Here is a 72,089-nt window from a genome sequence, read left to right as displayed (position 1 = left end):
TGTTTGGTAACCCTGTTATTTTATGAATGCAAATAATATTTCATGCTAAGCAAAGTGTTGTAAGTCCAATAACGAACCACAACCATCGACTGCTTGCACGTCACGGTGCAAGTGCCTTTAGTATATAATTGTATAGGTTATTGGGGAAAGATAATAACGTTTTTCAGTCAGTTCACCTCATAATAATTAGAAAGTTAAACAAAACAAATTATCTGTTTAGCAAAAAAATAAAATAACTAGGGCACCAGTCGCATTAGTGTAAACTTTATCGACAGTTGGCTGGAAACCTGTTTTGGCTAAAGCAACCTGTTCTTTTGGGCCCTACTGCCGTTCTGGGTGCACCGCAGCTCCCTCACCATAGTATACAGTGCAAAATGCTAAGTGTAACAAATTAAAGTAAAGAGGAACAAATTCAACCATCTGGAACCCTGACTCATCCTTTTCTCATTTCGAAGGCGGATTCCGAAGGCCCGGAGTGTATCCCTAAAAAAGTAGAAAGTCACGAATCCTCATAGGTCAGATTAGGGGGGAAATTGTACTTAATCTGTATAACTATCCCTTTTTTTTTTTTTGATAGCCCAAGAATATTTTGAGGACCTACAAAAAATATTATTCATAACAGACGTCCATTACCTTACATTGTCATCTACCATGGACCGTTGCTGTATACATGGAAATTTGTCTTTAAACTTCACAACATAGACTGACACCCTGGGCTCCTGCTCTAATTTATTCTTCTCGTTTCCTATTTGCGTTGCGAATGTGTGTATGTTTTTGAGTGGAGCAGTGACATCAGCAGAGGGGTCACGGGGGGGGGAGGGGGTCGCTGCTCAGAATCCTGCCTCCAACATCCTGCCTACCAAATAATATCACAAACACTGCACAAACCATTTAGCCCGCTTGTGCCCCCCCCCCCCCCCATTTAAATTTAGGTACGCCACACTTGTACGGGGAGGGAGTAGGGAGGAGTCGTGGTGGGGGGGGGGGGGTATAAGAGGGTGTCCTCTATTGCATCATGGACCGAGTATTTAGCAGACCTGCTTGACATCATTTTCCGTTGCCTAGCAGTCCGATCGGTAACTGTTTGGCAACATTCTTTTTGTTCTTGCCGCCCCTATAATGAGTGTTGGGGGTTTATATTAGTAATATTATAATGCTATCGGTTTGTAGCAGTAGTGGGCTGACTTCTTAGGTGTGAATTAGTGTGAGTGTTTATTAAGGTACAACACCTGTGGCAAGTGTCCAAGACCATTATTTTCACTTGGTGTATCCCAACATATACATGCATAAAATAACAAATCTGTGAACATTTCGACTCATCGAAATTGCAAGAAAATAATGAGAGAAAAAAAACACCCTTGTCTTTCAGATGCTTAAAAAGGGATTCAGACCTGAAGTATTTTATCATTTGAGTAACAAATTATCTGTTTCTCAAAATCTACGTTACTCCAGAGCGAGCCGTTTCTCACAATAATCAACAGCTCTCCATTGCTCGTTACCAAGTAAGTTTTCGTGATAACAATTATTTTGAGTCCCAGACCGTTAATACCCCGTTCACACAGCACTATGACCTTACGAAGATCATGCCAATCACCCCGATCTCAAAAGAATTGCCAAGTCGGTGTACGATCGCTGTCAAAATCCAGCAATTTGGCAAATCTGAACATGTTCAAAATGAGCGCGAGGAGAGCATGCAGCTTCTTGACCTATAGGAGATCCCACCCCGACCAAACCACGCTCGTGGAGATCCTCCGATGTTTGGCCCACGATTGGTCAGCGATTGGCCTCGCTCTCGGCCATTAGTTTTCCACCTTAGGGCGTCTATGTGTAAACGGGGTATAGACATGGACGCAGGAAGTGACTCTGAAACAATTCATGTTTTAATGTGTTTGGTTTCGATTGAAAGCATGCCGGTCAACATTTAATTGTTGTTTTAATTCAAAAAACAGCATCCGCATTCTTGTACGACCATGGGTATGAGCAACTCATTTGCAATCATTGTATGAAACCTTACGAGGGAAAGGGTCAAATCCACGCTATTACACAATTTACTGGCGAAAGTTTATGTCCGCATTTTAGACATTCTGTAACCAACAGATCCTTCCCAATTTACTGCCTTTTAGTTCTAAGTTACCGCCTGCGTGAAGCATTGCCTTTTCACTGTACTGTCCTCGAGGTGTATCTAATCTGACCAAAACTTCAACATTCAACATAAGAGTCAGAATATAGACTTTTTTATGCTGCCACCATTTTGGTCATGCTCCCCTATCCCATTACGGTATCGGATGCTAATATTCATTGAACAAAATGAAAGCAGACTATTTCCTCCTTCCAGCCTCGGTTTGGTTACATTCACTTGAATGGGAGAGAAATCAAGATGGCTGCACCAAGCTAAAGGTCTACATAACCTTCAAGTAGCTCCAGTATTTTATCAAAGCCATAGGAGGATTGACGTCATAATTTAAAAACTTGTTCGGCTGTCAATTTGTACAACTCTTTAAATTTATGTATAAATTTTGTATGACACAACATACAAGGTCTGCGAAGTAGCTTGCCTGCCAGGAAGTTTCGTGAAATGTATCAGAACACTCTTGTTGTAAACAATATGAAGACTTCCAACAGGTCTAGAAATCTCAATTTGTAGAACGCCGACACCTTAATCCGGAGGTCGTTGGTTCGGGTCCCACTCCACTCTAGTCAATTGTTCTTTGTTCAACAAAAAAATCACGGTCTATAGGTGTAATGTAAAAACGTAAAGTAAACGAACTCAAACCATAACTTTTAAAACTATGGTAACGGCGTGGTAAATTTCGAACCATCTCTGGGGTGAAATAAGACATGTTCATGTTTTGTCTCTTTTCAATTTAACAAGAAGGGCGGACAGCATCGAAGCAATGTCTGCCCAAACAATAAAACCAAAGATAGATTCCGAGTAAACAAAATGTAAATTAGTTTTTAGACTTCCCATTTTTAGTACAAATTTACAAATTGTACGAAAAACACACAACTTTAGTGTCTTTGGTATTACCGGAGCCAATTACTCAGAGCATGGAGCTGAGGCCCTTTTCAAAACCACGGCTTAGGCCCCAGATTTTTAGTGGCTTGGCCCCGCGTTTGTTTCGACAATTTTGCGCGTGCTTTGCGTACGTGCTCAGGGCTTCAGACGAGAGAACGAATCCTGAAGCCGAATCCAAAGCCGAGTGGTTGCGAAAACGGTCTATGTGAGATTGCCGATCGTAAACGAATTTGGAGTCGGATCGTAGCCAGATACGATTTACGAAGTCTTGACTATAGGTGTAGCTTATTAGGTGATTCAAAACAATGAAGTTAATGCGTATAATGAAAGGAATGTTTGTAATGAATTGAGATAAAAATTCTTTTTCAAATTAAAAAAAGAATAAGAATTAAACAACTACGTAGGAAGATAACTTATTTGGTAATATTATTGCATTGCATCTTAAATACATCCACTATTTTTAGCTTTTAAAATTAGTTTTAATAAAATTCTTTAGATTACAAACTGCTGATTGAGGGAGGTGGATTGACGTCACAGAGTGTTAATTCTTGAATTGATCTGGCCGATCCCCATTTAATCCACACACCATGGATAAACAAAAATATGACCATGCAAGAACCGTACGTATTATGCCCAAGTAATAAGCCCGCGCCTAAAAAATCCGGAAGTGACGTCATTGTATCGCACCACCGGGATCAGAAGCAGGCACCGATATCGGAACGCGAAGAAAACAATGTTAATACTGCTTAATTGCAAAATGATTAGCGGCGATGTGGTTGTTGTTTGTGGACTGGGTTGGCGTGGCTTATTACCGACCAATCATAGGGGAGAGACCGGGTCACCTGATGACTGGTAGATTATTAGAGCGCGGTAGTCGTGTTTGGGATTTTACGGGTGTTGAGTTGGAGTAGAAAGTCAAATGGAAACTCGGGGTGTTGTTGCGGTTTAGAGTTTGCCTCCTGTCAATACGTGCGTATTATAGCCGGGGTCGACCAATGCTGGTTAGTGTGGACAAGGGTGAGAATAGTCACTATTATTAGAAGACGTTGATTAAGTGGTTACAGTCTGTACGTTCTCTGGCAGGCCCCTTATTAATAATGCTGGTCAATACACAAACAACAGTTTATAGGCCTACCATTTGCAGCAAAAATATTACCACTGCGGAACATACGTCTTGTCTATGAGCAAGAACATGAACAGAACAGGAAACAAGAAAAGGAACAACCAGAACATGGACAATAACATTAGCGATGACGACGACGACGACAGTCGACAGCAGCAACAGCACAACAACAACAACAACAACAACAGCAACAGCAGCAGCAACAACACCAACAACAACAACAACAACAACAACATCAACAACTATTGATAAAACACTTTTGCTAATAAATATTCTTCGTTATAAAATTTATGAATTGTCTTAAAAATAAAACCATCCCTTTGAAGTTCTTCTGCGTGCATTATGCACCCCCCCCGCGCCTCTCTTTCTCTCTTGCTTCTTTCCACCTGACTGTATTATAGGCCTACCAGTATAAAATCAACCTCGTTATAAAGGGCAAGTTATAATAGGTTTAGAAAGATCCACCAAAGTTATGCATTTACAGCTCCCTAAGCCATTAATTTGAGACGAAAATGATACAGGCCGTTCTCTGTTGTTTGGTTAGATTCATTTCAATTTGTGTTGAAAGTGTTAGTGTTGTTTTCAATTAGGCCTACCATTGGGGCACGCACAAAGTTCTCATGGGAATGTTGCATACGAACTGCTTACAAAGTATTTAACAAGAAGAGAAAGACAACAATAACCAATAAATATCATTCAATTATAACTAACAGCTGTATCTATTTAGTTACTTTTCGTGGTATAATAAAAACTCCACAGAAACCGAACATCAAAAATACCCACTCATCAGACTTATTACAAAGACAAATAGTTGTAAAAACGAATTAATTATCTTTCAACAATTAATATGGCATGACTTTTATTTTTTCGTTTTGCGCAAATAAAGGGTGTTTGAATCAATCGATTAAAAACGGCTGGACAAAATTAGCAGCAATTTTTTTTTTTTTTTATTGTTTAGTCTCCCTTTCAAAACAGATCATTGTGATTGAAGTTCCGACCGTTGGCAATTTGCTTTACACGATCCCATCGCCTATTTAAGTTCCTTTGAAAGTCAAACAATATCTGGACAAACAGTGGCAACAATCCCTAAAACGCAGGCCTCGATCGTGGCAAACAAACGACTCGCACGAAACTAGGGGAAAAATTAAGTGGGAAGTTAGTAGGTGACCGTGGAGGTCGAGGGGTCTCTAGCGGGAGGGAGCGCGCCGAACGCCCCGGTGGTTTGGTGGTGGTAAACACGCAGTGTGATACGCTACCGTGCGGTTAATGATTAACTGTTGGTAAAGACTAACTGCAAACAGTGTGGGGAAGGGGATTAGCTCGGGGATATTGCAAAGTCTGGCCGTGGAGCTGTACCGATATTTACGACCAAGGGCAACATAAGACCGCAGTTATCCATATTTCCATGGTAACAGAACCCATCCCAAGACCCTGCCTCCAGGCCTACATCCATTAGTTGTCTGCGTGTGAACGTAACAAATATATTATGAAAATGAAATAGTTTAGTTTTACAAATACTATGAATAAAGAAAATACAAATCATAAGTTGATCAGCCATCCAATGAATTTCAAACATAACGAGTGTGAAACAGAATCCCAATACTTGTTTGTTGTAATTATTTTTAGTTTTAAAATGAAATATTCTGTACAGATTAATTTGCATGTTGCATGTTTTATGCATTGTCCGTGGCATAATACGAAGGTTTCGTATGATTTTTGTTTTAAAACATCACCATTCTGTAAAAGTTCGTTCTTAGCAATTTGTTTCGACGAAAATGGCAAGTATATTTTCGAACAGGAAGTAATGGTCCATGATTTGTGGTTTGGTGCAAAATAATGACAATGTTCTCGATACGCCATGGGCCTATAACAAAATATGCTGCAAATTACATGAAGTTCTTTCGATTTTAAAGCCATAATTGTATAATAGTAATGCCTAGGACTATACCCCCTTTGCCGCGACCTATAGGCTACATTAGTTGTTTGCAATGCGCGTCCATGTTGTCCCCCCTTTTGAATTCGCTATTCCCTCAAAGGCACTCTAGTGTTTTCAGAGTAAACTACTTCCAATTATTCTCTTGTGATCAAATCTCCAGTCCAACCACGTTTTGCATTTTAAAGCCGCTTCCATCCCAATAGCTTCCGTACGACAAAAGTTAACGCCCGGCAACAATGCAGTTGTGGCCGACAGCTGCCGAGAGTGTCGCCGTAACAACTCACCCAAACCCCCCGTAACAAAACAACCAGTGGCCCGGTGAAGTATAGTTTTTTTTTTTTTTTCGATGGGTACACACGGTGCGGTTGACTTTTAAACGGAGTGTTGTTATTAGATTGGCAAACATGGGAAGAAAACATGGCGGTGAGATAAAGTGGGATTTCGGGTACTTGAGCACGTTGCCCGGGCACTTTACTCGTGGCTTGAAATTTAAGATTATGGAACGAGAAACTGCAACATTTTTGTGCATTTCGTGTATTTCTGGGTGGCGATTGGTGGCAGTCCAATCATCATTTCGCTCCATGGTTGATAGTTATGCCCGTATGCCTATAATAAACAACAAAACATTGGCGCACAGCGAGTGTATCTCATGTTCCAACAATAAAAAGTGTTCTTATACTTGCATGGCCCAAGTTTCACCAAAAGAAACTTATTTTGAAAGATCGTTTTCCGCGGGAACGAATTTTGACAAAATGCCTGCTGACGGTAAGAAACTTGCAACGCGCAACATTGTATAGTTGGGCCCAACATGACTGAGGCCGACGCAAAATGGCGGGGCCCGACAATAATTCGTTGCTTTTAATTACCTACCATTAAAATTATTATTGGCGGATATCTTCATCAATTTTATAGCCATTTAAAATCGGGTCAAATCAGCCGAAAATTGGTGCTGCTAAAAACATACTTTTAACTACCATACCATATATTGGCGACCTAAAATCAAAGTTTATTTATTCTTAATCCGTTCAAATCAGCCAAAAGTCGGGCTCCAAAAAACATGATGCATCCCGAGGCCCGTTAATAAAGTTACCATATAATTATGCAGTTTGATGTAATGTCTTGGAAACATATGCACATGTTTACATTTAGTGGAACCACTTACATTATTAGGTCTGTTAGCTGTTCTTGTAAAAGCTCCGATTTCCATGAATTTATTTGATGAACAGATGAACCTAGTTTTTGAGCGTTGGAAGTGCTCAGTTACAGGGTGCATCAAGCAATAATTATGTCAAGTTGATTATTGTGTTTTGTCATAGATTAGAGGAACACGTTGCCTTGGATCGGTCGAGTTGGTCTTTGAGAAGCGTTTGAAAACGTTTTTTTTATAAAATGCATATGGGTAGAAAGATGTTGTAAAAGTAGTGCACAATGATCCACACAAACATGCCTCGAAATTGCACGGTTTTCCTTTTACCTCGTCGACTAACACGGTCGGCCATTTATGGGAGTCAAATTTTTGACTCCCATAAATGGCCGACCGTGTTAATTCGCACAGTAAAGAGAAAACCACGCAATTTCGAAGCAAACTTGTGTGGATCATTGTATTCTACTTTTAAAGAATCTTTCCAACCATATGCATTTTATAAAAAACGGTTTCAAGCGCTTTTTATAGACCAACTCGTCCGATCCAAGGCAACGTGTTCCTTTAAAGACACTGATGGACACCTATCAATGTGTCAAAGGCCAGTATTCTCACTTGGTGATATGCCAACATGCATACATAACAAATCTGTGAACATTTGGACTCAATTGGTCATCGAAGTTGCAATAAATTAATGAAAGAAATAACACAGTATTGTTGCACAATTTGAAGTGTTAAAAAAAAGGTGAGAATTTACCCTTTTCTCGAAAATTAATTTACATAATGGAGCCGTGTCTATGCAAAAACACATTTGAGTAACTACCAAGTGTCCAGTGCCTAAGATAGTAAGTTCACTACAAAGCTAATTCTTCAATGGGCATCCACTCTACAAGATTAATCTTGTGGGACCTCCACAACATTAGATTGTCCATGCAAACTGACTGGGGAGTGGAAATAAACTGAACAGTCAACTCGAGTTATCTGAAACCATAGAGGGCGCTAGTACAAGCGACTGTGCATGCAGTACCCTCAAGTTTGTGCAGCTCAAATCCCACTTGCCTGAACATGAGACGTCACACTTTGATGCTCGTGAATAACGCCAGAGACCTGCCTCCAAACCGGCTTGTGTTTTCATCTTTGACCTCATTCATTTCACATAGAGATACGCAGTCAAATTCTATTGGGTGCATTCGTTTAGCTTCCCTGGGTCGACCCCGATGTGGCGTATTTTATTTTTTTCCAGGAATAACGTGGGCACACAATTGCCCCACGTTCGTCCTCGAACTTGTGGATAGGGTCACTTGGGGCTGGCCCGAGGTGCACTGACGTCACCACGGGAAGGCTGACGTGTCTGGGTGTTTTTCCTGGTTCGAGGACGAACGTGGGGGTAATTGTGTGCCAACGTTCGTCCTGGAAAAAAATAAAATACGCAACATCGGGGTCGACCCAGGGAAGCTAAACGAACGCACCCATTGGGGACACGACAGCAGTGTACTATTTTGGGCATCTATGGGTTTCACTGCACGTTTATCTAATCCTTTCATTGTATCCAATGGAATCACTGGACCTGAGAGCAGGTACCTGTCCTTTCCTTGCGGATAAAGACAGGGGCCCAGTCTAAAATCCTACCTGCCCCACCCCTAAATTAGATGGAGAAAATGTACAGATGAATGCTTATGCTTAAAATTATCTGGAACCGTAGAGGGCGCCATTGCATTCGACTGTGCCTCAAACCATGCTCAAACCATGGGGGTAGAAACCAACCCATTTCTAATTATGGCTTACACATTAGGCCTACACTAAAAAACGCCGACTGTTCTGAAGTCTATTATTCCAACTACTTAAAGGCATTCCGAGTCCTGTCTAGCTAGGCCTATTTATTTTATTTTAAATAATAATAAAAGTATACAAGAGTCATCACTAACATACAGCATAATAACATCACACGAATGGTGCACTTATAATTAATTGTTATTGTAGTGATGCGTGCTTCCAGCAACAGAGGGCGATGTTTAGAATATCCACGCATCGGTCGCCGCGGTATCCTGAACATCTGACACCACAATTTTCGAGGCTCGTGAATTCTGCCAGAGATCTGCTGTCAAGACACCTCACTCCTAGTCCATTATCACTATTCACCTACGTTTCACATGGATACGCACTTCAAATCGTACAACAAATGCACGCTGTTGCACAGCAGACGACAACCAAAAGGCAGCTTCAAAACATCTATCACCTCGGACTGATTTATAAAACAATTATGTGGAAAACGTAAACGTCACTGCACGTTATCCAATTAATAAGTGTATCTTTTGAAATCACCGGTTCTGTAAGGCAAGGGACCAGTCATCGGCAGTGGTATCTCGGTAGGGCAATGAATATGACGGGCGTAGGTTCTGTGTCCATGAGTATGACGTTTGTCGTTTGCCTATAATACGTTAACTCAACTTTTAACAAGTGATGCGGTGAAGAACATAAATCTATGCCCATTTCTTTTAGTGTGATGAGTGCAAAGTGCATTATGGAAAGAACGTTGGTAAAGTTAACGGATTCTCGGCTGTGTCATTGTGAGAAAATGTACCGGAGATTCTGTCCTCTCATGGGAAAGTAGAATGGGCTGGGGAGGTTTATTCAAAAGAGGGCGCTATCAGAAGAAGTAGCACAGTTTTGCCCTTATGGGGACAGCAACTCCGGGAGACAAAATCTCCTGCCACACCGTCACAGACAAACGTTTCATACAAGATATAAAAAGAAACATTATGAATACAAAACAAAAAACATACAACTGTTCATTCCATTCTCAATCCGGTCTCTGTTCACAAAATGGCGGATCCTCCTTCTCAGTGTCCCTGACGAAACTGCCCGGTATGGTCGCCCCCGTGGCCCAATCCACGCACCAACAGCTGACGTTGTTCGTCGTGCATTGCACAGGGGACCAGTGACCTGTCGGGGTGCAGATGGGATAGAACGGGCACCCTGCAGGGGGACACTCAATTTGGAATTCTGCCTTCCACGTCTGGCAAGAACGGGGTGTAGACGCGGTAAAATTATCTAAAGATGATAAAAACAATTCGAGAGAATACTATAAAAACTGGAACAGATGTCTACAAAGTCCTAGCTATTTTTTTTTAACATTGGCTTGAATCAAAACCAATTGGGGGCGCTGTAACATAAAGGTGGTTCCGTCGCTTTTACTTTTTGTCTATAAAGGTCATTATGAAATCTGATGCCATTTCCCTTCATGTTCAGAGTCCTTTCTTTTGCCGTATCGAACTCAAATATCTGGAAAATGGTGAATTAAATTCGACTAAAGAGCGACGTTTAGCGCAAAACGTTTTATACACTGTCGTGTAGCATGCCGAGCCCTGCCGTGCTACACGGCACTCGCACGACGTGGTGACAGACGTCGCGCTTTTGCCGAGTTAAAAAAAAAACGTTTTATGTGCATTATCTAATCATAGTATGAAGGATCTCCGTAGCTTGGAGAAGGCCCTTTCCTGGATGGGATGAAACACATTCTGACTGGATCAAACATAATGTATAGATTTCAGAATTAAGCATTTTTGTTTTGTATTTGTTGCCACTCTTAAAAAACGATGGTGAACACCACTTACCAACGATGGTAATATATTATCGGCAGCAAATTGCGCCACAGCACCTTGTAAAACATTACATGGTGCTATCAGAATTAGGTCTCATAATTCAAACGTAGTCCCACATCTTGCAGGAACTACTGTATGTTACAGCGCCAATAGCGTCACTGAGTGACAGACATGTGCGCTATATAAGAAGCCACAATTATTATTAATTATTATTATTATTATTATTATGCCAAAACTTAAGATGGGAACTATATCATTATGAATGTTGCCATTATCAAATTTAACTCAAAGCTTTCTACAAGTTATTATGAGTGATAAAATGTACCCACCGCACTGCTGCTCGTCATTTTTGTTGAGACAATCTTCTATTCCGTCACAGCGCCACCTAGCGGGGATACACTCCCCCTGTGCGCATGAGTACTGATTTGATTTACACTCTGTGAAAAGACAAGAGTATATACCATAATAAGACTGAACATCTGAAGTCACACTTTGAGGCTCACAAATTACGCCATAGACATACCTTAAAGACACTGGACACTATTGGTAATTGTCAAAGACATGTTCTCACTTGGTGTATCTCAACATATTATGCACAAAATAACAAACTTGCGAAAATTTGAGCTCAATCTGTCGTCGAAGTTGCGAGATAATAATGAAGGAAGAAACACACTTGTCACACAAAGTTGTGTGGATTCGAGACCTCAAATTCTAAACCTGAGGTCTAGAAAAGTACTCCACTTCAGAGGGAGCGCATCTCACAATGTGTTATACTATAAACCTCTCCCCATTACTCGTAATCAAGAAAGGTTTTATGATAATAATATTTTGGGTAATTACCAAAAAACACCCTAAAAATAAATAAATACAAAAAACTAAAAAATATATTATTACTTAATTACAAACCTTCGTATTCAGTTGACATTGTTACGGTAGAGTTGTTTCCTGACGTAGATGTCATCGTTTTTCTTAAAACTAGGAGAATACAAAAATTACATAGACCTAAAGGTGAGCAACACAAATACAATGACAAAAGAAGTGGACCTATACTTTAATTAAGCACCATGTAATGGTTTACAGGGGCTGTTGCGTAATATGCTGCCAATCACAAGTGGAACACCGAGGAAAACCCCTTCTCTATTTTGGTTCTTTATGCGTGTAACCCAACACACAGGACCAACGGTTTTACGTCCCATCCGAAGGGCGAAGCATCACGGTTTAGTATATTGCTTAAAAGGACACCGGTGTCACAACTATGACTGGTAGGCCTTTATACCATTGAAATAGATTTTCATGTTACAATCCATTCAACCATACGCACCCAGCCTTGTTGGTAATTGTTAAGGTCCCCTTTGTCAACCTCTAATAATACTTTACCTAAAACAACCACAACTGCAACAGCGGATGACAGCAAAAGTGCCACCAAGAGGCAGATAAGAGCAAGTTTACATCGTTGCAGCCGTAGTTGGCGCTTTAGAGAGTGAGTCGTGTGCCTCAAGTCCACGCTCTGGTCTGATTCCCGCCTCCCGTCTGAGTCTACGGAGAGATACTCATTTTCAAACTGAACCGTTGGATTAAAGGCAACCTGGCCATGCCGAAGGGCCAGTTCCACCTGTTGGTAGCAAAAAAACAAAGCAAGTGAGTTAAACTTGTTGTTCTCTACCAACCGTTTGTGACGTAGCATCGAGCGGTCCCGTCCGTATCCGCAAGGATAGGACAGGTATTGGTTTATGTATACACCCATTTAAGTTTGATTTAGCTGCGAATCTCATGGAGGTCATGCGAAGTGATGCAAGGTCAAAGGCGACTTTTACGTGGGCTCAACAGCAGAATTCTGGCGAAACTCATTAGCCTTGAAGTGACGTCAGATGTTCAGGCTACCTAGCACCCTCATTCGATGTAACTGTAGCCAAACATTTAACAACATTATTGTATCCGAAAACAGAATAATTGGCTCGGCACACTGTATGCTCGACTAGTCATGTGCAGCCATTTTGATTTTCTTCAATTCTAACCAATGTAACAAAACCGAGGCCGAACGGAAAATAGCCTGTAACTTTTCATAAATTGATAATTAAAGGCAGTGGACACTATTGGTAATTACTCAAAATAATTATCAGCATAAAAACTTACTAGGTAACGAGTAATGGGGAGAGGTTGAAAATATAAAACATTGTGAGAAACGGCCCCTCTGAAGTGGAGTAGTTTTCGAGAAAGAAGTAATTTTCCACGAATTTGATTTCGAGACCTCAGACTTAGAACTTGAGGTCTCGAAATCAAGCATCTGAAAGCACACAACTCCGTGTGACAATGGTGTTTTTTTCTTTCATTATTATCTCGCAACTTCGATGACCGATTGAGCTCAAAGTTTCGCAGGTTTGTTATTTTATGCATATATGTTGAGATACACCAAGTGAGAAGACTGGTCTTTGACAATTACCACCAGTGTCCACTGTCTTTAAAGATACTAGTCAGATCAAGATGGCCGCAGTGCAGTGTGACAAGGTCCATACTGCATGAGTATAACGGTTTATTCGGGAATGGATTGATGGTTCATAAGTGGTCCACTCTTTTCCAAAGTTATAGTCGTTGTATAACAATACACCTATACCTCTACAATAACAATAGCCTTCCTGTAATGTTCAAGGCACTGTACACTATTGATGTTAACTCAAATTATATGTCAGCACAACAACTTACTTGGTAACAACAATCAATGGAGAGCTGTTGATAGTTTAAAACATCGTGTCGAGAAACCACTACCTCTGAAGTATCGCTCGAGAAAGAGGTACTTTCTCACTCAAGTAATAAAATAGTTCAGGCCTAAAACCTGTTTTATTTGGCACCTGAAAGTACAACAAGTTTGTATAACAAGTTTTTGTTCTCCGATGACCAATTGAGTCAACACTTAACAGATTCGTTAACTTATGCATAGCGATACACAAAGTGAGAAATTTGACAACCAAACGTGTCCAGTGCCTTTAAAACAGGTCTAGGCCTACCTGATATTGCTCTTCGCTGGTCCCCATGGTATGGATTAGGTCAAGTGGACCGTGCTTCCAAGAATACATCAACTGTTAAACAGAGTACCATGCGGATTGGAGACGGTGTTGGCTGCATCCGTTTATTGCTGGAAACAAAACGAAATTGCAATGCGGTCAATAATTCTGTGACAATGCAAAAATTAATAATGCCAATGACCACATTGTGCCTATAAGGGCCCAATTTCATAGACCTACTTAACGGCCGATTGTGGGCTTACTGGCGCGATTTTCATTTCATAGCGCAGCTAGCCGTATGCATACGAAAAAGCATGCTTACCTTCGGTGCTTACTGTACACGAAAACGAATGACGTCACATTGCAAAACCATGGTGAACGTGCAAGATGGCTGACACATTTTCCACATTTTCTTGCTAACCTGTGAAATACGCTTACACCTTAGGACGGCTACGACTACGGCTAGTGTTTCAGCACCATCAATTTAAAGCAAGTCCGTAGAAACACGCTGAGCAATACTCGGTCGACTGAGTCCTAGCCGAAGCTGTAACTGCCAATGCGGACACGGACGATGACCAAACCAACCGGACTTGACGTCTAGCAAAATGAGAACTGGACCGTATCCGGACTGGCGGCTAGAGCATAGGGCTAAGACTTCTGCGTCATCATGCGTTGAGTTCAACGCACGATAACGCAGACATCTAGCATCGCCCTTAGCAACAGCCGTAGCCGTAAATGTAGACGCCAGTTGGGATACGGCCTTAGTGCTACATACGTACACTTACAAACACAGCGTACATCGCTGCGAATGCATGCGTGGCAACTCTCTTCCAGATAAAAAAAACCCTTCAAAAAACACAAGGGAAACTGACTGGATAAAAAGCTTGTACCATGAGTCTTGAACCCAGTTTAGATTGTCTGACAGACATGCAGTTCCCCTGAAGACTATCACAACATACTGACATGTGTAGTCGTTAAAGGCAGTGGACACTATTGTCAAAGACTAGCCTTCACAGTTGGTGTATCTCAATATATGCATAAAATAACAATCCTGTGAAAATTTGAGCTCAATCGGTCATCAAAGTTGCGAGATAATAATGAAAGAAAAAAACACCATTGTCACACGGAGTTGTGCATGCTTTCAGATGCTTGATTTCGAGACCTCAAGTTCTAAGTCTGAGGTCTCGAAATCAAATTCGTGGAAAATTACTTCTTTCTCGAAAACTACTCCACTTCAGAGGGAGCCGTTTCTCACAATGTTTTATATTATCAACCTCTCCCCATTACTCGTTACCAAGTAAGTTTTTATGCTGATAATTATTTTGAGTAATTACCAATAGTGTCCACTGCCTTTAATTATCAATTTATGAAAAGTTACCAGGCTATTTTCCGTTCAGCCTCGGTTTTGTTACATTGGTTAGAATTGAAGAAAATCAAAATGGTGAAAGAAGAAAACACCCTTGTCACACGAAGTTGTGTGCGTTTAGATGGTTGATTTCGAGACCTCAAATTCTAAACTTGAGGTCTCTAAATCAAATTCGTGGAAAATTACTTCCTTCTCCAAAACTATGGCACTTCAGAGGGAGCTGTTTCTCACAATGTTTTATACCACCAACCTCTCCCCATTTCTTGTCACCAAGAAAGGTTTTATGCTAATAATTATTTTGAGTAATTACCAATAGTGTCCACTGCCTTTCACCACCGGTTCTTGTCAGACCCAAAACCACTCAAAAAGAACTATCCACACTGTGTTACCGCAAACCACTCTTAGTTAGACATTCAAGTATTACACATCTATAAAAATGGCTCATCAAGTCTGAACAAGATGCGGACAAGTAAACTCGCTGAAGATAACAACAGATGCACTTATGCATGGTAAAATACACCCCGTGTTTACCTGTAACAAGTTTTGTCAACCATGGCTTAAAAGTCATGGCAAGAGTTCCACATTGGCAATATTTCATAAAGGTGTCTTTGATGGTCAATCATGTGAAAAATGCGACCCTTTATGGTGTAACCTTGCCAAAATTGTGACGTATAATGACCGTGCGGGGGGAGATCGTCTGACAGCGAAGCGTGTCAAACAATTAGTAACCACGCAGGAATAATACAAGTCCGTCCCAACTTGACAATCGTCCCAACTATAGTTGGGACCAGCCGTCGAATTCGTCAAACTGATCTTAATAGGACTAAGGACGAGTTAAGTTCCGTATCCAAAGACGTAAGAACGCATTGAACTCATCCTAAGTTTGGACGAGTTACTCGTCCCAGGTTGAGATAGGATTAAAGACATTGGACACTATTGGTGTCAAAGACCAGTCTTCTCATTTGCTGGACCTCAACATATGCATGAAATAACAAACCTGTGAAAATTTGAGCTCAATCGGTCTTCGAAGTTGCCAGATAATAATGAAATAAAAAACACACTTGTCACACGAAGTTGTGTGCTTCTAAATCTGAGGTCTCGAAAATCAAATTCGAGGAAAATTACTTCTTTTTCGAAACCTATTTCACTTCAGAGGGAGCTGTTTTTCACAATGTTTTATACTATCAACCTGTCCCCATTACTCGTTACCAAGTAAGGTTTTATGATTATAATTATTTTGAGTAATTACCAATAGTGTCCACTGCATTTAAAGACTAATCCTAGCGTTTCTGCTGCAGGACTGGTCCCATACTACAGTTGGGTCATCCCAACTACAGTTGGATCGTCCATTTAGTACAGGTTGCCTGTACAAGATAGCCTCCACATCTAAACAGAAACAACTAACTCTTGTAGATAGGCCCCCTATATCAAAACCAACAGTTGATTCACAATAATTTCTTATAACAACATACAAGAGATGTTGAATTTGCATCGGGGATAATAAATATTAATTTTGTTTTTTACCCATACACCGATGTAAATATATGGGTAAAAACCGAAATTAACATACATAACACATTTTCTTTGATTCTGCTTTTACACACAATGACTTGTATCGAATAACACTAACGAATGCTTATAATAATTTTGCAAACCGAAACCAGACTATTTTGTTCTTCCAGCCTCGGTTTGATTACATAATGTATCAATGGGAAAAAAATCAAGATGGCTGCACAGTGAAGTGAAGGTCTATAGTTGTGACTCCCATTATAGTTGGGCCACCCGTATTGTTGGGGCGGAACATCATGAAGTTGCCACGGCTGAGTGGGTGTTGGATTTTGTTGGCGGCGTTCACGGAATATGTCTATTTTATTGGGATTGATTTAGATCTGTAGGGGATAGATTGATAGGTCAATGCCCTGCTAGAGTAAAACCAATGAAAACAGAATATCAGTTTCTCGTCCAAAATATATCTGAAATTGGATGAGGAAATAATTTTGTTTTACATATTCATTTCTCATGTTCACTTTTTAGGGCTTTTGTTTACGCACGGTGATAGTGTGTGGGAGGGGCGGCGTAGTCCCCTCTCGGAACTTTGCCCCCTTCCCCAAAATTATATTAACAAAACTCACAAATGAATTCCATGTAATAGCAAAGTCCCTAGTAATTTCTTTACGTTCTTGAAAAGGGATACATCTAAAAACTCAAAATTATGGCATGAAATGTAAATTTCCCGTATAACAATTGTAGTATCTTGACAGCCACAGATGCCCGGTAAACGTTCATGTACACACAGAGTCGCCCTTTTTGGCAAAGTTCAGATGGTCTGCATACAACTTGACAAGCTTGGGTGAAGGTTTACACTAGCGAAGTAAACTCTGAGCTTACCGGCTAAAAAAGAAGCAAGAACCAGACAGCTATAGCACCGTATCAGTGACGCTAACGAACACCTCGCATTCCTGTCTTACATTAGGTAGATACTGACAATACTGGGTCACCATAATGAGCTCATCTAATGATAAAACAAATGTTATTTCTATCAGGCAATAATAATTCTATATACATGAATTGAGGGGTGTTCGATAATGGCTGGTGTAATCACACCCTTGTTTACAAACCTACGCGAGTCTGATAAAAAAAAAAATACATAACCTTTAAACCTTCGCCATTGAAGATAGACTGAGAGTCAATGGGAGTATTGTTTACACTGCCGCGCACGGGTTCTACCATAGTCATTGCTGGTCTACTACTTCAATGCAGATACCAACCAAGGCGGTTCAACACCATATTAGGCCGTGTTCGAATGGTCGTTGCTACGTCTACGGCTATTCTTTGTTTTGCGTCATCATGGATTGAAGCAACAGTCGCTAGCCATGTCGGAGCTGCTGCAGTCGTCATCGTGTTTCTTTCACAACAAAGCAAGGGTTTTTGTATGGTAAACTGCCAGTTCCTGTCTTGATGAGGAGACTATATTGCAATTTTGAAATAACCCTCAAATGGGGGAGGTTTGCATAGTACGGCATTAAAATTATTATGGAATTCGGGCTTTTTTCCCTCTTGAAAAAATCATCGAAAAAGGAACATGTGCTGATTAAAGACACTGGGGTGGATTTCACAAAGGTAGTCCTAACTTAGGACTAGTCCTAGGCAATGCTAAGAGATAGGACTGGTCCTAAAAGTTAGGACCAGTAACTCATCCTAACTTAGGACTGGTCCTATCTCTTAGCATTGCCTAGGACTAGTCCCAAGTTAAGACTACCTTTGTGAAATCCACCCCTGGACACTATTGGTAATTGTCAAAGACCAGTCTTCTCACTTGGTGTTTTTCAACATTTTTTGCATAAAATAACAAACCTGTGAAAATTTGAACTCATTTGGTCGTCGAAGTTGCGAGATAACTATCTATGAAAGAAAACAAAACATCCTTTTTACTTGAAGTTGTGTGCTTTCAGATGCTTGATTTTGAGACCTAAAATTCTAAACTTGAGGTCTCGAAATCAAATTCGTGAAAAGTGACTTTTTTCTCGAAAACTATGTCACTTTAGAGGGAGCCGTTTCTCACAATGTTTTATACTATCAACTTCTCCCCAATACTCGCTAACAAGTAAGGTTTTATACTAACAATTATTTTTTTAGTAAATGCCAATAGTGTCAACTGCCTTTAAAAAGGCGCTATAAATACCGTAGTCTCACCTCAAGACGGTAATTGGCAGTATTTAATTCAGTACAAAAACCTCTCGCCCAGATGTAAACAAGAAATGCCAGCTGCCAACTCGAATTATGGCCTAAGAAAACGAGAGACCACTCTCCCGTTGAGCTGCAATAAGAATTCCGTTTTTGATCCCTTCATGCAATGCTGTACTTAAAATGACCGCTTATTTCCACTTGGTTCGATTCGCACCCATGACACCAGCTGTTTTTCTATTAATTTCAGGTTTAAATGATTAGTTACGTACACTTGTTTGAAATTGTTGTTTGTCATTTTTGTCTGACATTATTTGACTGGAGAAAAGTAAGGGGACAAGACAATCCAGAGACTCTGACAATGTCTACTGTTTTTAGATAATGTCTTAACAGTTGATGAGCTTTGGACAACTTTGTAAAGTTTAGGCTACCAGCCTATTATAATAGGTAAGCAACGTTTGGATGTAGTCTCGCCTATTCAATTTACCGATTTTCATTTATTTATTTATGTATTTTGTTTGTTTTTCTTTGTTGGTGGCATAAATAGAAGTAACAGCTTTATGTCAATAACACAGTATGTTGGGATACTTATGTCAATGTGCCTTAATTCGGTTCATGTCAGGATGGCCGAGCGGTCTAAGGCGCTACGTTCAGGTCGTAGTCTACTCTGTAGGCGTGGGTTCGAATCCCACTTCTGACACCATTTTTTTGTTACAGTCAGGTTTCAACACATACTTTATAACGGGTTAAAATATCACACCCATTTTTGAAATAAACATTCATGCTATAACTTCTTTCGCCATTTAATTTACGCATCAAATGTTAACCAAAATGCAGAAGATACAAAATGGTTGTTTCATGAAAATGTCCAATTTGGAATCAGGAAGCTTGCTCGTCTTTTGAAGACAGTATACAAAACTGGGAAAAAAATAAAAACACCAAAAAACTGTGTTTATTTTTATCTTAAAGCTTAATAGTTAGGATTTTCATATTGGCATACTAAAACTATTTTGGTGAAATATTATTAATTTTCATCTTGAAATTAAGTCAAAATTGTTCAAGAAAAATGCAAAAGAAACACTAAAATAAAACTTGCTTGTTATGTTATTACAACAATAGTTGAGAACATTATCGTCTTAAAGGCAGTGGACACTATTGGTAATTGTCAAAGACTAGCCTTCACAGTTGGTGTATCTCAACATATGCATAAAATAACAAACCTGTGAAAGATTGAGCTCAATCGGTCATCGAACTTGCGAGATAATAATGAAAGACAAAAAATAACCCTTGTCACACGAAGTTGTGTGCGTTTAGATGGTTGATTTCGAGACCTCAAGTTCTAAATCTGAGGTATCGAAATCAATTACATGGACAATTACTGCTTTCTCAAAAACTATGGCACTTCGTTTCTCACAGTGTTTTATACCATCAACCTCTCCCCATTACTCGTCACCAAGAAAGGTTTTATGATAATAATTATTTTGAGTAATTACCAATAGTGTCCACAACATGATGAATATTGTGGATGGTTTACTAAGGCACTGGACACTATTGATTTTATTGTCATAGACCAGTCTTCTCATTTTGTGTATCTCAACAAAATTATGCGCACCTGCAAAAGAAACAAGAACAAACAAAAACAGAAACCCGCAGCATATATATATATATTTTTTTGTATACTCGCGATTTAAAGGATTTGGGTACCTTTTCAAAATGTCCATAGATTTACATTAAACCCACAGGATTTGAAGATAATTATAGTGGAAAGCTTCCCCTTCAAATATTACTTACTGAGGTGCTGTAGTTTTCGAGAAATGAGTAAAACAATGTCATGAAAATACGTTTGTAAATAATTAAAATAATTTTCGTCTCATGAGACGAAAATTATTTTCATGACATTGTTTTACTCATTTCCCAAAAACTACAGCACCTCAGCACGTAATATTTTCAGGGAAGCTTTCTACTATCATTATTTTCAAACTGTGTAAGTTTAGTGTAAATCTGTGGACATTTTGTTTTTTTTGTCCTACAAAAGTTACATAGACCCTTTAAAAGTAAATTTATCTGAAGAAAATAATACAGATTATAGACAAACAATTGTGTATGAAGCGCACCGGCAATTACTGATAAGATAATATTTAAAACAATTTCACACTCATTTAATCTCTGTTTAAAATAATTTAATCTATCGGAGAAAAATACCAGCAAAAATGAAAACAAGTAAATAAATAAAAAGATACACAAAATATATAAATCGTGCGCAAGCTATCTTTGCATGTGGGCTATTTTTACCAGAGGCGCGATGGACTTCAGTCTTGGGGACAACGGTCATCAAACCAGGTTTAATAGCAAACTTCTCTTCGACAGTGCGGGCTTTCAAAACACGACCTACTATAAAAACTCCAGACGCAGGAGCTGTCCGGCTCTATCTACGAAACGACATTTTGAGTTTGGTGTGATTAGTTTACACGAGTTCACATGAGTTTTATATTTTTCAAGCATAGGATTGGTCAGCCACAGGAGGCGCTGCACCTTCAACAATTCAATATTTTGTAGAATCGTTTCGCGAGACAGACAGATGCCAATAAAAACAGCAACCACAACAACAACCACAACAACATTGTGAGTATTTATTATTACTTTTCTGCTTATATTATTTAAATAGATGGAAATTTGCATCGGAGATAAATAATATTTCGGTTTTACCCCCTATACACTGATGTGTGTTAGCACTGTATACTCATCTTTGTGTTTAACTCTGTGAAAACAAAAATCACCCCATGCATAATTATTATTCAGGTGGGATTCGAACCCACGACCTTTGCAATCTGTAGAATTGCAAATGTCGTGGGTTCAAATCTAAGCCTGCGATTGCTTATAATTTATTTTCCCTTTTTGATGGAAGTAACATTAATTTGTTTAAAATGTTGACTCGATGTTATAGGAATGTTTGTAGGTTTGGCGATTGTTTCATAAAATAATAATAATAATAACAGTAACAGTAACAGTAACAGTAACAGTAACAGTAACAGTAACAGTAACAGTAACAGTAACAGTAACAGTAACAGTAACAGTAACAGTAACAGTAACAGTAACAGTAACAGTAACAGTAACAGTAACAGTAACAGTAACAGTAACAGTAACAGTAACAGTAACAGTAACAGTAACAGTAACAGTAACAGTAACAGTAACAGTAACAGTAACAGTAACAGTAACAGTAACAGTAACAGTAACAGTAACAGTAACAGTAACAGTAACAGTAACAGTAACAGTAACAGTAACAGTAACAGTAACAGTAACAGTAACAGTAACAGTAATAATAATAATAATAATAATAATTATGAATAATGAGAATGTGACGCTTCTGTTTTTTTTTTTTTTTGGGGGGGGGACAAGTAACATGGCAAGAGGCATCCGATCAGATCCACAACTCTACCGATTCAGATATTGGTTAATACTTAATGCAGACGATCGTAAGCATACAATGAATGACGCCCACGAACGTCACTGCCAAGAAATGCCACATTATGCACATAACTAACATAACCAACAAACTGGCTAAAACTTATTTCAAAATCGCAGGACTTATATTCAGGGAGCAATGTGTAAAATAGTATTCTAAATAAATTGCATGAAAACGTGAAGTGGTCGTTACAATTTGAAATGATTTAGAACGATGCGGGATTGTACAGATAATGCGATACAAATGTGTAATGGGTTAGGATCACCTTAATATCAAAAAGACAAAGAAACAAAACTGGGTTTTAGGGTCAAAGCAAATTCCGAATCAGGTTATCTCTTGAACTTAATTAGGGTCATTACAATTTGGATTGCTCGTTTTACCCCCACATGGACTTTTTATGGTTTTATTGGACGAACAGTATACATAATTTCTTTGATATCGAGGTAATAATTTGTCATTTTATTATTTCTGTATGTTTTTCTCTGCAGGATATTTCCAGCTACGAACCGCGGACATCAACGCCATGGACCCCAGCTGTATGCGGTAGAGTGAGTGAGTGAGTTATAGTTCGAGTTAAACTTAGTACTAATATTACAAAACTTGGACAAAATTGTCATTGTGAACATTTTTTGGCAATTGAAAAGTTTCAACATTTTATACATCACCGTCAATTAAACCGTGGCTAGATGGAATGACCGATAGCGTCACTAATAGCGTTCTGCATCTAGCCAATAAGAGCATGCCATGTTTATTTATATTCATTAGAAAGAATAACTGAATAATTCATTGTATGACAAACATAGTTGTGAACTTAAATATCTGTCGAGAGAAACGGCTCGCAGAGACTATTGATTGAATAGAACCCAATGAGTCCGGTTGACAGATTCTTCTTTAATTGCCTCTTCTCAACTCGTTTCCTTCCCAGACGAAAACGCTTCATATGCAATCCTCCATCATTCCAGAAAACTTAAAGCCGACTATTGACTCGTATACAAAACTAACAAACCGATTGGAGTGCCACTTCAACAAATCAACGGTCCAACACCACGGACAAAATTAAACAGCATCTTGAAAAAGGCGGGAAACCTCTGAGAGATATCGTCTGCCTAGCTACCGTGTGTTTGTGCATTGCATGGAGACGAAATAGCTTTACCACAGATTAGATTTTCAGCCGTCGATGACGATTTTTGTTTAACTTCAATCTTCTAATAACCTCGAAGACACTTCAGTTGATCTTCTTCACGTGCCAGGTTTGAATATGCCTGTGTAACGACCTGTCAAGACGCTGGTGATAAAACGCGTGTCCAAATTTATGGACATTACTTTTTATGTATCGTATATAAATTCATTGGAAATTTTCATTGTGTAGAACCTGTGACTGATGTTGGATATGTTAAAGCGCAGTGGGCAGATATTGGATACTGGGACAAGAACCAATGAGTTTAAGAAGGCTTAAAGTTTTTGGCAGCAAAACCGCCCGGTGTGGCGGTTTCAACTTTTCGCTGTGTTTAGTTTTCCGAATGACCAAATACGGTAGCATTACGTCATGCGATGCCTGCGCACAACAAGCGAAAGTAGTCCATTTTTAGTGCCGTATTGAGTCATCCGTTACCCTCCAGTAGCTGTCATGGCGGCGTCCACGAGTCGAGTACAACCATCGGCAAACGCGTGGATCATATGAGTTGTTTTGTTATGCAACCAAGCAGAGTGTGACCTGTCTGAAGTTGTACCCATACATGTTCAGATGGGGCAAGAGATTATGTGACTACACAGAAAAGAATCGTAATGTAAACAATGTGGGGTCACTGCTGAGAGAACTACAGTACTCGCCAGGGTACTCGCGGAGGGTATCTGACAAGTCACCCGGAAAACTTAACACGCCGGAAAGCTAAAACCGCCACACCGGAACAAAACAAGTTGTACCTTGGATTTACTCTTATTCGCGCTCTTTCAGACTGACTTTAAAGGAATATTTCAAGGAACAAGAAGCGTGAGTTTAAAGTGTGTGTACGAACACCGTGTCCATAAGAATGGGTTTCAATGTACAATCTGTTCCCTTATAGCAAACCTATGGAGTTGTGAACAATGAGTGTTTCAATTGGAGGTTGGTTCGCAGTTGGGCTGCTAGTATTCATAGGTGTAGTTGCCATCCTTGGCAACCTCCTCCTAAGCGGTCTTGTCATTTCCAAACGAGAACTGCGGGACAACATTAACTATTTCGTCCTCAGCCTTGCCGCTGTTGATCTCTTAACCGCCCTGTTAATCATGCCGTTACAGAGCTACCACAGCGCCGTAGAGGTGACCATTACGGACGCGCTTTGCGTCACCATCAACGTACTTGCCGTCATGGCGGCTCTCGCGTCCGTAGTTAGTCTTCTCTTCGTGACCGTGGATCGCTATCTAGCCATAAGTCGGCCGTTGCGTTACGTCATGCTGGTGACGGGGCGTCGTGTTTTGTCAGCTATAGCATGTGTGTGGCTGTATGCAGCCGGTGTGAGCTTACTCATAATCATCCCAGATGAAGTGGGCGTCGAACCGCCAATAGGCACAATGAACATGACGTCACCATGTAACATGGCGTCCCTAGTCGGTGTACCCTACGGCTATTTCCTGCTGTGCAATTTCTTCATACCGATTCCGGCCATGCTGTTTATGTACGCGCACATCTTCCTCATAGCGAGACGTCACGCCAAGGCCATACACGATGTTCGGAGGGCAAGCTGTATGAACCCTGACCTCCCGCAACCCAGCCTGATGAAACAGGAAGTGCGCATCGCGGCTGTGCTCTTCGTCATCACAGCCTACTCGCTCATCTCTTGGATGGCCACCATTGCCATTCTATCAGTTCTACGTTACTCCCCTGAATACGAGTTCGAATTAACAATCACGTACAAAATTGTCTTCTACGCAAACGCGGCTATTAACCCTTTCCTCTACATATTCCATCATAAGAAACTGAGAACGTACTTCGTGTCGATGGTGCGGAGGAAACTGTCTCGAGTTCATCCACCGGGTACTGTGGCGCCCTCACCGGCGATATCTGTTGTCTCTTTGGAGATACCACGCCCGAGAACGAACTCTTTATTTGGAGCGTGCAGCAACAAGTCATCCGTTAACCACCACCACGCTGATACCATAACATGACTTGAAGAAAGACACCAAGCTTGAGATCAAACGTCTCAAGGTACCATAGTCGCTAATGAGAGCTACCACCGCCATAAAACATTTGACGACTTGTCCACAAGTCTATGAATATCTCTCTGTATTTTGCGCAATAATGAATAACTGAAAATCTATAGCATTCTCTATTTTGTTCAGCGCCTTGATCTAATGTCTAGGATATGTGCGCTATATAAGAACTTTGTATTATTATTTATAAGGGAAAGCTTAGCTGGGGTGGATTTCACAAAGAGTTAGGACAAGTCTAATCTCGAGTTAGGACCAGTTACTCGTCCTAACTTAGGACTATCCATGCAATTTGTATATCTCCTAGGACTAGTCCTAAGTTAGGACTAGTCCTAACTCTTTATGAAATCGACCCCAGGATTAAAGATTACGATACCATCATAGCATAATGAGTGATGTCATGGTGTTTCGTTAATGAACAAGGCACGTTAGTGCACGATGGACAAACAGAAAACATGGTGTTGGTAAAAGTCAAATCTATATAGGTATTGTATTAATCATTCAACTGTCTTCACACGGGAATAATACAGATTTGGCTCCATGATAAATTGGGTGCACAAAGTATATTGAAGGACGTTTAAAGTATAGAGACAAATAATGAAATAACTAACTTGATTTTATGTTATTGAGTCACCATAACAAGCCACGGCCGGGGAAACTCAGAAGTGGATTTATTGAATCTTTAAACTGATGAACGGGGTGTTATTTTGAGATATCAGCCAACTTCAAATTGACACTTAACGAATTGAACAGCGGTAAATATACAAATTTAAACGTAGGGTTGCTTCATTAAATTATATGATAAAGATACATTATTTTTCGACAAAAAGCAAGCTTTGAAATTGATATGACAAGTGAGAAGCAATGCAAAGTAGGAAATGCACCAACATTAGACGAGGTTATTCTTTATCTGCATGCCGATAATGAAAACAACACCTGTTGTGCAGTTATATTGATGTTTTAAATAAAACAACCTCCAATGGAATTAAAAAACTCTTTCGAATTTCATAAGTTTTGAACTATTTTCTTTTGAACTTGACCTTTACATTTTACTTTCATTATAAAAAAAACAGGAACAACTACGTTAGATGTTAAATATGCATCAGGATAAAGAATATTCATTTTGGTTTTAACCTATATACACCGATGCACGTTAGCACTGTATACTCAGTTCTTACCAGAGTTCTGTGGACAAATTACAGGCATATTACTCGGGTGGGATTCGAACCCACGGCCATTGTAATTCTAGAGCAGTGTCTTACCAACTAGACTACCGAGATTGCCCGGTAGCTAGAGGCAGTTCGAATCTTATGTTTTGGCAGCGGGTACCGCAACGATATAAGAGATAATAAATTTGCATCGGCGATAAAGAATATTAATTTTGGTTTTTACCTTTAAAGGCAGTGAACACTTTATTGGTTATCTAAAAGCACACAACTTCGTGTGACAAGGGTGTTTTTTCTTCCATTATTATCTCGCAACTTTGACGACCAATAGAGCTCAAATGTTCACACATTTTGTGCGTATGTTGAGATACAGTAAGTGAAAAGACTGGTCTTTGACAGTTACCAATAGTGTCCATGTGTCTTTAATACAGAAAATTGCACACGTAAAACTCTACCTGGTTCGGATCAACCTGGTTCCGAAAGTTTGAATAATCGAGGGATTATATTATAAGAAAGCTTCAAAATCAAAGGTACACACAACGATACACAACTTGTTTGAATACACGGACGACTGGCATGCACTATCAACACATACAAGAAATTGTTTTATCCACCGTTTGAAGCTGACATGAACTATATAAATGAACACCCACTGTTAATGATTAATATGGAAATGTATTTTGTTACATTGTTTCAGGTTGGATGGTTCGTGCGCCGGTGATTAATTTTCTAAATAAACTCTCTGAGATGCGACTTGAGGTTTTATTGCAAAGTGAGATGATACAGCTGGACTTAGGGTATTGTATTAAAAGCTGAGTGCATCAACGGTCTTCGGTTAAAGGCACTGCATAAACACAGTTGGCAATTATTCAAAATATCTGTTAACATTATAAAAACTTACTTGGTTACGAGAAATGCAGAGCTGTTACTAAAAATAATATAAACAATATTGTGAGAAATGGCTCCCTCTGAACTAACGTAATTGTTGAGAAATAGGTAACTTTTTGCTAAAAAAATTTAATCTGTCAAAAACTTCAGGCATGAAGCCTTTGTCAGTCATCTGCTGAAAACACACACATGTGTGTAACAACGGTGTTTTTTCGATTTCCTTGCAACTTCGCTGACAAGTTAAGCACCAATATTCGCAAATTTGTTATTATGTTGGGATATGGGCCCAACAAGTGAGCAAAGTGGTCTTTGACAATTACCAAATGTGTCCAGTGTCGACGCCTTTAAGAGTAAATTTACTCCCTACTCTAGTATTAAGACACCAATTACATGAACATGACATCAGGTGGTAAACATTTTCAAAGCTCACGGACAATTTCTGTAATATTATAAAAAAGCATTACCTGACATATATTGATAAATTCAAATCAGTTCAAACTCACACTTATTTCCTCATTTCCAAATTTCATGAACATTTCGCAGTATGTTAAATGGAAAAAGTTCAGAACAGCTGGCAATTTGTATGTCAATTAAAGATATTAATCATAGAGATAAAAGGTTCTTCTATCACCGCCCCCTTATTTATAATCGGTTAATATCCAAGCCGATTACGCAGACAGGCAGAGTTTTTCTGACGTCATCATTTCTGTGACGTGTACCATAGTGACAAACAAACTGAAGTTGCCTTGGCAACATGTTTTACTCTCCCGTGTCGTGCAATACTTATTAAAGGAAAGAGTTTGCGTTTAAACCGCAAAATTATAGATTTAAAAATAATAATTGTGACCATGTCTGTCTTAAGGACACTCCTGGCGCATGCGTAGAAAGAAACAATGAGTTACATTAGATATGACATTTTGAGCAACAATAATAAGTTTTCAAATGAGTTTTGAAGCTGGTATAAGTAGTGACTTGTCGGAAATTTAGGGGGAGTAGTTTCATAGTGACGGGCCAAAGGGGGGGGGAAGGATTTGTTTCTATTGTATAGTGATCTCTCTCCCTCACTAATTTTAATTAAAGCAGAGGTTCCAAAGATAAATTACACAAAAATTCAAAATTTGAAAAAATGACTTAGAGGCACTGGACGCTAATAGCAAATACTAAAAATAAATGTGAGAATACAAAAATTACTTGGTAAAAAGAAATGGAGAGCTGTTGATATAAAACATACGAAGAAACGACTCCCTCTGAGAAAGAGGTAATTCCTCACTCAAATATTAAAATACTTCATTCCCAGACCTAAAACCTTTGTAGGTGTTTTTTGTCAATATTTTCACAACATTGTACTGGTTTAGCACCCCAGCTTTTGCACTGCATGCACCTCAACGGTTCATCATTGAAAAAGACTAGCAGGGTCATTCAACGAGTGCAAAGTTACTTTATGCAGCTATTTTAAGGTACTCGTATCATCTAAACAACAACTAAATCCAGCTTAGAGACTTCCTCCACCGGGCAATTAAAATCAGGAGATTATAGTATAGATGAAAATGTTTTTTTTCCGAGAGAGTTGTTGACACTTTTTTGTTTGTTGTCCTTTCAGCGTTCTGTTCCAACTCGGAACCAAGTAGGTCATTTCCGTAGGTCGATTCGTTTCAAATTGACTCGGATCCGAGAGACTCGTCGGAATTCGAGATGTTTCGGTCACCATCGGTGTGAGTCAAGTTGGAAATTTGTGATATAATCGGAGTGACTCGGTCACCATTCGCGTGACAGTTAATAAAACGTGGCAGGGTTAGTGTCAATGTGCCGGTGTCGCATGTAATTATGTCCTCTATGCAATACTATCCGGATAACATTATTGCATATGCAATAATGTCCGCCGGACGGTTTTGCATATGCAATCGTGTCCGCCCGGACTCTGCTGCATAATGCAATTATGTCCGCCCGGACACATTTGCATATGCAGTTGTGTCCGTCCTTGCAGTAAATTAAACGCCCTTGGTCGACGGAACACGTTCGCCATTTTTTTTTTTACAAACTAAGTGATTGTCATGAATGACATGGGAAATGTTCGGTCCTTGGGGGTATTCGCTGCAATCATAAAATACGTGAAAATTAATGCTGCATAAGGTTCAGTGCATGCACGCTTTCTTACGCGCGCACACACATGTACAGTCATGTACATGTCCGCCGGACGGTCTTTGCATAACCCCGGACACGATTGCATATGCAAAAGTGTCCGGAGCGGACAGTTTTGCATGGCGGACACAATTGCATCTGACACCGGAGTGTCCCAGGAAATTCTGTCCACCGGAGATTCGGTCCCCTTGGAAATCAACCTGGCCTGAAGGAGGATGATTCAAAAGAGGGCGCTATCAGAAGAAGTTTGTACACAGTTTGCCATTAGGGGGACATAATCTCCGGAGGAACATAATCACCCGTCATACCAGACTCAAATCGGAAAACCTAAGGTCTTACTCGGTCAACGACCTTTCCTTGAACAATATTTTTTAGAATCGGATTCAAATCGGGAATATCCGGAATGACTCGGTCAATATCGGAGTGTTACGTGGTAGATTAGGACTCAACAGATGACTCGGTCATCATTGGTGTGATATTTTATTCGGGAGATACATTCGGATTCAAGGCGGAATTCTTCGGAATTAATGGGTCAATATTGGTTTATTCACGTTGGAGAATCGGAATAAATCGGAAATAATTATCCGGAATGAATCGGTCAACATCGTATATTGACGCTGCACGTGGGAGATTCGGATTCAAATCAGAAATATCCGGGGTGACTCGGTTAACCTCGATTAAACTCGGAAGCGATCTTACCTTGGTGAATCACGGTTAAAGGCATGTGGACACTGTTGGTTTAATTACTCAAAATAATTATAAGCATAAAAACTAACTTGGTTAAAACTAACTAAGTATGGGAAGAGGTTGATATTAAAAAACATTGTGGGAAACGGCTCCCTCTGAAGTAACGTAGTTTTCGAGACAGGAGCAATTTCCTACTTTTAAGTAAAAATCTTTAAAAAGATTAAAATACTTTAGGCCTGAATCTGAAAGCACACAAAGGATTTTGTTTCAATTCTTTCACAGATTTGTTATTTGATGCATATGTTGGGATACACCAAAGTGAGAATACTGGTCTTTGACAACTACCAAACGGCCAGTGCCTTTAGTGTGGACTGGTGTTGGGGTTGCGTGCACGTTTAGTAGCTTCACCTGAATGTGGTTATATGGAAGTCATATTATACGTTTATGTGTCATTGTTTTCAGTCGGAAAACAATAGGAAAATTGCCCACAACCAAACGTCAATACAATTGACTATCATGATACCCGCACTCAATCTCTATAAAGACAAGGAGAGCTTCCGTTTGCGTAATTCCGGTGTCCACAATTAGACTTGACCGAGTCATCTTATGATGATTTAACCGGTTACAGAGTTAGAATTAGGCTATAAAAACCGGTATCCCCAATTACACTCGACTAAGTCATCTTATGATTATTTAACCGTTTACACGTCAGAGTTAGTGTATGAAACCGAAGACCTGTCCCCCGTTTTTTTTTTAATACACTTTGACCCGAATTCAGAAAGACTTACGTAGCTTAAGTTAGAGGTGTCACCAAATAACAGTCAATTTGCCAAGCGCCTGCCACGAATTGACGCTCATGGCTGGTGAACAAACCTTTTTAACCCCGCCTATCGGTGTCATTTATTTTATTCGGTTACACTGTCTTTGTTCATTTGGGAATACACTGCTGTGGACGTTAAGTTTATGGCATTCGAGTTTTTTACTTTTGCATTAAAGTCACCTGGAAATAGAATTTGTTTTCTTTCAAACATAAGAGTATATGCTTACGAACAATTAAACAATTTTTTTAGTAATTGTTTGAAAAATATATAAAGTTGTTTGGGGGCTGACTCCGCCTACCCCTTTTGTGACGTCAATCGAGGCAGACTTTGCCTGCAATGCGTATAGTAAACTCACGTGCAAAGTATATGTACGTCCAAGTCGTGAGTTGGTACATTTCAAAAAGTATTTTTCTGCATTCAGCAGCAAACACCTTGCCGGAAAAAAAACACGTACAAACTCACAACTTGGTCCGACATGCACTTTGCAATTGTGTTTACGATACGCATTACAGGCAAAGTCTGCCTCGGTTGACGTCACGAACAGCGCCCTCTCGGGTCGAGGTCCACTAATAAATTTGTAAATAACATAAGAACTGATTTTTATAAAACCTTAGTTAACTGTTTATTCACATTCCACTCATCAAAACACATATATTAGTGAAAGCTTTATTTTGAAAAAATACCACTTCCAGGTGACTTTAAAGACCATGGACAATATTGGTAATTGTCAAATAACAGCCTTCCCACTTGGTGTATCTCAACATGCACTAAACAACAAACCTGTGAAAATTTGAAATCAATTGGTCGTCGAAGTTGCGAGATAATATTGAAAGAAAAAGGCACCCTTGTCACACGAAGTCGTGTGCTTTCAGATGCTTGATTTTGAGACCTCAAATTCTAAATCTGAGGTCTCGAAATCGATTTCGTGAAAAAAATTACTTCTTTCTCGAAAAGTACGTCACTTCAGAGGGAGCTGTTTCTCACAATGTGTTATACTATCAACCTCTCCCCATTACTCGTTACCAAGTAATGTTTATGCTTAGTTATTTTGAGTAATTAGGATTTACCAATAGTGTCCACTGCCTTTACACAGTTGGGAACAGGGCATTTTGCTGTGCGTGTAGCTGTGCCTCGTTGGTGGAAAATGTAACCGCTGCACAACACACACCTAGTTCCTTTTAAATCTCAACTAAAAATGCACAATATTATCTAGCCTTTCCATGCCTGAGCCTTTCCCTGCTTATTGCAATTGTATTTTCATTCAACCATAACATAAATCAACATCAATATTTTTTTCTTTTTTGTTTCGGTTTCTCGATATCTTTTTTACAATAATAAGTGGAGACTCTCCAAAACCACATTTTGGGGGACTTTACAAAAGAAAAAAATCCACGCTCCGTCCTCATACTATGAACCCATCAGACTGTTTCAGGAAATAACAAGTTGTGAATAATACTTATATTACAGCAACACACATTCCGGGTGACCCCCCCCCCCCCCCCCCACCATATCTGTGGTAGACAATATGAAAGTCAACTTGTGTACGTGCTTCAACCACTACATTGATTCCGGGTAAAAACGTTATGGTAACCTAATAACAGAAAGACTTGCGGGTACTAACGGGATGTTCCATTTCCTATAGTGGCAAGATCCAGTCCATTTAACAATGTGATCTACCAACCCAACTAGTAAAATAAAGGTTACTTCCTCACAGATAACAGTTGGACCAAGGTTTTTTCTTCTGCATGGAAGTAGTTTCTTTCGTGGCTACATGAAGTACAACACTGAGTTGGGACATGGTGATTTAGACTCGGGAGTATAGGCCGAAAGGTTACCACAGCGTTTACAACAAATGACACTTGATGCAAGTAAATTCACAACTTTTCATCAAGGCGCGACATTCCTTACAGGATTGGCAAGGAAACCCCCAATATTATTGGCAAAGTTGGACTCCTATATAGTCTTTGTGTGGATCCGGGTTCGTTTTCAATCAACTTTGCCTGAGGAACCTGTTCAAAGGGACTTGGATTTGATAAAAAACATAATCAAACTGTTTGTGGTCTTCGAAGGAAAGAAGTTTTTTATGACATTGGATATTGACGTTTGGTGCTTAAGGAGGAGAATGAATCTACAGTCTGTTTTTATTCTGGCAGTGTGCTGTTTAGGTAAGTGTACAATCAACATTAAAATCACAATTTTGTGTCTTCATTATAATTCAAAGCGATACTGGAAGAAAACAAATGAGCTGCAGCCGATCTCACGAAACGCTAGGATTAATCCTATCTCTAGTTACTTTAGGATTAATCTAAGGGTCTGCATACCACAGTGCAGGGTTGGGACTCGTCCTAAGTCCTAAGATTAATCTGAAAGGCAGTGGACACTATTGGTAATTACTCAAAATAATTATCAGATACAAAACCTCACTTGGTAACGAGTAATGGGGAGAGGTTGATGGTATAAAACATTGTGAGAAACGGCTCCCTCTGAAGTGACGTAGTTTTCGAGAAATTTTCCACGGATTTGATTTCTAGACCTCAGATTTAGAATGTCAGGTCTCGAAATCAAGCATCTGAAAGCACACAATTTTGTGTGCCAAGGGTGTTTTTTCTTTTCTTTTATAGTTATCTCGCAACTCCGACGACCAACCGAGCTCAAGTTTTCACTAGTTTGTTAGTTTTTGCATATGTTGAGATACACCAAGTACGAAGACTAATCTTTGGCAATACCAAAAGTATAGTGTCCAATGTCTTAAAGTTATGAAGAGTTTGGTGAAATCACAAGTTTGGTGAAATCGACGGCTGACCTCTTTTTTTAAAGGCACTGTACACATGTCAATGTCTAGAGGCTCATTTTTAAAAATAACAATTCTGTGAAAATTTAGACTCAATTATTGGTCGTCGAAGTTGCAAACAGAGAGTAATGAAATAAAAATATCCTTCTTGTACACTGGCTTTCGGAGGCATAAATACAGGCTGCAGGCATGAAGCCTTTTTATAATTATTTGGGTGCAAAATTAACTCTAAAATACTATACGTTGCTTCAGAGGGAGCCATTTCGGAGACTGTTTTATACTACAAACACCTCTCAAATATCGTGACCAAGAAAGTTTGTTTGCTTTTTGTTTGTACCATACCAATAGTGTCCAGTGCCTTTAAAGCTGTTTAAAAGTAAAACATTGTTAGAAGAAACAAGCTCTGCGACGCACGACAGAGATCTATTTCATACATTGGTAACTATTTTTTTTTTAGTAACTTAAGATTCCCTCCGAAGTAATATTATGGCTTCTCTTTTACTGCCTGTCCTCCTTTTTATATCTTGATGTATCTCCCTTTTTAATGTTTTCCAATCCAGATGTATATATTTATATATTTAATGTTTTTAAGATATTTATCCTTTACGTGTACAATTTTTTTTTGCCAAATAAATAATGATAAAATAATAATAATAATAATAATATCTTGTACATGAAAACTGTTGCATCTGAGAAACGATTCATGCATGCAATAGTGATTTTGTGCGGAACATCATAGTTTTCATGCACAAATAGACACATAGTCATTTGTAATAAGTGAGTATGGTGGTTAAAAACTGTAATCCGGAGGTCAGTGGTTCGAGTCCCGCTCTAGTAATTTTGTTCTTTGCTCAACAGTCACACTGTTAGCTTCCCTGGTGGTATATAATATACATACATTATATAAAGGCTTAAATTTACTCCTGAAAACACAACCAGCGGTATATACTGTCCGCCAATTGTGGTGAGTCGAACATTGGCTTCTACAAAGTAGCGGACATTGTACTATCATAAATTTAATACACCTCAGCAATATTTTTGGCTGGCTACAGTAAGTATGAACATTTGCTTACCGTTAAACAGTGCTATGGAATTGGGCCCGGGAACAAATTGAACAAATTGACGCCAGTGTTTTTAAACCACACGGCATAATACTTATAATTACCAGCACAGGCAACATTGGCAGTTGTCAAAGACCATGTGATGTATGTACTTTATGTAAGGTGTCATGGCCGAGCGGTTAAGGGCATTCAGTTCAAGTTCTGGTGGTTAAGTCATCGGTTTGTTGGTTCTAAATCCGGTCATGACATTTTGTGTCACTGAGAAAGGTGTTTTACTTCTAAATTCAACCGCAGAATGGTGAACATGATTCTTAAGAAGTGAAATAAAATGACATCTAAGCCTGAACAAAAATCATTTGATGCAACTGTATAGCCATACGGTAAAAATACGTGAAATTGAACAAAAATGAGTCTACGTTTCCACTTAATTCTCATTCATGAAAATTATGTTAATTAATACGGCGCTCTGACGTGAACCAATCAGCGATTTCCGGAGATAATGACAAACAAACAAACAGAATATATCAACCATCAACCACAAAACAAATGAAACGTCTACTCCAGACCACTTTTTAAACCACCTTGATAGTTGAACAATACACGCCATGTCCCATAGCGGAAACCACAAGGTAAGTTCGGGGCCGTTGCAAATAACGACTGGTTTTAAGGTTACGAGTTTCGGAAATAGTACAGCCATCCTGTTTTTCATGAAGTTACAGACGAAGATCAGATTCACGAGTGAATACACTATAAGTATTAAACTTAACGTAATACAAGTCTTAGCTTTTAAAGGCAGTGGACACTATTGGTAATTAATCAAAATAATTATTATCATAAAACCTTTCTTGATTACGAGTAATGGGGAGAGGTTGATGGTATAAAATATTGGGAGAAACAGCTCCCTCTGAAGTGACATAGTTTTCGAGAAAGAAGTAATTTTCCGCGAATTTGATTTCGAGACCTCACATTTAGACTTTGAGGTCTTGAAATCCAGCATCAAGGGTGTTTTTTTCTTTCATTATTATCTCGCAACTTCGACGACTGATTGAGCTCAAATTTTCACAGGTTTGTTATTTTATGCATATGTTGAGATACACCAACTGAGAAGACTAGTCTTTGACAATTACCTATAGTGTCCAGTTTCTTTAAGAAAACAATTTTGGCACCCAGTTATGGACTGATTTACCACCAACCATACGGTCTTGCAATATTACATAACAACATTCAAACGCCGGTTAAAGACACACCTGTTCCGTTAATAGTGATTATATTTGATTGCTGTGCTAATGTTTATTTACGATTAGTTTGTTTTGTCTATTATTTTCACATTTTGTATGTTATTTTTCATAATGATTTCATTGCAAAGCGCGACGATCATGCTCTTTGAAATAGCGCTATATACAAGCACTGTTTATTGTTTATTAATAATTACCCGAAAGACACCGGGATTTTTTCATATCGGGAATATTGCTACTTTTGGCAAATAAGACCAGCGTCATAAAGAGCACGTGACTTGTTACATAATTTTTTTTTAAGCGGCCACAGAGCCTAGATTTCCCGCAGGCACGATTTGTACACAGAACGGTGGAAGGAAACATTCAATCTTACATTTTATATATTGAGGTATCACCGGCTGAATTTAATCGTTTTTTGGTAATAGAGAAAGACAGTCTTTCTCAAATTTTATACAGTTGTATGTTTTATAACTAGATTGTTGTGGTCATTTGACCAGTGTGGTATCTTGCCTGCCACGAAATGCCATGGAACGTACATGAATTTTAATTATTTGCTCCTGACAAAATATACAACGAATTGAGCTCAAAATTCACAAGTTTGTTATTTCACGTAGCCTACTTATGGTTGGTCACATAATACATGAACACTGTCTGCATCTGTTTTGTCAGCTTTACCAATGAGCCTTTCTGTCTAGCGTGTGCCCCCCCCCCTTTTTTTTTTTTCTTCTTTTTTTTTTTTGGGGGGGGTGTAAATCTAGGCACACATCAAAACACAATTAATGCTTTTTCTATTAATAACTAAGGATATAGACTCAGGAACAAAGGGATGTCAGATTCTACAGACAAGATAAAAAACATGGTGTTTCTATTTTTGGAACCTTGCCAGACGCATTTTATTGCCTCCTTATTGTCCAATATGACTTTTCTTTCCTGTTGCAAACCACCCAGATGCCATGCAATCTCTACCCTGCGATAGAGAGGTCATAGATTAAAATAACCTATAGTTGAAGTTATTTTTGTGCAGAATATTTTACACTATAGTACTATTAGAGAACAGGTTAATAAATATTAGGTTTTAATTGATTTGGTGCTAGATTTGGATACGTGTACTAACCTTTTTTGTTTTACCGAGAAACTATTATATATTTGGTTTGCGGTAACACCATGTGTGTATCTACTTGCCAGGTAGAGTTTGTTCTTAGAGAACTGTTTTGCTTGAGTAGATGTTCAGGGGTTCGGGAGACTACTCACTTCTGAAAAAAACTGTCCTGCTTTTTAAACTATTACCCGGGCGGATTGTATAGAAAATCAATAGGCTGTGACTACTATACTTTAGCTTATATGATCGTAATTAACTGCACTACCGCGGAGTCAGTTCTTAAATTGGTCTCACGTTTCGAGAAACTATTCCTACAGTAAGTTTTTCAGATTCAAATCTGAAACGAAATCTTGGTAATATTAATGCAGCGTATTGTTATTTACTGTATATCATGCTTACGTTTGGTCACACAATGTGTTGATAATGGTCAAACTTGCTTCGTGCTTTAGAGTTTCTTTTGGGTGAAAGTTGTCCATGACATCACAAAAATTCAAAATAACTTAATTGGAAAAATTGTTTTCTACTCATATTGTTATTTCTACCGAACAGGTCAGTTAGCAAGTGGTTGCAGTCCCCCAGAGCCAGTAGAGGGCCTCGTTCAGTTCATCAACGCGGTTGACGTGGTAAAAAGGACAGAGGTCACTTATCAACCCGGAACCATAGTAACGGCTCAATGTAGAGAACCCGGTGTTAAAGAGCTGAGAGGAAACACAAATGGCCAGACATGCCAACAACGTGGAACATGGAGTGGCCAACCACCTTCTTGTACAAGTACGTGGGGACAATTATTTATCTGTTGAATTATATTGGATTTTTTTTTTTTTTATGTAAGTCGCCAGACACACAAGGCCCGAAGGCCACTTCAAGGTGTGGGCTACAATTATTTGTTTTCGTCCAGAGGCCGTTGCCACCTACTCTTTTACAGTCCATACGGATGTAAGCTTGGGTGTCATCAGTCCGAAGCCTTGCCGGTAGAGCAGCAAGTACTACCTCCTCAATTCTACGTAGCAAGTGTCACGACCGGGATTGGAACCCACACTCTGCTGATCTAACATCAGAGCTTGAATCCGGTGAATCCGGTGCTCTTAACCGCTCGGTTCATGAAACACAGTTGGTTTCCCTTAGAGTGTTACTATACTATTGGCATGGTGATGAGATTGTTCATCCTTCATGGGGCAAACATGGTGTTTGACACACAGTAGGAGCAAGGCCATTGTCGAAAGTGCACTATAAAGAAAGTGTTATTATTGAGGACAGACAAATTATATGATAAAAGACACACAAAATAATAATACACAAGCAAAGGTGGCCTTCTCGAAACCAAGGCTTAAAGCTTTGGGCTAAGGCGGGCTAAGGCGTATATTGTAAGCGTCATTTCCTAAACAACTGACGGAGCCTAAAGCCAATGAAACGATGCGATACCAGTCTCTCACACCTAATAATCAATGCAAAAGAATCAAGTTTGATTACTACAACAAGTTAGTTAACCAGAGTTTATACTTCCTTTTTGCCTTTTCTCTCAGGAGATTTTGAAGGAAAGCTAACCGTCGTTGGGGGCGTTTCCCAGCAAGTAACAGAAGATGGTCGACTGCTAGTCTATACGTCAGCCGTTAATTCTACCGTGGAAGTCAGATGTAGTCTCAAAGGGAGATCACCTCAACAAACGGGCACGCCACAACTAGAAGCTTCCCACATACACGTAAGACAATCTATACCGCGTTAGTGTTAAAGGCACTGCCGTCGATTTCACCAAGCTTGGGATTAATCTTAGGACTTAGGACGAGTTCAGTTCCGTATCCGAAGACGTTAGGACGCACTGAACCCACCTTAGTTGGGACGGGTTACTCGTCTTAACTCGAGCTATGATTAATCGTAGCGTTTTGTGAAATCGGCTACAGGACACGTTTGGTAATTGTCGAAGACCAGTAATCTCACTCTATTTCTACCTCCATGGTGTATACCAACAATATTATGCATAGAATAACAAATCTGTAAACATTTGGGCTCAATTAGTCATCAAAGTTGCAAGATAATACTGACAGAAAGTACACCCTTGTTGCACAAGTCTTCAACGGAAGCTATTACTTCTTTCTCAAAAACTATGTTACTTCAGAGGGAACCATTTCTCACAATGATTTATACCACCAACAGCACTCCATTGCTCATTACCAAGTAAGTTTGTATGCAAACAATTATTTTCAGGAATTACCAATAGTGTCCATCGCCTTTTAGTTGTCAAGAACTTTACAGTCTTGGGCATTGATGTTTTTCACTATTGTTATAGCCCTACTTCACAACATCAATCAACATACATCATCATCAAACACGTACGCTGCATGCAGGCGGTCAACACAAGTGCAGGCTGACACATTATCACCTCGGACCAATCAATTCAATTCAATTAAACTTTAAAGGCAGTGGACACTATTGGTAATTACTCAAAATAATTATTAGCTCAAAACCTTACTTGGTAATTGAGTAATGGGGGGGGGGGGGGTTGTTGATAGTAGAAAACATTGTGAGAAACGCTAACTCTGAAGTAACGTAGTTTTCGAGAAAGAAGTAATTTTCCACGAATTTGATTTTGAGACCTCATATTTAGAATTTGAGGTTTCGAAATCAGGTATCTGAGGTATCTGGAAGCACACAACTTTGTGTGACAAGGGTGTTTTTTCTTTCATTATCATCTCGCAACTTCGACGACCGATTGAGCTCAAATTTTCACAGGTTTGTTTTTTTATGTATGTTGAGATACACCAAGTGAGAAGACTGGTCTTTGACAATTACCAATAGTGTCCAGGTCTTTAATAGAGTAGGGGACTGTTTTGATGGGCATAAGCTTGTGAAAACATCCATACAGGCAACGAAACGAAACAAACAGACATACATGCAAGCAAAAGTACAGACGAGCATAAGACATGACAGCACCTCTGACACAAGATAGATCAGATGATATACAATTATAACACCCCTTACCAATATTGACTGCTTTTACTCGTGCAATGGTTAAAACTATGACTTTCTCGGTGATCCCCGGAGCGTTCTATTTTCCCGCGGCTTCGCCGCGGGAAAATATAACGCTCCGTGGTTCGCCTCGGGAGTCATAGTTTTAATCATAGCACTCGAAGCAGTCAATTTTTGTATACTAGTCCATAGTTGGCTACAATATGACAGAACAGTTTAAGCAGAAGAACTAAACAAGGTTTGAAAAGTGGTTGTGGTTGAATTACATCACCTCGGACCAATCATAGGTAAAGCATACGTCACGTCGCGTTTATCCAATGAAATCATTGTATCAATATTCAGCTTCTTTTACCTTTCAGGTAGATAATGCAAGAGTTCAACAACTCGTCGATGAAAATGGCCAAGGGACACGGAGGGATTCCTTCATCCGTCTAAGCCCAGCAGAGGGAGGCGACTCTGGGGTTTTCGAATGCTCCAAATTTAAATCCCCAAAAGTCAACCGACTTTCAATTAGGTTTCGAGCAGGTACGTAGTGTACATTTTGTTATTTTATGTTTTCATTGATTTTGTTGATGCAAGTTTACCTCAAACAAGGCTAAAAGCCACTCTTGGTATGGGGCTATACAAGAAGACCAATTTATTTTAAGTGGAAAGAACTCAGGGGAGCTGAAGGTAGAAATTGATATTCCTCTTTAAGGAATTATTAGCATAAAACCTTACTTGGTAACGAGCAATAGGGAGAGGTTGAAAGTATAAAACATTGTGAGAAACAGCTCCCTTTGAAGTGACGTAGTTTTTGAGAAAGAAGTAATTTTCCACGAATTTGATTTCGAGACCACAGATTTAGAATTTGAGGTCTCGACATCAAGCATCTGAAAGCCTCGACTTCGTGTGACAAAAGTGTTTTTTTTCTTTAATTATTATCTCGCAACTTCGACTTCGAGCTCAAATTTTCACAGGTTTGTTATTTTATGCATAAGTTGAGACACACCAACTGTGCAGACTAGTCTTTGACAATACACCAATAGTGTTCACTGCCTTAAAAACAGTCTAGATTGTAGGATGGAGGGAAACATGCACTAGGCAGTGAGTTCCAAGGATTTGCAGTACGTGGAATAAAAGCAGTTGGGATGGCTCCTTGTTCTACATCTCAGCAAATCAATTAAAATATATTTAATTGTTATTCGGATCGTGGGTTCCGAAGTTCTCTGATTCTATTTGGAAATTGGTTGAAGAATGAATTAATTGGTTCCTGATGTTGATGAGAATGAAAAGGGGTGTCAAACAATCCGAGTTTGGACTGTTATTGGCCTAGGGCCCCATTTTTTTTTCGGAAGCAGGTTTTCACATGCCGTGTTTAATGCTGAAGAAACAGTTAACGGAACACATTATTTATATTATCTGGAACAAAATAAATATTGATACAAAAGGAACCAGGGTGAAATAAATAACATTATTGGACATTTATCTCTGATTTTAAATGACAAAATGTATACCGAACTACCCCAACGGAGTCAATCTAAAAAAAAAAAAAACACTGACCAGACATACTGAAATAATGCACACATTAAAATAGATACTTGTTTATTAAAACAAATCAAAAATAAAATCAACTTCGGCACATATGAAACATTGAAGCCTAAATCATAATTCAGGCTCCAGTGTTTAAAAACACTACACAAAAGACGAACTAACTAACTAAACTGATTTTACCCTTCGATGTTTTCTTAGATATTGCATTTTGTGTTGTAATCCTCTACCACATGTTCAGGATTTCTTCATAGTTAAGGCTTACGTTTCAATTCTGGTTATTGTACATTGTGTATGTTATTGTTTGTATTTAGCTCCATGAGCACTTTGATGGATTTGTGCGCTTTATAGGTTTTCATTAGTATTGTTATTTATTATAAAAAAAACGTTAACAAGTTAATGTGTCTCCAAACAGAACGATCATTCAGTGCAGGGATTCTAAACGGTCCATCCTGCCCTGATAATATTGTACAAGAGACAGATCCTGGGTTACCAGACGCTGCTGTGAATTGGACTCAACCTATATCAGACGAGCAGGTAAGTCATTTCAAATTTGCAAATTAATGTTGTTGTTTTTTCACTCGTTGCAGAGATTACAGGAAAGGTTTTAAATATTGGTATTCGTGAACAAGTAGACATTTGCGGCTTTTCTTGGAATAGCGGTTAAGAGTACCGAATTTCAAGCTCTGTGCCCAATTTTCAAGAGCTGCTTAATGAAGAAAATACTGCTAAAAATATCCCTGCTTATCAATAATGAGCAGGCTACCGGTCACAAAGTGTACATGTAACATAGTATTTTGGCTGGTAACCTTGTTCTAGTTCGAGCAGCTATTGAATGGGGCCCATGTGTTTCTGATCAGCAGAGTGTGTGTTCGAGTTCCAGTAGTGACACTTGCGCCCTTAAGCAAAACACTTAACCACTGCTTCGTCCTTCGGATAGGACGCAAAGTCTTCAGTTTTTTGTGTTGAGTAACGCACGTAGAGTGTTGTGTTTTACTCATTTAAGAGATAACAGGAAAATACAACTTTCAAATCTGGATATTCACGAACAAGTACTTTAACAAACGTTGATATCTAGTTTATGGGGTTTGTTTTGGAGGCGCCTATTCCACAGTTTCTCCTTACTCAGACGAACTTTTTGTTTCAATCTTAGTTACAGACGGCCATTGGAGCAGACCAGACCTTTACGTTCAACGCAACACACGAACCAGGGGCTAGATTCCCGATCGGAGATACAGAGGTTGTTTATACCGTGAGCAGGGATGGGAACGAGGTTGAAGGCTGCAGATTTACAGTGACTATAATCGGTGGGTAAAACGAGGGTTGGTAGTTGACAGCTGATGATTTTACCTTGACAATTATCGGTGGGTTTAAAAAAGTTTCCAATACTTTAAAAAGGAGAAGAATTCGTGAAGAGGTACAAGGAAATACATTTGTTAAACCTAATACATTTTTACAATTTTTAGTGTGTTCCAGTCCTACCATTTTTACAATTTTTAGTGTGTTCCAGTCCTACCATTTTAACAATTTTTAGTGTGTTCCAGTCCTACCATTTTTACAATTTTTAGTGTGTTCCAGCCCTACCATTTTTACAATTTTTAGTGTGTTCCAGTCCTACCATTTTTTTTTATTGTCCTTGAAGTAACTCTCTATAATGATGCACATGTATGTAACCATCAAAGAGTATTCGATTGTTACAATTTTGACCGTTATAACGGTGCCGCCATCTTGGTTTTTCTTATATTTGATCCGACGGTACCGAAACCGAGGCTGGAAAGACAGACAGTCTGGTCCCTGTTAGTTTTCTCTATACAGGGTACCCAAAACAGATGACCAGCCGTCAATTTCACCAAATTCTTCCTAATTTAGGATTTAACATAGGACTTTAGACGAGTTCAGGGGTGGATTTCACAAAGGTAGTCCTAACTTAGAACTAGTCCTAGGCACTGCTAAGAGATAGGACTGGTCCTAAGTTAGGACCAGTAACTCATCCTAACTTAGGACTGGTCCTATCTCATAGCATTGCCCAGGACTAGTTCTAAGTTAGGAATACCTTTGTGAAATCCACCCCTGTAATCATAGACGTTAGTACGAATTCAGCCTATACTAAATAGTGTGGGTCTTTTCCCATTCCAGAGGGACGCTGTACACAACTAACTTGTAATACGGCAATCACATACTGTACCCAACTTAGTCACATACAAATCAAGGTGTACACATTCTCCCATTTCATAGCGAGGCTGTACCCAACTTGACTTGTCATAAGTCAATCACATAAACCAATAGGAGACTTTCCAACGCTAGGTGGCAGCAGACATACCGGGTAAATTTCCATTGTTTACGTAGTTCTGAACATGCGCATAATTCTGAGAACAATGGATTTACCCGGTAAGTCTGCTGCCCTCTATCGTCCCAGAAAGTCTCCCATTAGGTGTACGCCTTTTCCCATTCCAGGGGGGAGGCTGTACCCAACTTGACTTGTCATAAGTCAATAACATAAACCAATTAGGTGTACGCCTTTTCCCATTCCAGGGGGAGGCTGTCCCCAACTTCACTTGTAATAAGTCAATCACATACAAATCAAGTTGTACACCTTTCCCATTCCAGTCTGTACCCAACTAGACTTGTATAGTTAACTCAATTTTGTTATATTGTACAATTATATTGTTTTCGTTGGCAGGGGTCTGGTTTTACACATCTTCTGATGACTTGTAACTATTGTGTATGTCTAAAGATTAAAAATAAATAGAATACATAAAATCACATAATACACACCGAGGTGTACGCCTTTTCCCATTCCAGAGGGAGGTTGTACACATCTTGACTTTTAATAAGTCAATAACATACACACCAAGGTGCACACCTTTTCCCATAAATCAAAGCGTTCCGTCAAATCGGCTGCAGCGTTTGATTGCGAGAAATTGTTTTTCTTTCTTGCCCAGATACGGAAGTACCCCAGTTTGTAAAACAACGATGCCCACATGATACCACCAGACGGGCAGACCCTGGACTCGATACCACTGCCGTCACATGGGACCCAGTGAGTGCCTTTGATAATACACTGCTGGTCACCATCTCGTCAGTGGGAGATGTAAAGTCAGGGGACAAGTTCGAGGTCGGACGAACGGATGTGTCTTACGTAGCGGAGGATCCTTCGGGGAACACAAACTACTGCAATTTTACTATAACCATTATAGGTGAGATTATTTTATCATTTTGTTTTGTTAAACCCCCCATGGTTTAAACCGTGAGTTAAACAATGTGTAAACAAGTGTTAACTGAAAACTTCAATTGAGAAATCCCACTACTCCGAACCGACGGAGCGATCCAATATAAAAAAAACTCCGACGGAGCACTCCAACAACTCAGATAGAGAACTCGACATCAACAGAGTTTAGCACTCTCCTGAAGACGATCAGACCATACTCATCGAAACGTTGAGTCGTTTAACCACCTGTTCTTTTCAGAACCAACACTACTCAAAAAAAGAGACATCCACATGGTGTTTCCGTAAACCTCTCTTAATAATACTTCCACTATGCAACGTATCAAATCCTACTTTTAAGTAGGATAAAACACATACTTTTTGAACTTTCAAATTTCAGATATAGAACCACCGACCATCCATAACTGTCCTGGATCCCTTTCAGCCAGCATCATTGACATGCAAATAAGCAAAACTCGCGTGTACTGGAACGAACCGAACGTCACAGACAACACGAATAAATTTAGTCTGGCCCCCACGCACATGCCAGGGGACTTATTCGACTACGGCGAGACGGATGTCAAGTACATTGCCAGGGACATGTCGAACAATGAAAACCACTGTAACTTCAAGGTGACTGTCTATGGTAGGTGATAGCAATATATTACTTGGGATACATCGAATCCGACTAAAATATGTCTTAAATTTAGATTGAAATCAATGTATTTATCCTACTTAACTTCGATTGAATCTGGCTCTGCCGCATACTACTCTCCTTTTAGATAGAGTACCACCAAAGTTTTTCGACTGCCCCCTCGGTCAAACTGCTTACTTGACCGGGAACGCGACGACGGTACCAGTGACTTGGCAGCGTCTAGTCGCCTGGGATAACATCGATATTGTCGGTCCAACTGTCTCGACTCACGAGCAAGGACAGCAGTTCGGTGTCGGAACGCACCTAGTCATGTACACTGCACGGGACCAGGCAGGGAATAATGGCACGTGTGCTTTCAACGTAACCGTCGAAATTGGTGAGAATCATTCGTTTGAAATCTGCTGCATGGGTACGATTCGATACGAGTCGACCCGAGGGCGAGTTGATTTGGGACGGGTTTTTGTGTACGAGTTGACTTGGGAACTGACTTTAGGGTACAGGTTTGGGTACGAGTTGACTGGGCACTGATTTGGGGGTATGAGTTGATTATACAACATGACTTGGTCACTGGTTTGGGGTATGAAGTGACCAGGGTACGAATTGATTTAGGCAGTGTTTTTTGGGTACGGGTTGACTTGATTATTAATAAAAATAAGTATACGAGTTTACTTGGTCATTGGTTGTTGGGTACGAGTTGGCTATGGGTACGAGGTGATTTAGGCACCGAATTTTGAGTACAAATTAACTTGGTTACGAGTTAACCTTGGTATACGAGTTGACTTTATCACCGGTTTTCGGATACGAGTTGACATGATACAATATGATTGTATTTTTAAGGAAGGAACATCCAACAGTTATTCCACGAAGTTCATAAACACCTTGTACAAAGTCGTTAATATCTTATTTCGACAATGGAAGCCCAGTTAAATTTTTCCCGCGAATGCAAAAAGCGATTTGAATTGTGACGTCACTAATTCGCAACAAGTTAAACTGTCTTCGAGACGCAATGCAAAAGCAGACATGTGACGACAAAAAACTCCCTTCGCATTCGCTTTTGCAAGAAGTTTGAACCGGATTATACACAATATTTAAGATACAAAAACAAAATTTAAAACATACCATTTTTTTGCGACGTTTTTAGCTCAGTGTCAGTCAGAGGTAACTCCATATGAAGACGGCATCTTGACTTGGCCAGCTGCCCGCCCGACCAATCTGGTTCCATCACTCCAAAGGTGCTCAGTCTACACCGAAAACGGTAAGGTCTATCAATGAGGATACACATTATGATTAAAATTCGACTCAAGTAAACAGTTGCATCTACTACGTATCTCTCATGCACACAGGTCATTTATTCCCTGTTGAAACAACATTTCTGAAATTGACTCAACAATTGGTTCAAGTTGAATTGAAATAAAAACATTTGGATGGAGGCGAGTTGTGTTGACTTAAAATGAGCTGAACTGCTTCAGAAACACGTTAGAATGGGAGACTTTTGAACGCTAGGTGGCAGCAGTTGTCAATGATGACTTATAATAGGCCCTTTTCGAAACGACGGCTTCTGCTTTGGTTTCGGCTCAGGTTAGCTTGTCCCCGCAGGTTGTTTTGACAATTGCGCGAGTTTTGCGTATGCGCGCTCAGTGCTTCAGACGAGAGAACGAAGCCTCAAACCGAATCCAGATCCGAAGCCGTGGATTTGAAAAGTTCCGAATGTTTGCACCTTGGTGAGGATAATGGATTTACCCGATCAGTCTGCTGCCACCTAGAGTTCAAAAAGCCCCCATTGACCGGATGCAGGTGAGATAACCTGGACAGGTTGCCACACAATGCTTTATGCCCTGTCCCAGCATGGTACACATCATTTGGTGATTTTCAACGACCAGTATTCTCACGACCAGAAGTGTTTGTTTTTGTTGCATGTTTAAAAAAAAAAAAAAGCGCTTCCAGACGCCTAATAAAGTATTTTAAATTTGAGTGAGAAATTATCTCCTTCTCAAAAACTACGTTACTTCAGACGGAGCCGGCACTCACAATGTTTCATACAACTTTTCCCCATTGCTCGTTACCATGTAAGTTTTTGTGCTAACAACTATTTACCAATAGTGTCCGGTGCCTTTAAACAAGCAGAAACTAAGATTTTACCTCATTCTCAAGTTGTCTCTTTACTTTCCCATCATTCCTTGAACAGCTGGGAGTATCCGAGCTGTACGTGTTTGCAATCCAGATGACCAATTAGGTGCTATTTGGCTGGAGCCGGTACTCAAAGACTGTGGTGACGTCAGAGATTCCGTTGACCTGGACGACCTAACCAATGTGAGTAATAAGGGTTTGTGAGTCACAACAACACACATCATCACAACTATAGAATACACCTTAAAGGTTCATGGTATCTTTTGTTGATCAAGTTTTTGGCCATGACATAAATCCTTACGCATTGCGAATGAAGATGTATTTATGTAGGCCTACATTTTACCCGTATAAGTTTCAAATTAATTAGTCGTCAATTTTGTTTAAAGCAAAAATCACAGAGCAATGTTTTCAGGAGAGTCCGTTGTACATGCTAAAAGCATTTTCGTCTCACCGAGACGGACAAGTTCTTGAAATTGTTTTACTCGTTTCATTCCTCAAAATATCTCAACAACAGCACATTAGCAACATTTGTTTTGAGAACATTACCAACAGTTACAGGGCTGTATGCTTCGTTTTTGAAAGGGCAAGGGCACCAAGGCATTTTCTCTTTGGCAAAGGGCACCCTATGAGGAAATTGTAAATTTCTACTGTAACATTTCAAGGGCACCAAGGCAATGACCAGGGGCAACGGAGGCAATCGCCTTCGTTGCCTCCGTGAAGTATCAGGCCTGAGTTTACAGTGCCTTTAAACATCGAAGAGCAATATGCATGGGTTGAATATAATATTTCTTTATTCGTGTGTTACTAAACAGGTTGAGGTTGGAGAGGGGAATGTAATGGAGGTTTCTCAAGTAGTCGCCATGACAGTTTCGAATATGACGTCAGTGGCAGATCATCTTGACCCCGTGGCAAACATTCTTGAGCATATTGTGAAGGCTGGGTCTCCGTCTGTCGAGGTATAATTAATTAGTTTTAGTATTTATTGAATTGACAAACAGCATAAAAAGTTAACCGCCACCAACAGGTATCATCAAGAATGCGTTATGCTTTAATTAATCGCAATATATTCAAATAACAAACTTATAATTACAATATTTATAGAGCGCCAAATACGTACGTTTCTAAACGCTATAACCAGAGTGACAAAAAAATTTAAAATAGTGTCCAATGAAGGTGCTGCTTGAATGTGGGTGGGTGGTTTCTTCTAAAGTTAAAAATACAAACAAACAATAATATTAACGACTAACATATCCCCCCCCCCCCCATTTTAGGTGACCAAGGCTGTCATTCAAACAGTCGATGTCGTCATCTCGTCCGTGAGCGACCGTGACACTGCCCTCACTGACGAAGAGGGGTCAGTTTCGTCAGACGATACTCCACGCAACCGCTCAACAGCCTCTTCCAGCATCGTACGTTCCCTCGAATCCCAAATCACCTTGGTCTCCAGTAACGTCACCGATTTGCGTGTCTCACTCCCGAGCCTCGCAGTGAACGTGATCACGGTGAAGACATACGGGAACGAGGAAGAAACGCAATTTTTGTCTGTTTTGAACGAGGTTGACCCCGACTCGTCTACTCTTCACGATGGGGGTGTTCACACTATGCCGAAGGGGGTGAGGGGAGACTCGGAGGGCATGTCGTGGCCTGTCGATACCGCGATTACTCTTCCGTCAAACATCGGTGAGGAATCGAGTAAACGTCTCCTTGGTAAGTAGTCTGATGGATTTGTGTCTTTCGTTTGACTTGGTTATAATGGATATTTTGATAAATAAAACCTCCTTCTGTTGTCGAGACTAACTACCAATAGCTAGACATTATTACATGGAATAGCGGGGGAAAAACACCAAAACAATAAAGGGGACTTTTTGACGCTAGGTGGCAGCTAGGTCGCCGCGTTGACATGCTTTAGTAGTTACTCGCACTTTGGGCATTTCCTATGACCAACTGACCAACCACCATTTTAACCATTGGTCTTTGCTCTAACTTCAGTGTCGATAATGGTCTCATTGTTTCTGGTCCTCTGTGATTTATGTAGTTTTTTTTTTTAACACGGTATATAGAATTTCATGTTCATACTATGATGAAGATGATGAAAATTACTATTAAAGACAGTAATTTTCTTAAAGACACTGGACACTAGTGGTAATTGTCTAGTGGTAAAGACTAGCCTTCACACATGGTGTATCTCAACATTATGCATAAAATGCAAGCCTGTAAAAATTTGAGCTCAATCGGTCACCGAAGTTGCAAGATAATACTGAAAGAAAAAACAACCTTGTCACACGAAGTTGTGTGCTTTCAGATGCTTGATTTCGATACCTTAAATTCTAAATCTGAGGTATAAAATCAAAATCGTGGATAAACTACACTACTTCACAGGGAGCCGTTTCTCACACTGTTTTCAACCTCTCGCCATTACTTGTTACCAGGAAAGGTTTTATGCTATTTTAAGTAATTACCAATAGTGTCCACTGACTTTAAATGACAGAATTAATGTTAATTTCTTTTCTTTTTTCCATAGGTAACCCTTTATCTGTGAGCGTAAGCTTCGTTCTCTACCAGACAGACGGACTCTTCGATTCCCCTAACGTATCACGCATGCTCACTCCGGGAATCTCTGGTGAATACGTCACATCCGGTCGTGTTATCTCATCGACTATAGAGGGCGTACAGCTGATGAATCTTAGTGAACCGGTTGTGGTAGAATTCACCCCACATCAGGTAAAAAGCGAAGCGAGAATTCACAAATCAATGTATTTTGAGTAGTATGTAACATAGCTTTCTTTCGTTGATTTTTTCTTGTTAAAGGCAGAGGACACTATTGGTAATTACTCAAATAATTATTAGCATAAAACCTTACTTAGTAACGAGTAATGGGGAGAGGTTGGTAGTATACAACATTGTGAGAAACGGCTCCCTCTTAATAAGTTGTGTAGTTTTTGAAAAAGGAAGTAATTTTCCTTGAATTTGATTTCGAGACCTCAGGTTTAGAGACTGAGGTCTCGAAATCAAGCATCTGAACGCACACAAATCCTGTGACGAGGGTGTTTTTTCTTTCATTATTATCTCGCAACTTCGATTACCAATTTTCACAGGTTTGTTATTTTATGCACTGATGTTGAGATTACACCAAGTGAGAAGACTGGTGAGATGACTGGTACATGCATTATGTAATGCTGTATTTTGACAGTATTATAAATAAGTATGAGTTGAATGACATACTTTGCTTAAATCCAAACAATACTAAAACCACTCCCGGTTAGGGTCAACGAGAACAATATGAAAATGAACATAGCTTTGGGGAGCTGAAGTCGGGAATTGATGTTCCTCTTAAAAACAGTATAGAATCGACCAATATTGATAATTTGTAGTGAAACATAAAACGTTTAAAATCCATTACATTGACAATAATTAACCAGCATTCATTTAATTTCAAAACCACTAGGAATGGAATGACACTATTGGCTTAGCACAGTGTGTATACTGGGATTTCAACCTCGACAACGGAACAGGGGACTGGTCAACGGATGGGTGCGAGTACGTTGGGTTCGAGGATGGACGTATCAAATGCAACTGCTACCATCTGACTAACTTTGCAGTGATCATGGTATGTAGCTCTGTGATACCTGGATGGCCTATCTACTGCCAGATTGTGAAAGATGATCTTCTCCTGAAGACAATCAGAGCATACTGATCGAAACGTAGAGTCGTGAACCACCGATTCCTTTCAGAACACACACCACACTCATTCGATAATTATTCAAATCTGTATTGTTCATGTTTTCCCCTTTTTTTCTCAATGAATTTACATGTCTTAATTTGATTTAAGCTCAAGTTTTAATTTTTCTACAGTTACCGTGTGTACAATAATTATAGAGCGCCACCTATAGGCAAAGACAAGAAACATAAACAAATCATAATGATTTACTTTTATCCCACAGAGCATGAAAGACATGGAGCTGTCCCCGGCGGCTATTTTCATTTTAGATTTCATCAGTGCAGTTGGTTTAGCTTTGTCGATAGCGGGCGTGTCTCTCACTCTGTTCACCTTTCTTGTATTTGGGTAAGTGTCTTTTATTAAAGGCAGTGGACACTATTGGTAGTAATACTCAACATAATTATTAGCATAAAACCCTACTTGGTATTAACGGGTAATGGGGAGATGTTGATATTATAAAACATTGTGAGAAACCGCTCCCTCTGAAGTGACTTAGTTTTCGAGAAAGAAGTAATTTCCCTCGAATTTGATTTCGAGACCTCAAAATTAGATTTTGAGGTCTCGAAATCAAGCATCTGAAATAAACAACTTTGTGTGACAAAGTCGTTTTTTCTTTCATATTTATCTTGCAACAATTTAGCTAAAATTTTCACAGGTTTGTTATTTTATGCATTAAAAAACAACAAGTGAGAAGACTGGTGTTTGACAATTACCAATAGTGTCCAGTGTCTTTAACGTGGAATCAATCTACTGGAATAGTCTACAATGACGAATGTAACAGTGTGTAACGCAAATAAAACATGTCAACAAACGCGAACAAGAAATAATAGATCGCGCATACCAAGATTGTAACTCGATGCTCTTAAAATGGAAATAAAACAATAATATGAAAAAAAGATACCAAGAAATAAACCTGATAATTATAAGTTTTTAATTACGTTAAGTCGTATCATGTCAGATTCAACGGCTACAGGTACGGCTATGGCTAGATGTCTGCGTTATATTGCGTTGAAACATAGGACGTCCTTAGCAAACACCCTTAGCAATGGTCGTAGCCGTAAACTTTAGCCGTCAATTCGTATACCGTGTCCAAGGGAATTCCGTCTGCCGGAGATTCTGTCCCCTTTATGGGAAATTAACTTGGGCTGGATGAGAAGGATTCAAAAGAGGGCGCTATACAGACGAAGTTTGTACACAGTTTGCCATTAGGGGGACCGAATCTCCAGGGGGACGGAGTCTCCAGCCACAACGGGTCTAATGTAATCCACTTTCTTTCACTCACCAGTAATTTGCGCGCCACTCGTTCCCGCCAAATCTTGATGCAGCTGTGTCTTGCTCTGCTGTGCCTGTACGTGGTCTTCCTGACCGGTATCGACGCAGTCCACCATGACGTCATCTGCATGGCTGTGGCTGCCACAATCCACTACCTGGTTCTGGCGTCCATGTTCTGGATGGGTGTAGAGGCGAGGAACATGTACCTTCTGCTCGTCAGAGTCTTTAAGGGGAGAGAATCAAAGTTTATGTCAAAGGCTTGCTTCTTCGCTTGGGGTAAGTTCAAAGTTCATGATTGATTTATTATTATTTTGGTTAAAATATGATTTGATTATGGTTTTATTTATTTAATGATCTTAATATACAGGATACAAACATCACTGCCGAAGAAAAACAGTGACGAACCTTACGACCTTATCACCAGAAACATTAATTGTATTAATGGGCAACGAAATTGATACGTTTTTTGGGGGTATATTTTGTGGCTAAAAAGGTTCTAATAATAATTTTAAATTAGTCGTGATGGATCGTATACTGGTTTTTACATTTTACCCATTTTTTGACCCACAGGTGTTCCATTGGTCATCGTTGCTATCACGTTTGGTGTTGCTTATCCGATGAATATGTATCGTCACCAAGATTTGTAAGTTGTTGACTTGTTTTGTCTGTTCAATGGTTTGTCCTTGTGTTTGATTGTAAGGAAGTTGGGAGTTTGTTTGTTTTTGATGTTGTTGATGTTGTTGTTGTTGTTGTTATTGTTGTTGTTGTTTGTTTTTTCCTGTTGGTTTTTCTGTGTTTTTTTTTTTAAACTAAAATGTGCGTTAAATTGCTTGCACTGCAGAGAACCAGTCGAAGAATAACTGTGTCACTGTCCTTATAGTTTGGTTTAACCAATCAAAAAGTTAGATCAACAGTACAAACTTCATACATGTACATTCATGGGGATAACATATCCATGTATCTCGACAAATTTTGACCCGGACATTTTTAAGAGTGTAGACGAACATTCCCCGTGGCCGGTTTCCGCCGGAGATTCAAACCCACTAAGGGAAATTAACGTGGGCTTGAGGAGGAGGATTCAACAGAGTGCGCTATCAGAAGAAGTTTGAACACAGTTTGCCATGGGGGGGGGGGGCACTGAATCTCGGGGGAACGGAGTCTCCTGCCACACCGGATCCAAAGCTGCATTTACAAGCAGGCGCAAATGTCTCAAAACGAGCCACAACCACACATCGATAAAACGAAAACCATAAAATTAATGAAAATTTCAAATTGGTTTACACGATCGTGATTTACTTTTTGAGCTGTCACTGCGATCTAATTGCTGTATAAATTGATGTAAAATTTGCTTCAATTATTATTGAATTACGAATACTGAGCTTATTGGGGCAGGATTGAAGAGTGTGAATTGACATTGCGTGGGTGCGTATTCCAATTTATACCTCGCCAAGGGAATAATGGTTTGAAATGAAAAGTTGATTTACTTGACCTATACCCATTCTGTATAATAATATGTTTTTTTTGTATGTACACTGATGAATGAAGCAGAATATTTGTTTAGATCAATGTTCTCACATCACAGAAATTATGACTCTTTTCTTTCTTAAACCATGCACCATTGTAACAGAGGAGAAAATTAGCTAACACATGAACGTGTGTTTTTGTTTGGTTTTATTGTTTTGTTTAATTGAAAACTGAATGTTGTTTTCAGTTACTTCTTTCAACCAACCCACTAACCAAAGGTTCCAAAAACAGAAAACCAAACATATCACACAATAGCTCAAAAAAAACAAAACAAAAACAGCCCGCCCTCCCCACAATATTACACAAATAGAAAATATTAACACAACCTGTTACGGAGCTTCTGAAATGCCATCCAACTTGTTGAGAGCCTGTCACTCCTGTACTTATTCTTGCGGATATGGACAGGAGTGACAGGGAACCAGTCATTACGGATAAGAATGGGGACTTTATTACCAAAAGCTGTTAAATGAGCTCTACTGCCCTCTAGAGGGCAGTCCTAGCAACTAAATATCATGTTCAAACACACCGACGTCAGCCTGTTTTTACAAAGTTCGTTTTTCATTTTGTCTCCCAACAGTTGTTTCCTGTATATTGGCCTGGCCCAGTACCTCGGTCTGTTACTACCCATTGGACTGGTCCTTATACACAACGTGGTGACCTTTGTCCTCGTGGTTCGTAGCCTCATCAACAGCGACATGCGAGGTAATGCCAATAAGAAGAAGAAAACCCAGATGCAGAAGCTGTCATGCCGTCTCCAGAATGCCATCTGCATGTCCGTCCTTCTTGGTCTCTCCTGGGGCTTCGGGTTCCTCTCCATCACCTTCGGCTCCTTCATTTACCAGCTCATCTTCTGCGTTGCTAACTCCTTCCAGGGTTTGCTGGTGTTCATCCTCTTCTGCGTTCGCTCCGCTGACGTCCGCAAAGCGTGGAGGAACGCCATGCCGATTGAGTGCAACCTGCGCGGTCAGACGTATAAGATTCAAGAGCGGTCTCGGACCAATGTGTTTGCCGTGGATGGCTGGGTTGGCTCGTCGAAGCTTAGCGATGCCGATGGCCCTGGTTTGGATGTCTACATGTATACCAGCTACTCAGGAGACGGAAGCAGCCGCTGGGACGATAGTAAATACATCTCCTACACTTCGCAGTTGTCCAATATGACCAATACAAATAGTATTCACCGGCCTTTTAGTATATACAGCTCGGAAAATGGAACCGTTGGGCGAAAGAAGTAGGACAGGCATCTACTTTGTGCTATTAACCTCATTGCCATAAGTATTGTTTGGTGTTACTAAAGATGGTCCCCCCTTCAAGGAAACTCGGGAAACTCCCTCAAGAGAATATACACACTAAGCTGGCAACAGCTGCAAAGTCTCTTTCACACATACATTGGTTTATTAAACGTCTATGATTGTGAATTTCACAAAATCAACGACTGTGATTTAGTATAAACTATATATGCGACAATAACAGCATCAGAAAAAACCCAGCAAAAATACAGACAGCAAATCTAATACCACAGTTCTCTAGAGAGATCTTCAACTTCATCGTTATCCCTGTTTACACTGTATCTCTTTGAATATCCCCAGAAACACAGCCCGGTGAGGCCCGGGACTTGTTTTTACCCCACGGATGCCCCAAGCGTACTTTCATATTGTGTCCCAGCCTAAATCACCGGTTGCATGTTTTCAAGAATAACTCAGGGTTTTACCGCTTACCCCTACTCCAAAGTAGGGGTGGCTTTTCCTCGGGGTAAGTGTGAAAAGGCTGGCCGTTGTTGTTACACTGGGCAATAGAGTAGTGAGATTATAAGGGCTTTTTATGTAAATACTTTATAAATAATGTTATAAATTGATATCCATAATAATTGGTCGATGTTATTCAATGAGTATAACAAACGTTTGTATATAATTTAATTATTATTTTGTTTTGACCACCATTCTTGTGAGGATGATTAAGGCTGACGTTTTCTGAGGAAACAACACAATAAGGCACAAAAAAACAAACAAAAAAAAAACAAACAAGCGCATAAAAGAAGGTACTTGAAAGACGTGACGAACCTAGAGGAATGTATGCAAAACGTGAAAAATTCGGGTAAGTTTGCATTTTGAGTGCATGTTTTTAGCTTGCGATTCACCGTGCAGGGTTATCCGAGTAGACCGTCTGCGCAGCAGCAGTAGTGCGTGCAGTCTGCTTCGTGACCGTAGTTCTGTACGTAGGCGTCATACCAATCAGGTAGCCAGACGTAGTGAATGGGGCCAGACTACGCATTTTTCTTCAAATATCGCGCCTCAATTGACGTCACGAATAGCGCCCTCTCGGGTCGGGGCCTACTCTTAAATTTGTAAATAAAATGAAAACTGATTTTTTAGAACCTTAGTTTACGGTTTATTCACTTTTCACTTAATCAAAGCACTTATCCTAGTGACAAAAGCTTTATTTTGAAAAAATATCACTTTCAGGTGACTGTAAAAGAATTACAAAGAAAAAGAAGACGAAGAAAAAATCCCAAACCACACATTGACTAAACATAACAAAAGAGACTTAACACACGTTCGGAGCATCTTTCCCGAAAGCATGTTTTCCCGGAGATTGCGCTCTAACGAACACAATGCACTCTAAAGCATTTACTTCGATAGCCAAGAGTAAACAAGAACCACTCAACATACTTTTTATGATTCCCTTACTCCTTAGAAACAATCTACTGGCGTGCAAACAAGTTTTCAATCTTCATACAAAATCCAACAGTTCAGAAATAAAATGACAACAATTTGGCAATTCTTAAAATGTTATCATTAGAGTGGTGAAGAAACGAATAAGCTGCCTGTATAAACAGCCAAGAAATAAAGAACCAAAAAACCATCTTAATGCTCAGTGGAGAAGTATTTTGTGCACCTGTATTAAACTGACGCTTAACCCTCATACCAAGGGACTCATATTTTTATTGACTTTGATCGTCTCGACACTATCCCGTTGATACACGACTCCAAGATAATGCCATTAACCGGAACCACGGCCTATACGTGATTAAAGCTCCCAAAGGTTTGTGTGTATGAAATCACACGAAATGATAAGTCCGATGGGAGGTACTTGCTCACGTTGCGTACGGGAGAGTCATTGTCCGTTATTGTTTGGTTTGGGAATTGTTGCATTTAATATTTATACTGATCAAAGTGATAACATTGAGTAACAGACCTATTGCAGTTGGAGAAACTGTCAGAAAAGCTGAAGGACTTGTGTAACTTATTGTCAGCTCTGTGTTGGAGTTTTCTTACTTTTGACCAATAAATGCCATGTTCTGGTGATTACGTTTAATGAAGTATACACGAATTAATTGATTACAGACACTGGCCACCTTTGGTAATTGTTAAAGACCAGTCTTCTTGCTTTGGTGCAACTCAACATATGCACAAAATGACAAACCTGTAAAAATGTGAACTAAATTGGGCGTCGAAGCTGCGAGATAATTAAAGGCAGTGGACACTATTGGTAATTACTCAAAAAAATGATCAGCATAAAACCTCACTTGGAAATAAGTAATGGGGACAGTTTGTTAGTATAAAACATTGTGAGAAACGGCTCCCTCTGAAGTGACATAGTTTTCGAGAAAGAAGTAATTTTCCACGAATTTGATTTCGATACCTCAAGTTTAGAATTTGAGGTCTCGAAATCAAACATCTGAAGGCACACAACTTCGTGTGACAAGGGCGTTTTTTTCTTTCATAGTTATCTTGGAACTCCGACGACCAATCAAGCTCACATTTTCAAAGGTTTGTTATTTTATGCATAAAAATTATGTTGAGAAACACAAAGTGAGAAGACGGGCCTTTGACAATTATCAATAGTGTCTATGTCTTTAAGTCAGAAAAAACACTGTTGTCACACGAAGTTGTGTGCTTTCAGACGCTTAATATCGGGAACTAAAAATCTAGTTTTGAAAGCTTACCAATTATAAGAACCACATTATGTTTTCTTGCATGTATCGGGATTTTCTTTTGATTAATTTTTTTTTTTACTGTTGTGTGATTTTTGAAGTGTTTGAGTGTAATCTAGTTTTTATATTGTTATATTGTGATATTTTATTGTTGACAGGGGTCTGGTTGTACAGATATTATCTTAAAGACATTTTGTCATACTTTGTATAACTTTGACAGCCCCTGTCCAACCTGTAATTATTGTGTATAGGTCTAAAGATAAAACAAACGAGAATGAAAATAATATTAATAAATTAGTTACAACAAAAAACATTCTAGGACCCCTTCTTCTGTAACCCCCCCACCAAAAAATAAAATAATAATAATAAAAATAAAAAATAAATAGTTATAAAAAAAAAAAAAATAACAAAAAAAAAACAAAAAAAAAACGAGCATGAAAACAAAAACAATACCCAAAACAAAAAACACCCCAAGCAATCGAACAGGGGATATACATGCACATGCACAAGTGTTTTTAGTGTTGGGAATTTATGGAAAATTTTATGAAAATTTAGTACTTCAACTTAAAGGCAGTGAACACTATTGGTAATTGCTCAAAATAATTATTAGCATAAAACCTTTCTTGGTGACGAGTAGTGGGGAGAGGTTGATGGTATAAAACATCGTGAGAAACGGCTCCCTCTGAAGTGCAATAGTTTTAGAGAAAGAAGTAATTTTCCACGAATTTGATTTTGAGACCTCACATTTAGAATGTGAGGTCTCGAAATCAAGCATCTGAGCGCACGCAACTCCGTGTGACAAGGGTGTTTTTTTCTTTCATTATTATCTCGCAAGTTCGATGCCCGATTGAGTTTAAAATTTCACAGGTTTGTTATTTTATGCATATGTTGAGATACACCAACTGTGAAGGCTAGTCTTTGACAATTACCAATAGTGTCCACTGCCTTTAAAAAAAAACCAGCCTAACACAAATTATGCATGAAAATACCTGTTGTTCAGCCTGCGAGCATTTATAGTAAGCAAACGATAATACCAGGACCAGGCGCAAAATAATAATCATGTTCATGTTATCTTAGCAACAGGGTTCTCTGCTAGGAGAAAGTGTCCACTAGAAATTCTTTATTTAGACTTCGTAGCATCTCTGTCAGACAATAATGGGCTGCCGTGATTTACTATATATGGCCTCGTTCAGCATCCAAAATCGTTTTCAAAAGAATGAGAGACGGTCCATGGGAGATGACTGCTCAAATTATTGGAGTTCTCAGTTTGCGACTTGAGTTGAGGCTACAATTGAGACTGACAGAACGAACGTCCATTGTGGTTGTCTTTTAGATGGTCAATCAATCAGTTTACTTAATGTTGAGGTTTTTGATGAGGTATCAAATGAACAAGGGATCAATGGGGTTGATACTCATGGGAAATGACAGCTCAAATTATTGGAATTATTGGAGTTCATGGTCCAATTTCATCGAGCTGCTCAAGCACAAAATAGAGCCAAGCATAACACACTTCCGCTTATAATAAAGTTACCAGCCAAACTAAAATTTGCAAAGTACAAGTTGTGACAGGTATCCTGCTAAGTTCTGCTCAGCAGAACATTGTTAAGCAACATCTCCAGCTTTAAGAATGCATAATTGAAAAGATGTATCCAATCGAATGATACTGATGTTGATCAAATATGTTTATACTTTTTGAATACTCATACAACCACTTTACAACACTTTACAACAATTACTCATCTCGCTTTTAGTTGGAGTTTGGGAGAAGTGAAGCAGTTAAACGTGTTTATATACTTCATGAATATTTATAACCCAGAGCAGTGCACACAGTGAAACAGTTCATGAGTGCAAACTATAATCAACCAATCAATGCCATTACCCAAGATAACGTGACACGCAACGCGTGACGCACGTGCGTGTAAATTTCCTTGAAAAGAGACGGTAATGGGTAGAGATCTCATTGAGATGACACTTTGGAGGCGATGACAGTCGCAACAGAACTTGAGTGACAAAATTGCCTCTCCCAGAGTTTTTTTCTGACATTGTTTTAACCAGTCATTGTGGAGAAGAAATCTGCTGTTTACTCTGAGAAGTTGGTGAAGACCATGGCTGCTCAACTAATCTTACTGTTGCTTGCTATTCCTGTCTTTATCAACGGTCTAGGTAAGAATAGCCGTGTAGGGGATGACGAATATTAAGCAATGTGGACTTGAAGACACTGGACTCCTTTGGTAATTGTCAAAGACCAGTCTTCTCACTTGGTGTATTTCAACATATGCACAAAATAACAAACCTGTAAATATTTGTGCACAATCGGTCATCAAAGTTGCGAGATAATTATGGAAGAAAAAACACCATCGTCACACAAAATTGTGTGCTTTCAGATGCTTGATTTTGAGACCTCCAAATCGAATTCTCTGAGGTCTCGAAATCAAAATTCTCGAAAACTACGTTATTTCAGAGCGAGCCGTTTCTCACAGTATTTTATGCTATCAACAGCTCTCCATTGATCGTTAACAAGTAAGTTTTTTGGGGGGTTAAATAACAGTGATTACCAATAGTGTCCAGTGCCTTTAACATTAACACAATCATGCCTATGACTATTATATTAGCTCCATCTGTATCATACCGATTATGGCATCATTAAATTTTCCAGTGCAATGGGAGACTTTCTGGGACAATAGAGGGCAGCAGACTTACCGGGTAAATCCATTGTTCTCAGAATTATGCGCATGTTCAGAACTACGTAAACAATGGAAATTTACCCGGTATGTCTGCTGCCACCTAGCATTGGAAAGTCTCCTATTGTATTTTTGTTGATTCATTTTATTTTCTTATGATTGCCAATACCTCACAATAGCTTACGAAAGTTGCCAACGCTAACGCCCGCTTTACCAACGTTACCAATGACTACCAATGCTTACGAAAATCTGCGGCGAATGACTGTCATCGCAACATTCGCTGAAATTAAAATGCTCTACCCAATGCTGTTTTACACTGTTGCGAATAATATAAGAGTGAATTTGCTTACGAATAAAAATATTTGACAATCGCTCATACTTCGCAGCATTCGCAGTGTCTTCGTAAGCGTTCGTATCAAATTCGAAGCGGTTACCCGTCACGCCCCATCTCCTTACGAAGATCGGTCAATTTACAAACAGGTTTGTTAATTTCAGCGAATGTTGCGAAGACGGTCATTCGCCTCGGCATTCGTTAGCATTGGTAAGCCATTGTTAACGTCTGTAAAGCATGCGGAAGCTGTGGCAACGTTCGTAAAGGCACTCGTAAGGCGTTTGTAACCTTCGCGGGGTCCCTTTTATACAAATGTGGTGTTGCTGTTTGTCAAACGAACAAGTGGCCAGAGCGAGATTCACCCCGGTGTTAATAGCAATCGCGGAAATTAGTCAGAAAATGGCAAGACATTGGCAACGATGGTAAGACATTCGTAACATTCCTAAGTGCATTATTAACGTTGTAAGCCCTTTCATAAGCATTCGCAAGCATTCGTAACATTCGCTAGCAATCGCTTTATTTGTTTGAAATTGTTGGTAAGCTCATTGTTCGTTGCCTATTTGTAAGGCATTGGCTAGCGTGGTCAAGCGCTGGTAAGCATTCGTCATATATTCTTAAGGAGAGGTCGAGGGACGACCGAGGGGTGACCAAGATGAAAATGAATATTCATATAACATCCAAGCATTTGCATTTTTTGTGATATTCACCGTCCAATTGCAATTGTTTGGCGAATTCACCGCGAATTGTAACATTTATATTCGCAAGAATTTAATCATAGTCGCAAGAATATTCGCCACATTTTGATTGAGTGATCTTCGAAAAGAGGTGGAGAATGACTAGTGAACGTTCCGAAATTGTCACCAACGCTTACGAAACACGGCGAATGTTGCGAAGTTTGAGCGATTGTCAAATAATTCTACCCGTAAGCCCATTCGCTAGCATAATTTCCCTAGTGTGAGAGTAGCATTATATTTAGTTTGGCATAACAAACTTACGTTGTACAACTTCCTATGGAGTTTTGACGTATCTAAACGAATGAGAAAGTTGCTCCGATTACTATACCGGTAAAACAAAATAAGTTTTTGACTTTTTGTGCTATCCGGTTTAATATTTACAAATATTTTCTTTTTGTGTGTTTTTGAGTGTTCTTTACGCAGTTTATTTAAAATCAAGTTGCAAAAGTTTATTATAATAACACATAAAAACAAAGAACAAACTAAATCGGTTCGTTTTTCCCCCTTCAGTTACTCACACATCTTTACACGTCAGTCCTTCCTATGAAACTCTGATGATTCAGTCACCGCGGTATCCTGACAACTACACCAATGATCTTGAATTGGTTTGGATTCTACATACTGAGAAAGATTGGACATTGTCGATAATTTTCTCCAGTTTCTCCACCGAGCTTTATTGCGATCACTTCCGAGCTGGGAATGGTGCAAATTACACAGATAACATACTCGTTGAGTGGTCTGGTAATGAACTGCCTAGTTATCCATACTTCAGTGAGAGTTCTATGTGGCTAAGTTTTACATCTGACAGCAGAAACACGGACAGTGGGTTTTCATTGACAGTCACCAGTGTTCCTCGCCAAGGTAAAATTGCTTATAACTTCGTTCAACACATTTTGGTTTTTTTTTAATCATTTTTCGCTAATTACGTGACATTTTGATGATTTTTTTTACAGCAACTTTCTTTAAAAACATTATTTATGTTACTACAGCCCTATAAATTGCGTCCACGGTGAGCCGGTGCGTCCCTTTAATGACTCACTGCACTCTCCTGGAAGTGATCAGCAGCCGATTTTAAGAAACGCTAGACTAAATCCTATCTCGCGTTAGGACGCGTTCATACCGTTTTAACTTAGGATGGGTTCAATGCGTCCTGGGCCTTTGGATACGGAACCTAACTCCTAATTTGGGAAGAGTTTGGTGAAATCGACGACAGGTTCTTTGTGGAAAGAACTCCCATTTTTTTTTTTTTTTTTTAGTTTGGCCCCAAACATGGCGTCTGTCGCAAACTAACCTATTTACGCACGTGCATTATACAGGGTATTGATGAAAGCACACCTTTGGTAATAATTGTCAAAAACCAGTATTCTTACTTGGTGTATCTGAACATATGCACAAAATAGTTTCGAGAGAATAAGCAAAGACAAACAAAACTAGACATGAAAAAGGTTGACCCGAAAGTAGAGGTCAACTTGAGGTCATAATTATTTTTAAATTAATCTCCAACCCCTAACGGGTCTATAACTACTAACAGTTTAAAAATCGGCCGTGTAGTTCATGAGATATGATGCTGCAAAGATTTTCTAAAGCATTTAAATATTTGTTTACAATTAACCCCGTGCACGCGCGTCCAATCTGCGACTGATGCCAAGCTACCCATATTATTTCATTAAGCAAAGAGTCTCCTCTCCCTTGACCAAAACTTATAAACACGTAAGGCTCCACTGGTTACTTGCACTTGTATATGCAAAAGGTTTGGTATTTTAGGCATTTCTACAAGGTACAAAAATATGTCATATAATGAGGCCAACTAAAAATATTTGCCCACCGAAAAAGTTTCATCAAACACTATAATTCACAATTATTTATGATGATCAAATCATGTGACTGAATATTTTGCTGAGCATTCTGGAAACAAAATACAGAGGCTTAAAGAAGACATGTGCCTTATATCATTTTTGATTATTTTTGGAGATTATTATTTCTTATCCTTCATATCAATATTATTATTAATATTAAAATCTAAACATCAGCTTTTTGATTTTTTTGCAAGTTACCATGGTAATTTTTAAATAAATAAAAATATATATTTTGAATAAAATGAAGACAACTGCTGGCTGTAGAGTCATACACAGAGTCTCAAAGAACACTTCAGTCACTGCAGATGTTTCTTCCCTGTATGGCTTGACCGGGAAACCACACTTTCTCGTTTGCCGTGAAAACAGGAAAAACTCAAAACAAATTGGGCTAGTTGAAGTCATCGAAGATCGGTGTGTGGTGTGAACATTTCAATGCCCATCAAGTTTTAATATATGTTTGCATACTTCACATTAACAAATGAAGATATTTAGGGCATCGGTTGATATATGGCATCATTATTTGTTTCCCAATTCAAAGAAAAGGCATAATACAGTGAAAACTGGTAAGAGGACTCGATAAACGTTGACATTTTTTTTCACTAACTTCTCAAAAACTACAACACCACAGCAAGTAATATTTTAAGGGAAGCTTTCAACTGTCATTATCTTCAAACTGTTTAAGTTTAGTGTAAATCTGTGGACACAATGGTATGTAGTCGTCGTCAAAAACCCCTATGTATACGCACATTCGTTAAACGAAAACACTCAAACTTCGTGTACAAAGTATATGGGTCCAGAACTCGGTTAGAAAACGAATAAAAAGAGACTGCGCTGTAGTCCAGAACGCGGGTATGCAAACAAGAAAAAAAGACTTGAGTAGACTGCTCCCAAGAAGTCACAACTCATGATAGGTACATACTCAGTTGCATTTACCATAGAGAATATTTAACAATAACATGTAAGTGACTGCATCCAGTTATATTTAAATGAGTAGACTCCTCTCAAGAAGTCACAACTCATGTTAGGTACATACTGTATTATATTTACAATAGAGAATATTTAACAATAACATGGAAGCGACTGAATCCAGTTATATTCAAATGAAGATTATGTGGTTAATTAAGATTTTATTTTTTACATTTAGAATAAAGCTTATGTTCTAAGCTTCAATTTGGTATAATAAACTCTTTCGTATTATGGTTTGGGAGATTAGGCTTAAAGAAAAAAAAACGTGTACAAATGTTATGGGTTTTAGGCGGAAACAAAGAATAATAATAAAAACTAGACATTAGTTGTTTGTGAACAAACACAAAGCTGTTCCGTGTTCTTTTGCTCGGATTATGTGCTAAAACTACCAAGGAGTCTATAACTGAAAAAAAATTTGAAAATGTTTAACAGTGTCTTGAGTTATGGTGCCACTTCTGGTTAACCCGGAAGTAGAGGTCGACGTGGGGTCACGGTAGCCTAAGGCTAATCTCCAATGCCCAAGGAGTCTCTAACTTAAATTAATAATCAACATTGTCCCACATCCGGTTGACCCGGAAGTAGAGGTCAACTTGAGGTCATGGTTTTTCAAAGTATATTTTCAACGCCTAAGGGGTCTAAAACTGAAAAAAAGTTTGAAAATCGGTTGTACAGTACTTGAGATATGGTCATACTTCCGGTTGACCTGAAAGTAGAGGTCAACTTGAGGTCACGGTTTTTCAAAATTAATCTCTAATCCCCAAGGAGTCTATAACTACAAACAGTCTAAAAGTCGGCCGTGTACTTCTTGAGATGTGGTCCCACTTCCGGTTGACCCGGAAGTAGAGGTCAACTTGAGGTCACGGTTTTTCCAAATTAATCTCCAATCCTTAAGGAGTCTTTAACTACAAAATTCTTGTATTTGGTCAGTGGTTTGATGTTAGATTTAGCACGAGGGGATTTCGCTTAACTCTAAACGGCCACCAAACTCTGCGCTTACGATCACCGGTTTCTGCTTACTGTGCAAGCACGGAATACAAAGTGCGAGCTTGGAAGCACACAAACAAAATAAATCCCTGCTTAGTAGTCTATTTCGCTTGACGTAAGCGCAGAAAACACTACTTCTGCTTAGCACTGAATAGTTGCTTCCAGAGCAGAGCATGTTGGGTCCATTCGCACAGGATTTTTCAGTATGCAAGTTCCCATCATGATAGGCCTAGGTGACTAGTGAAATTTAGTACTCGACTAGTCGCACCTCAAACCCAACTACGACACTTGTTGAGATAAATTACGCATTCTCAAGATTTGTGTCGCAATGTGCTGCAAGCGCAACATTAATTATGTTGCGATTAGTAGTAAGCAACACAACTGTTTCACCAAACAGGTAGTCGGGACTAGTTTTGTAGTCAACGTGTGGGCATGATTATAATGGAGTAGAGAAAAACAGTAGTCGCGACTCAAATAATAGAGAGGTTTCACAAGTGTACAGATAAACACACAGATACCGATACGACACTTTGTGTGTTCAAGTGACGCGTATCCGCGACTATCGTATTTTGCATATACGTTCGTACAGGATACGGGAGCTTATACACGTCGTAGATAAATGGATACTGTTTTGCAGATTTTTAGTTGTATTTTTGTCCTCGATCAAAGATATTTCCCACTGAATAGCTTTCACATCGTGCTTGATATAGATATAATTTGTTTAGTCATTTGCAAGCAAAAAGATGAGAAAATGTAGTGTACAAAACACGGGGTCTCTAACCGGTCATACGTATGTCAGAAAAACACTCATGATGAATGCGAGCGACTCAAGTGAAACATACCTATAGTTTGCGAGACAAAATTCAACACATGGCTGATGTGAACGGTTACGGTTATCATATCCATATCTGTATCTGTATCCGCACGCTTGCGAATCCTCTCTAATAATTTGTAGTCGTGACTTTAACACTTAAGCACACTAGTCGCCCCGGCCTACTTTTGCACAACTAATTATAAAGCACGGTTGTCCTGTGAATGCAAATCAAATTTTTAAGTCACTGTTTTTGTAGTGACAGTTTCACAGGAATTGAGCACAATTAGTCAACTGTAGTAAATTTTTTGTTGCGAATTTTGACGCTCAAGAACACATTCCCTGCTAAGCTGTTAATTACGTTTAGCGTAAGCACAATTCCCTGATTACGTAAGCGCTGCGTTTCTTCCTTGAAAAAGTCATCGGCACAGGACCAGACCAAACTTCATATAGCTTTTAAAACACAAAAAACAGCTAAACGCAGCAAATACCATTCCTCATTTTGTACAAGTCGTGAATCCAGGTATTCTGCTCAATTTCTGCATTTTTATAAAGCAAAATGTTTTGCCTATTTATTATAAGCAGCTCTATACAAATGACCCACTCAACCACAAGAGAAACGTCAGCATAATAAAATCGCTGCTTTTGTATTCCTGCCAAAGAGTTTCACGGACTTCACCCGTAAATGAGTCGAAATCCCAGGCGTTCTATTTTCGTCGTCCACGCTCGTCGCCTGAAACGAACCCGGTCAACTCGGTCCCAAACCAACTTGGTCCCAGTCATACGTTGACAGTTTTTTTCACTCGTTTCTCAAAAACGAACCCGGTCAACTCGGTCGCAAATAAACTCGGTCCAAGTCATACGTTGACAGTTTTTTTCACTAATATCTCAAAAACTACAACACCACAGCAAGTAATATTTTAAGGGAAGCTTTCAACTATCATTATCTTCAAACTGTTTAAGTTTAGTGTAAATCTGTGGACACGATGGTGTGTCGTCGTCGTCAAAACCCCCTTTTCAATTGCGCACGTTCGTTTGAACGAAACCCCTAAACCTTCGTACTTTGTCGCGTGCAAAGTATATGGGCCCGGAACTCGGTTAGATTGTTATGGGTTCTGAACGATGGTGGGAAAACAGAATGAGTAGACTTCCTCTCAAGAAGTCCCAACTCATGATAGTTACATACTGTATGGCATTTACCAAAGAGAATATTTAACAATAACATGGAAGCGACTGCATCCAGTTATGTTCAAATGAAGATTACGTGGCTAATTATTTAAGATTTTTAATTTTGTTTACATTTAGAGTAAAGCTTTTGTTCTAAGCTTCAATTTGGTACATGATTTCACTATTTTGAACTTATGGTCCAGGAGAATAGACTTCAATAACAATAACAATAACAATCTAGACGAAAACAATACGTCCTGTACAGCTAATAAAAATAATACAAATCTCGACGAAAACAATACCTGTTCCGACGGTGGGTCGGAACAGCTAAAAACACAACATTGTTTTGTGCCGCCATCGTTCAAAACAGAAGTTGACCTAAAGAGCGAACAAGCTTTCGCCTCGAATAGCAACTGTGTCACGCGTATCTTGAGACCAACCAGAAACCACAGAGCACAGGGAGGTTGGCTTTACCGAACCATGCACTGGAGCATGGTCGATTTGGTCAACTCGAGAAGCTACGTCACAGTAACTGGTCAAGTCTAGTCGCTCACCTGAACTTTCTCATAGTAGTTTGAAATGTCATCATACCACAACAAGTAGTGCTTTGACCGATTTAAAGTTCATACAGAGAGTGCGGACGAGCGGTAAAGAGCACCGTATTCAAACTCTTGTGTTTCTGATCAGCAAAGTGTGGGTCCGAGCCCGGTCCCTAAAGCACGAAGCATCAACTAAATTTACAAGTAAGACATTATTCAATTCTTTCTTACAAAGGGCTCCTTTGCCAACTTCTTAAAAACGTCCATGACGGTTAAATTGGTTTGATATATTTTTATTTTGAATGTACTCTTTACGTTTCTAACGCAGGTATTAACCTAACCCAAGTTTCTGTTAATGACACCTGCTCTTACCACATGTGTCCATGCGAAAACCAAGAAGCCGTTGGTGAAAGGAGATTGTGCCACTGCGACGAGCTCTGTGTTAAGTACGACGACTGCTGTTCCTGTCTTGTGGATGGTTTGCTGATTGGGAACTCATCATCAGTGGCAGCCACCACGCCAGATACTGATCGTCCTTCTATGTCTGGAGGAACACCAATAGATGACTACGTAAGGTGTATCCAGACACAAGATATACGCGCCAATGATCGTAAGCCTCGTTTCGGTCATCGCCTGATTTCACTCTGTCCTGTTGATTGGGAGGACAATGTCATCGGTATTCGTGACCTGTGCCAGACAGACATTGGATTCGTATCGTCCATTCGAGGCAGTCCAGTTTATAGCGTTCAAGACAACCTTCACTACAAAAATGTCTATTGTGCAATCTGTCATGGTGTTGCACTCGAGAACGTTTCGTTCTGGTATACTTTATTTGCTTCACAATTGTTTAATCAACCTGCTCCCTCCGAGGACATTATGATTCACTGGGATGCACAGAATGTTAGCTTTAAAAAGAGGTGGAAGAGAGTGACAAGACCAGGCTACCAGTCCAATTCGACAGTACGAAAATTCGTCAAAATAAAATTGCTTGCGCCTCGTAACTGCGTTCTTGTAGACGTCGCGTGGTGTCCTCCGTTAACCAACAAAGCGGATAAGCAACTTTGCCATCATGGCTATCTCGCCCCAGTCGCTCTAAATGGTATTACCTACCGAAACAAGTTCTGCGCCAAGTGCCACTTTTCTTCGTCAGAGCAATACCATTGGTGTCAACCACTTATAGAAGGTGGGCGTGACGGTTCTTCAATGGCAACCCTCATGATCTTCTCGGATCGCACAGAGTTCAGTTTCGGGGGCACACGAAAAAAAGTCTGCAGCACCAGCCAGTTGTACGATCCGTATATTGGCCAGTGTCGTGATTTGACGTGCCCCGGTGGATATGACTTTTCAGAGAACGGCGAAAATTGTGTGCGAGTTGATGGATTGGCCTTAGACGTTGAGATCAAGCTGACGGTTACTGGCAGTTTCCCAGACGTAGAACGGTCAGACACGAGTTGGGAAACGGCCGTACATCAATCTGTAGACGATTTCCTGTCAATTGTTCTCTTGGCAACCAAAGAGGGAAACGACTTGACCAGAAACAATGCGAACATATTTTGCAATGACCTCAAGGTAACTTGGGTTTGTTCATCAGTCGAGCCGAGGGCATTACCTTCTAGAGATAGATGCGCACAGCACCATGCCTCGCAGTGTTTCGTGAACATATCACTTGACTGTGATGCGTCACCTACGGATCAACTGATCAACTTCAACCACATGGTTCAGGATGAATGTCTCAAAGAGGGGGGTCTTTGGAATAGCACCTACCATCTAGACTCCTTCACGGTTGCACCGACCTGTAGTTTGCAATCAGACGAGTCCCGAAACCAGACGAACTCATCTGAGCACCGATCGACCAAGTTTCTTGCAAAGGCCCTGATCTGGGACGCGACATTGGGTGAATTAATGGAAACAAACCTAACTGAATACTGTGATTGCCCACTGCTCACATTCTCCATGACAGACTACGTCTTCACTGGCGCCCTCAATGACTCTATTAAGTTAATCGGTTATGATGACATCATCCTCCTTAACGGCCAGTATAAGTTATCGGATAATGGATATGTTGAAGTTTGCAGTTTCTTGGTGAAAACAGCGCCCTCTTCTGACGGTGATCTGGACGAACTGGTTCAACTTATCCTAACAGTTGCAGGGAGCAGCGTGTCCATGGTCGGGCTGACGGTCACAATAGCCACGTATGTTGCATTTCCAGCTCTCCGTCGGAACGTGGCTGGCAAATCTCTAATGAGTCTGGTAGCTGCTCTCTTCTTTGCACAGGCAACGATGCTTATAGGTAAGCATTAACACCTAATTCTCAACTTAACCGAGCCACGAGCATTGGCGTAACCAGATGGGAGGGGGGGCTGCGCTCAGAACCCTTGCCCCCCCCCCTCTTGCCCCCATATGAAATCACAGAAAAGTATATTCTTATAGGCCCTAATATATAAATCGTTTAAGGCTGCACAAAATGCTGCCGTTAAAAGGAAAACTTTTATTTATATAAGTATGTGGACTGGACTTTTACGCAGTCATGGCAAATGTATAGAAACGCGCGCGCGATCGTATTGGCGGTAAATGTATTGTGTGTGGTTTGTGGTTAACGGAGAGTGCAGGAAGTCACAAAGTTAGGGTTCTGTTTAATACGTGGTGGTCTGAACGTAGACCAATAGCTCCGTTAACTATGGAGGAAGAAAAAAAAACAGAGAAATTTACTACATCAAAATGGCCAGCGCAAAAGGTTGCTTATAGACCATTTCTTCTCCTTTGAAGCAAGCGTTGGAATTGACAGGTATGCCTATTTTAAATAATTATCCGTTTCATAATTAAAATTTGATTATTATACACCCACAATTTCAATCCTGTATTTTGATTTTGATTTTTTTAATGGCTTACACTTAAGGCCGAGTAAAAAAAGAAATATGTTTAGCATTCGGGTTTCTCAAAAAAAGGAAGGAGGAGGTTTTTTTTTTATTTTTAATTTTTTATTTTAAGATTGCTGCCATTCTTTGTTAAATGTCAAATATCAATTTTTTTTAATATTGCTGAAATACACAAAACATTAATGAAACATTTTGGTTGAGGCATTCAGACAAGAAATTCAGATTGTTTTTGCTGAGATCATTTAAAATAACCCTATTAAAAAAAAAAAAAAAAAAAATAGTAATCCTTGTTTACAGTCCAAAAGTTGTATCTTATACAAATGACAAGTTCTCTTAGATCTTTTGTTACATGCTGACTATGTAGACTGTTTAAGAACTGCATTGGTGTGTATCAATTATCAGTTAACATATTTAATAATAATATTGCACTTCTTTGCCCCCCCCCCCCCATTTTTTTTTAAATCTCTGCCCCCACTTGCCCTCCCCCCAAATGAAAATGTCTATTAACGCCGCTGGCCACGAGTGGCCGATTTTTATACACTCTCACTAATCGTGTCAGTCAACAACCGCCATTGTAACTGCATGCACGTGCTACACAAAATGGACCCAAAGCATTCTCAACTTCTTTCAGACAGTCCAGAGATTGTAAAACAATTCCCTCAACTCACTGATACAAGCTTGAATGACAGCTTCAAATACCCAAATGCATAGGCTACAGCGCACAAGGCAAGGGGAAACCCCTGAGAATCACTGACTGTGTTATGATTGTTTTTGCTCAGCCTGTGAATCAATAAATCAAGGCCACTCAAACCTAT

At 39.5% G+C, this 72,089-nt stretch overlaps 4 protein-coding genes and 1 non-coding gene across 5 annotated transcripts in view; 4 read left to right on the top strand and 1 right to left on the bottom strand.

The window, feature by feature from the left end:
* Positions 1–9,925: 9,925 nt before the first annotated feature.
* Positions 9,926–15,532, bottom strand: LOC117301198 (low-density lipoprotein receptor-related protein 8-like). The gene is made up of 6 exons (XM_033785105.1): positions 15,494–15,532; positions 13,821–13,948; positions 12,196–12,430; positions 11,725–11,793; positions 11,148–11,255; positions 9,926–10,267 (listed from the first exon to the last, which is right to left on the bottom strand). The coding sequence occupies exons 2-6, from the start codon at positions 13,887–13,889 to the stop codon at positions 10,017–10,019; spliced, it is 732 nt and encodes a 243-aa protein (XP_033640996.1). The 5' UTR covers positions 13,890–13,948; positions 15,494–15,532; the 3' UTR covers positions 9,926–10,016.
* A 3,952-nt stretch (positions 15,533–19,484) lies between these two features.
* On the top strand, positions 19,485–19,567 carry Trnal-cag. Its single transcript has one exon. It is a non-coding gene; the product is annotated as a tRNA-Leu (tRNA).
* Positions 19,568–24,415: 4,848 nt separating this feature from the next.
* LOC117301126 (adenosine receptor A2a-like) lies at positions 24,416–25,474 on the top strand. The gene has a single exon (XM_033785015.1). It carries the CDS (start codon positions 24,416–24,418, stop codon positions 25,472–25,474), a length of 1,059 nt encoding a protein of 352 aa, XP_033640906.1.
* Positions 25,475–32,943: 7,469 nt separating this feature from the next.
* LOC117300894 lies at positions 32,944–57,819 on the top strand. The gene is made up of 19 exons (XM_033784755.1): positions 32,944–33,382; positions 37,953–38,174; positions 38,927–39,102; positions 40,727–40,892; positions 42,313–42,434; positions 43,051–43,204; positions 44,840–45,094; positions 45,503–45,748; positions 45,885–46,133; positions 46,899–47,012; positions 47,943–48,067; positions 48,697–48,840; positions 49,156–49,591; positions 50,406–50,605; positions 51,330–51,491; positions 51,826–51,947; positions 52,888–53,150; positions 53,445–53,517; positions 54,976–57,819. The coding sequence occupies exons 1-19, from the start codon at positions 33,070–33,072 to the stop codon at positions 55,628–55,630; spliced, it is 4,197 nt and encodes a 1,398-aa protein (XP_033640646.1). The 5' UTR covers positions 32,944–33,069; the 3' UTR covers positions 55,631–57,819.
* Positions 57,820–60,434: 2,615 nt separating this feature from the next.
* Positions 60,435–72,089, top strand: part of LOC117301125 — a 15,898-nt gene continuing 4,243 nt past the window's right edge. Inside the window, exons 1-2 of the mRNA XM_033785014.1 lie at positions 60,435–60,492; positions 68,727–70,688. Of these exons, the coding sequence (XP_033640905.1) occupies positions 60,435–60,492; positions 68,727–70,688 (2,020 nt within the window). The remainder of the gene's footprint in view (positions 60,493–68,726; positions 70,689–72,089) is intronic.

Source organism: Asterias rubens, chromosome 16, assembly GCF_902459465.1.
Source record: "Asterias rubens chromosome 16, eAstRub1.3, whole genome shotgun sequence".
In the NCBI taxonomy this organism is placed as follows: Eukaryota; Metazoa; Echinodermata; class Asteroidea; order Forcipulatida; family Asteriidae; genus Asterias; species Asterias rubens.
Note: the sequence above shows the minus strand (reverse complement) of the source record. Positions and strands in the feature narration are given on the sequence as shown.

Coding starts and splice junctions, on each gene's coding strand:
- LOC117300894 (XM_033784755.1), top strand. CDS start 33,070: ATGACACTTGATGCAAGTAAATTCACAACTTTTCATCAAGGCGCGACA. Junction 33,383..37,952: donor TCTGGCAGTGTGCTGTTTAG/GTAAGTGTACAA, acceptor TCTACCGAACAG/GTCAGTTAGCAAGTGGTTGC. Junction 50,606..51,329: donor TAGAATTCACCCCACATCAG/GTAAAAAGCGAA, acceptor CAAAACCACTAG/GAATGGAATGACACTATTGG.
- LOC117301198 (XM_033785105.1), bottom strand. CDS start 13,889: ATGTATTCTTGGAAGCACGGTCCACTTGACCTAATCCATACCATGGGG. Junction 11,256..11,724: donor AATGTCAACTGAATACGAAG/GTTTGTAATTAA, acceptor GTCTTTTCACAG/AGTGTAAATCAAATCAGTAC. Junction 10,268..11,147: donor AAATGACGAGCAGCAGTGCG/GTGGGTACATTT, acceptor TATCATCTTTAG/ATAATTTTACCGCGTCTACA.
- LOC117301126 (XM_033785015.1), top strand. CDS start 24,416: ATGAGTGTTTCAATTGGAGGTTGGTTCGCAGTTGGGCTGCTAGTATTC.